This window comes from Mesoplodon densirostris, chromosome 17 (genome assembly GCF_025265405.1).
Source record: "Mesoplodon densirostris isolate mMesDen1 chromosome 17, mMesDen1 primary haplotype, whole genome shotgun sequence".
NCBI lineage: Eukaryota > Metazoa > Chordata > Mammalia > Artiodactyla > Ziphiidae > Mesoplodon > Mesoplodon densirostris.
The window spans coordinates 7,644,386-7,702,020 of NC_082677.1; the positions used below are offsets into that span (position 1 = coordinate 7,644,386).

The following is a 57,635-nucleotide window of genomic DNA, read 5'->3' on the forward strand; positions in this document are numbered from 1 at the left end:
ATGTAAATGGGTGAGCATGTATCAGTTTATCTACAGAATACAGCATCGTTGCTCAGAAAGTGAAACTGCAAGTTCTTAAGGCTGAGATAACAAAGTTATCACATAGGACAGTTCACATATAGTCAACAGTCCAGTGGTTCTTCAGTTTATACATTACACTCACCTGGGAAGCTTTCCCTGATGCCCATCAGGACCTGGGGGCGGTGGTATTTTTTTAAAAGCCCCTGAGAAATGCTAAAATGCCGCCAGTGTTGTGAATCATTGTTTCTAATCCAGCGCTCAAAGAAAAGCCAAGCTTGTTTCTTGTTTTTTAAATGAACCATTGAAACTGTCTAATAAAAGCATCAAGAAATAATACCTCACCTGCTTCTGATGCACTATTTTGTTTTACTCTCTGTTTTTAAATAGTGGTCTTGACCAGGTTTGAAAACACTGGATTAAGAATCTGTACTTGGTAAACAAAAGCTTTGGTGTTTCGTGTAAGCATGGGGTTAGAAAACTGGATACAGCCTGGTGAAAACACCGCAAATCCTACCGTGATTGAACTTTATAGATAATTTCAGAGAACAGATTTTGAGCCCTCCCATTAAGAGTTTTCAGTGAGGATGAAAGTGTATTTTGACAGTGCTGATCAACTTCTACACCTGGCTAAGTGCATGCTGTGGTCACTTTACTACCACAGGGAGAACACGGGCTTTGGAGTCAGATCGAAGTTCCGATTAACCTTTTAACTTGGTCAGAGGGTCTTTCGCCTCATTTTGCCATCTATAAAACAGTGACAGGGTTATTGTGAACCTAAGAGCACAGAGCACAGCCAAGCTCACTAGAAGGCATTCAGTTAAGTGCCGGTTTACTTCTTTCTCTTTGAAGTTCAAAGTCACTCTTCCTACAGCAAAAGTCCTCAAGGGGCAGGGGTCATTTCTGGTTGTTACAACAAGGCCTTCCAGTGGGTAGAGGTCAGGGATGCTGGTAAACATTCTTCAGTGTATAGGGTGGCCCATCACAATTACCCAGCCCATACAAACTACTATGTATAAAATAAATAAGCCACAAGGATACCTTGTACAGCACAGGGAATACAGTCAAAATGTTATAACTTTAAATGGAGTATAATCTATAAAATTTTTGAATCACTATGTTGTACACCTGAAACTAATATAATATTGTAAATCAACTATAATTTAAAAATTCAAGTAGGGACTTCCCTGGTGGTCCAGTGGTTGGGACTCTGCACTTCCACTGCAGGGGGCACAGGTTTGATCCCTGGATGGGGAACTAAGATCGGCATGCCACACAGATAAAAAAAAAAAAAAAAATTCAAGTAAAAAATCCATGATGAACAAAATATCCGATTTTTACATAGAAACAATCTGTTAAATTAAAAAAAAAAATTATCCAGCCCAAAATGTCAATAGAACTAAGGTTGAGAAACCCTGCCTTAGAGGAATCCACAACATCAGAGACAGACTCGGTCAGTTATGGTCTATAGATTTGGATAAGGAAATGGAGATTAGAAAAATTAGGTGATCAGCCTAAAAACCACAGTGCTGGGGCGGAGTGGCGGGGCGCACAGTTTGGACCCTTGGATAAGAAAGAAGATCTTTTCCTCCCCCCACATGTGCTCTTTCCACTATACCGTACTGCCACCGGTCCTTAAGCAGAGCAATTCTGGGAAAGTAAAACCACTAGTTACTAGAAAAGCTAAATTTATCCTAAAGTTTTCAGTTATGCTACACATGCTTATATTGTTTAAAAACTATACGCAAATAGACTCAAAAGTAACTAAGTTTGACTGGTTGTCTTTTTAGGAAGTACCCAGAGCTAGCAAAGTTAGACGACCACCACAGAACCATCGCACATCTGCCGCAGCCAAGTAGCAACAGCATAGGGAAACTTCCTCGTCATCCTGCCCACCAGGAGAGCTTAACCAAACCAAACCGACTCAATACTTGGAGAAAAGGAATCTTTCTCCAAATATTAAGACTCAGTCTTCCCGTAAAAGTAGACACAACTGTTTTGTGCTATGATTACATATAGTGAGACATTCCTCCACAGCAAATACCACAGGCAAGACAGAAGTCTGGGTATACATACATTGACAAGTAGTTAACAGGGGAAAATGCCCTGAAAGCTGCTGATGAATGTGTGTGGTCACTGATCACATTAACTGGATGTGAAATTTACTTTTTGGCCTTTCAGAAAGGAGCTCTCCATAGGCTATTTTGGAGGCGGGCATATTACACTTCTGATGAGGAATCAAGGACAAATAGAAATCAAGTCAACTTTGGGGATTTTACCTAAGAAATTAAGTTAATTGTTGCTCAGGCTTTACCAGTGTTCATGATGGTCTAAAGGTTTAATTTTCAAAGTTCAATTACTAAAATGACTAGACATTTTTGGAAGTATTGTCATAACGTGACAACCTAAGGGAAAATTAAATACAAAATTCAGTCTTTTGTGAAACAGCATTTATCCAAACTGGTCCATGTCCTGAGGATTCTAGGTGATTACTAGGTATGATATTAAAACGTATTATAAAAGTCAACATGACAATGTGTTCTCCCATATCCAAAATGCAATTCTGAGGGCTGCAAACTATAGTCAGTTGAGCCATTTTTTGAAATTCTGCTTCACCTTTACAGAAAAGTGATGCTATAGAAAATTTCTAACCCTGAATAGGAAACAAACTGATTTAGGCCAGATTGATACTTCCCCCATTATCATCAGGTGCTATTTCGGGGTAGAAGAAAAAGAAATGTTTTCCCATTCATACTTTTAAAAATCTTTGGGTTTTATGAGCTTCCAGATTGTACACAGAACACTGTCTTCTCCTCTCTATGGGTAAATGTATACCCATTGAATATATATTAGTGTGCATTAAGAGAACATAAACCATAAAAACCCAGAGACAGATTATATTTAAATGTAAGGCTTCCAGATGGCAAAAGGTCAACGATATTACAAAGTGGGAAAATGCTGACCACCTGGCAAATGGTTAAGATCCTTCTAAGAACGTTTTACACAAAAACCAATATTCAAACATTACAAACGAGAATGAATAAAATATTCAATTCGTGAAACACTAATAGGCAAATTTAAAGTGCTGAAGCACGCACCACACAAATGGAGACACGTTACTCAATGCAGAACGGTTGTCTGGACCGTGGGCTTTACTACACGCAGAGTAACTTGAGCGCCCGGGTTTGTTCCCAACTCTGATAAATTCCTGTGTGATCTTGTAAAGTACTTAACCTCGTGGGTGGTTTTGAGAATCAAACTATGTGAAGTACCTGGTACAGAGTAGCTCAACAATGGTTATTATAATAGACTGGCAACAGTTAAAAGATGAACACCCCAAACTGGTGCACACTGGTGGGTAGTAACTGTTACTCATTATCCGCCCTAAGTATGCAGGCCTTCTCCCCGACACTGCTTCAGTTTTGTCCTGAGACAAGATTCATTGCAGCATTATTTAGAATATGAGAAACACCTAAAGCCCACCAACATTGGGACGGGCTAAAGTATTTTTATGTATTAATATGTATGTCTTTATAATGGGACTCAGTACAGCAGTGAAGTTATAAAACCTGATATTTACTGATTTCCCTGATTGTACACAGAGCTTTAAAAAACAGCCTATACTACACTAACACACACCCCCGTGCTGACACACACACACCACCTTCAGGAGAGAAAGGCTGGAAGAGTTGTTTTTTTCTGGGTGGTAGATAAGTCACATTTAACTTTGTAGTTTTAAAAAATTGTAACGTAATCAACATATGCTACTTTTCTATCAGGAGAAAGTCATTCTCATTTAGAACAGTGATACCATATATAAGAAACAGCAAAGAAGGAAAGTTGGATTTTCAGTTTACACCATGCTGCTCCAATCCCATCTTTAAATTAGTGACAAAACTGTTTAGAAATGACACCATAAGATGAACTTTATTTTAAAGCTCATAAGAGGCTTCACAATATCAGTTACAAACAGAATCAACGTTTCTTCCATGTTACACCTTCACATGACAATGCACTGCATAAGGAGAGATAAATTTTAAAGGTTTTGTTCTGCATGCCGCTAACACATTTCACTAGCTTTTGCTTTCAGTCACTGGATTTTTAATAATATCAAAGCAAAAAGTGATATTCTATTGGACAGAATTAATTGTAGAAAGCCCTTATGAAATCAGACTTAGTCTTGTTTATAAACATCCACACCCACACGCATGCTGAAACGGAGAGCAAAATGCAAGAAAACTACCTTGGCAGGAACAAATGCTTAAAGAATTTCATCACAGCCCTCTTGGATACACTTTGTTTTCTCCAAAGACAAAAGTCAATTTCATCCTCAGTGATGCAAATGGTAATACTGCACAGAAGCTTAGTATGAATTCACAATTCCACAGGAATCTGAAGTTACCAAGGCAATTTTCCCTTTTAGGATCATAAAGACTACAGACTTAAGCTTTTTCTTTTTCCATATAATACACAAAATTTCTAAACATCCTTAAAAAAGAAAATATAAATAGTCTCAGTATGTCATGTAGAATCACATACTATGGCAAAAATATTTTATTAATTGAAGGACTAAGTCAGCTTAATGTCATCTAGTCCAAGTCCATATTAATGGAACTCTTCTCGTTAGGGTGACATTCTCCATTCTGATGTGGAGGCTCAGCACTGAAATTGCTTTTGCCTTCTAAGTCCTCTTCCTTTTTGTCAGCACTCGGGCCATTTGGAGTTCTTTCCAGTTTGGGTGATTCAATTTTTGGTTTGGGTTGTGTTACAACAGGTTCACAAGTGTTATTCAACTCCTAAGAAAGGAAAACAAAACTAATAATCACACTAACTCCAGTTCATTTTCAATTCCTTTCCTACATACCTGAGCCGGTATTTTTCTACCAACTCCAATTATACACATCTCAAAAAACTCCATGTGCTCAACACATTTGCCCAAAACTATAGCTTGAAGCCTGATCAAAAGAGACGTGAATATTCTTCTACGGTATATCAGGGACTCACTAACTACTCACATATTATTAACCCATTTAATCTCACAGCAATTATTAAAAGGTAGGAATTATCATCCCCACCTATGGAGGAGAGGTTAAGTAACTTAACCTCAGGAACAGAAAAAGTAGTGAGCAAAGAGCTGGAATTCAAGCTTACAGCCCATGACCTCAAAGGCTCATGTTAACCTTCACTGTGTTTGAATATTCTTCCGGGCAGAAAGCAGTTCCTTGGTTTTCTTCCCAACTTCCTTCAAGCCTCATGCACTCAGCAAGGCCTTCCCTGATAAAAACTGACCTGGGTCCCTCTCCACCGCCCCAAGTTTCCTAATCCCTTTTGACTCTTTTCCCCTCGGCACTTAACACAATCTGATATCCTTCCATGCTTGTTTATTGTCAAGTCCTCCTCGCACCAGCAGGTGACTTCCACAGGGGCAGTGACTTTCTTTGTACACTGACAGTTTAACTCCTAGAACAGTAACTGGCACACGGTAGGGGCTCAACAAATATATTTGTTGAACTAAATGAACAAATGAAGAAATAGAAATTTAACAGAAACTCACAAGGTATTCCACATTTTGTAATGTCAATAACAAACTCAGAAACCTGGTCTTGGGATGAGGTAAAAAGATTTAAGCAAAAATGGCTATGTTCAAGGTTCAAAGGATTGCAACCAGAATCCCTAAGAAAACACAGCAGTATACACTAGACAGTGACACTCACCTTTATTTTTGCTCTAATTTCCTGAGCCCGTATGACGGGATCCTGATCGAGACTCTTTTTAGCCTGAGCGTTCATGATATTATTCATCCACTCCATCACTTCATTAACAGACTTCTCAACCTTTTTCATTTCAGACTCATCGATATGGTTATACTTCTCATCCTAAATGGAAAACCTTGGTCATTCTGTAGAATTAAGTGTATTGAACAGTAACATCTAACTTGACCCAATTTTCCATCAAGTTCACATGTACCTCTGGTCTCACACACCAAAACCCAATTTCTCATTTAGGAACGAACATCTGTTCACAATGAAGGTTCCTCGACTTGAACACGAGCTTATAAATCTAGGGTAGCTTCCTCGCTCTCTACAGAGACTTACGTTGTCCCTAAAGTCAGCTGCTATCTTGGCGTAGTGTTGCAGCCTCTGTCCTAGGTCTTCCAACAGCTTTGGCCGTTCTTCAGCTTCTTGAAACCGGACTTTAATTGGAGTGCCAAGTTTCTAAAACCGAGTGTAATAAATCAGTATTTGTCATAATTATATTTTAAAAGTCTATCACCTAAAACACACGTACTGCTTTCTAGGGGGAGAGAAGGGCCTACCGTTAATTCCTCCAACTTGTCGACATACGCCTGCTTAGCCTGGTCCTCTCCTTCCTCATAGAGCCAGTTCTCAGTCTCTGTGAGCAGCCTCAAAAAATTTTGATGATCCTACATACGGAACACAAGAATCAGTATTAGTGGCAATCTTACTTTAAAATAGTCAAAATAGTCGTCCTCAGAAGTGTTAAACATCAAGTAGCTCATTTCATTTCTAGGAAGGCACTGATTAGCTGGATTCTCTTCACTGAAAAATATCAGGGAGCAATAAACACTCCACTCTTAGCGCCATACAATATTTTACAAGAGGGACTGACAGTTATTCTTAGGCTATCCTCTCTTTTACACGGGGATATTTGAAAATTTGTGGTAGAATGCTCTTATTGACTTATAATATTGTATTTCAGTAGTCCGATTTTGGACAATTTGTACACTGAAATGTGGTTATAGAATCACAGGGACTTCCCTGGTGGTCCAGCGGTTAAGACTCCACGCCTCCACTGCAGGGGGCGTGGGTTCCATCCCTGGTCAGGGAACTAAGATCCCACATGCCTCGCAGTGCAGCCAAAAAGTAAAACAAACAAACAAATAGATAAATTAGGTCTCAATTAGTAACTTTCTACTCACTTCCACAACTACCAAATACTGAAAGGAAAACTAAACAAGTGGACAATTCAATCACTGAACACACAAAAAAGCCATTCCTAACAAACTCACATGAAGTATGCAGTTATACTCTAGCTTTAGGAGGTCTAGCTGGTTTGGGTCATCTCTACTTCAGAATCCCAACCATAAGAAATCCAGCTTCAGAGCTGAGAAATATATTACAAAGTAGCCTCAGGATCTCAGGACTAAAATAGACTCCCGAGTTTAAATTCTCTTAAGTTCAGAATTAATTCCGAAACCACTCTAGATTTCTAACTAGCCAATTTTTCTCCAAGGCCCATCTTTGACAAATGAGCTTCAGGGATTTGCTTAGAGCCATACTGCTTCTGGGAGCTGACAAAAGCCTAAGGGGAATACTGGTGCCTGATAAACTCTGGAATGACTGGATGAACAAGCCTTATGGGATAAAGCAATGACAGAGCAACCAAGGCACCAGAGTCATAAAAAAAAAGTCTGCGGCCTTTGAAAGCAAGGATTTTCTCTTATTTATGTTTCTAGGCCACAGTAACTGTGACGTCACAGACTATGAATAAGAGTGCCAACTGGTTCTTTGAGGGTAAAAACTAAACTCATTGGGATAAACTAGAATAAAATGGCACATCACTAGTGAGCCTCTCCCTCCATGACTTTGTTTATACAACTTCTATTTCAAGCTGTTTTGTTTTCAAAGAGCTAAACTTACATAATCTAGTAGAGGTTTAAATGTCAAATTTCGTATTAAACACTTCATAATGAGATTATCTGGATAAAAACAGAGCCCTAAACATACCTGCTCACATATAAATTTTTCATATGGTCCACACAGCTTGTCCCTGAACTCGTACACATATTCCTCCACTGCATTTTTAGCATCATTTCTCTCCTTTTCCAGTTTATCCTGCATTATCATCTTACCCTGTCAGGAAACAGAAAAGGTTAATTCCAGCCTTCTGCTACCTGTAGCTATATTTTAACTATTTAGATTCTGGAGTTAACAAAATCAAGGATTATATATTAAAAAAAAAAATCAGTCTTAACAGTTGTAATTTATACCTTATAAAATTCTTCCAACAATTCCTACAAAGTTCTTCATTTTCTAAATATACAGAATGAGGTTTTTTTTAAACATTATATAATAAATTACATAGCTTTCACATTTCAGATTTAATACTAAGGAAAAAACCAATCTATTGCTTTTATACATTTTTGTTTTCTTTTATGTAGTTACTTGGTTGTCTCCTACTGGGATTAATACTGACCAATGTATAACAGCCACACAATTCTGCCACCACATTTTAAAATCAAGGATAAATAAATGTACTTAGAGTCTATTTATTTACCAAATATATTATAAACGGAATAGAGTTTAATATTAAATTTCTAAATACAATGTTCCCATCTCAGTAAAGGAAAAATGAATCTCAATTATTTCATATATGTAGACTACAAAGAAGCATAATGTATTTTAACAGAAATATTTAGTGTGGCCTGAGATACCAATTGTATTGCTCCCTGGGCTAGAAGATATTAGCACCCAATTTCTTCATAAGAACTTGGGCAATCAATTTTATACCAAGCAGAATGATCTATGGTATAGATTTCTTTAATAAGGTTACAAAAATATAAACAAAACTTGCTTAAAAAAATTTAACTGAAAAAACCATTAGTTTGGGCTTCATCCTATCCCTAAAAATTGTATAAACTTATGAGATACGAGAAAGAATTATAGCCATTTATCTATTAGAAATATGCATAAAAGGGCCAAACTAAACACATTCCAAAATAAAAATATGTAAATGAAGTACTTACTTCTGTTTCAATGTACATGTTAAGAAGGTCTTTCCCTAACTGCCAGACCAAGTTGGCTTCAATTGGCAGCTCAACGTTCACCACCTTTATTTTGGGTTTTTTAGCTTCTGGAGGCTGGTCAACTTTCTTTTCATTAGCCTTGGGAAGAGGGGTTAAAAAAAGAAAAAAAAAAAGGAGAAATTCTTAACTAATCCTTGAATAACAAAAATCTCCCTATCATACTTACTGAGGACTCAGGAAAAATTAAAATCCCTAAAATCATAAAATTGGAAGAATGTATAAGAGATCATCTAATTTTCCACCCACGCATTTTCAATCAGGGCTGCAATTGCAGTTAAACATGCCACACTTCCCTTCAAGAATTCACCAGGATATTTTTCCTTTCATATTAAATTTAAATTTAATCTCTCCTGCTAAAGCTTTTCTTCCTCAGTCCTTGCCTTCTAATCCCTTTAAGCAATGTTTGGGACTCCAAAAAGGCAAAAGTATTATTAAATTACCACATCTTTAAATTATAGTCTACAATCTAATGGTCACACCAGATGGATTTTGACCAACTGCTAAGCATGTTAGGATCAACTCTATTCCTGTAATATATATATTTGAGGCCCTATATCCCAGCATTAAATGTGCTTTAATTACAATTATCACTACACTGATGAGTGCCTTTTAAAATTTCCTGAATTTGGAAATTACGTACACACACGTATATGTCTCTCTCTATATATATCCTTATTTCTACTATCTGCCTTTGAGTCATACCACTTCTCATTAGCAACTCTGCAAGGTCAAAAGATTTTAAAAAGTCTTAAAATGGAAGCCAATGGAACGATGTAGCAAATGCTACGTTTATTGTAAGTTTTTCCCAAATACGTAAATACAGGGCTAAAGAAGTATCTCCTATGGCCTTTAATTTTCCAAGCCTTTCACAGTATTTTCATGTCTGCAGGTTCCTATAAGCACAAATGACAAAGAACGCAATTTAGGAAACTCAGCTGTAGGACAGATTAGAAGATAACCGAGGGTTATGTAACATGTACCCTGATTGGCTGAGATGGTAAAACAGGGACAAGCCCACGAGGTACAACAAGCACGGACACTGGGGAATTCCGGGCAGTTAGGAAGGATGTTACAATTCTAGGCTCTTTATATAAGAAACTGGGACTTGAAAGAGGTTCAGTGGCTTGGCTAAAATTATAAAGACAGAGACGGGACTAGACCACATGTTTCCCAGACTTCTGTTTCAGCGTTCCTTAGAAATCACACATCTGTGAAGTGCTGTGAGCTGCAACCCTAGCAATGATCTGGTCGGTCAGCCTGCAAGGTCCACGTCTTCTTCTTCCCTCTGGTGCACGAGAACCCCCCAGTATTTTGTGCATGCTCTGGGGGCATGAAACACAGAAAGAAAAATGACACCTACACCTGGCAAAACACAGGAGTGCAACAGATATTTGGGAACCAAATGGAGGACAGTCACACGTATGCAGGTTAAGTCACGGTAAGACTATCTAGCCGAACAAAATTAAACCAACTACTGACAAAACCAACGTATCACAAAACGGCATCCGACGTGGCACGGATGAGGAATCCTCCAAGGGGGTCTGTGGGAATGTTCCAAAGGGTTTGACGCTAGTGGTCCCACTGACAACTAAGAACATAAGATGCTAGCCAGTGTCATGCTCCAGACAGTTACTGAGGCCACTGGCCTGAGTCAGTTAATGCTCAACACTAAGTGGTGAATTCACGGAGGGATGCTGAAGTTAAGGAGCCAATCACTGCAGAGAAAGCAACGCTGCTACACCATCAACACATACCTCTTTACCAGGAGAAAAAGCAGGTTTCCAGAAATCAGAATCAGGACCTGCAGCTCATGTCAGGGCCCCCAAAGGATCAATCAGGGCATGGGAGATCAAAAACCAGAACCTTTTACCAAGTGCAACGTGCATTTGGACCCCAAGGGACAATTCTGTAACTCATGTGAGGGTAAAGAACTCTGTCCTCAGAATGAGAGAAAACCAGACTACTGATGAAAGTTAACGATTTACATCCAACCCGCACAAAGAATGGAGATCTGCAAAGTGCCGATCTGGGATAGCCATGGAAACTTATTACCAGGTCATCATAATTAATTCATATAAATTTGACAGGTAATTTGAGAGGAGAAAAAAAGTTTACTAGACTACTATAGCCCGCGTTATTTATCATCAGATGAATTCAAGTGAAAACTAATCACACAGCACCAGGATGTATCTGTTTCAGGTGCTTGCAATTGCGGATACCTCTAGCACTAGAGAAGACAACAAAAGGTATGCATTCGCCTCCTGTTGCTTGGAGTGGCGGTTACTGAAGAGAAGCTTTCAGGTCTAAAAAGCAGGATACTCAGTTCCCTCAGTTGAGCTGGAGTACCTCTAACTGGTTTTAGTTGGAAAAGACAGAAAACTATCAGAAAAAAAAAAAACCTACATGGAATACGATAACCTGGTGCTTGCTCTTGAAACTGCGGATTGAATGGTATCATTAGTGATCACATGCTGCAACACTGTCTAACGGAATGAACTGGAAGAGTCACTCACTTTGTCAGCATCTGGGGTTTTGTTTTCTTCTGAGGGAAGTTCAGGTGAAGGGGGAGCCTGTGAGGATTGACGGCCATCAGTTTGTACCTGGGGCTGTGTTCCAGCTTCACTGCTGTCTTGCTGGATATTTTTCTGAAATGAAAGCCCAGGCACAAAGGGTGTAGAAAGCAGGTGCACTTGTATAAACGTAACAGGTTACAGGGCACCGGAGGCCGTACACACTCAATTCCTGAAACCTTCACAGGCAGGGGGGAGAGATACTGATACAAGCATACAAAAACACAGAGTATTTGAAAACCTCTTAGATACTGTAAACCTGTAAGAAATTCTTTGAATGATAACAGTTAATGTAGTTAAACAACACAAGTAGTAAGCGTTTCGACTGATATGATGACAATCAAGAACTCTCCTTCAAGAAGCTTCCATCTAGCCTCGTACAGATATTAGCTCTCAAAAGCATAGGAAGCAGATATACTCTAGGCCTCTCTCCCAGAAACAAGCTCCCCAAAACCTAATTTCACAGCGGCCATCACACATCTCGACACATCTCCATTTCAGTGAACCGAACAATTACATAAAACAGCCAACGATCAGTTATCTGGGGGTTCACCACCTCAGTTTAGAGAGACCCAAGACCCTCTCTGTCCCCACTTTCTTTTCATGATCCAACTATTTACACCTCAAAAACTCCCAGCATAAAGAACAAATGCTACATGTTAATAGACACCTCAATCCCCAGTAAATCAGTGCTTGCTATGATCTTTTCCCATCTTTGGGAGAAGCCTGAAACATTCGAATTTAACTACTTGCTGCCCACCTGAAGTCTCTCATGTTTTTCTTTCAGAGCTTCGAGATCCTAAGGCAGACACTGAAGTATCCAGAAGCAAGGCACTCCTGGTGTATATATATCCAAAAGGTACTAAGAGATTGGATACAACAGGCATTAGAATAATGGTGTCTGTAGCCTAATGAGAAAGTATGTGGCCCCGGTCATTTAATTCATTACACTGAAGTTCTTCTTGATGAGAACAAAACGAAGGCTCAAATGCTAATGTTCTTTAAATGTTCTAGGAACGATCATAGTTATAATACCTTCTTCACATCTGAACTGAAACACTGTAACTGCCTACACCTCTTCATTTAAACTATTTCTGATTATTACCCAGAAGTGAACTGTAACAGCTCATCTATTTGAAAGCTTCCTAGAATTCTTCTGTAGACCCTGTAAAACCAGCACTCATGCTAGCGCAGTCTACATTAACGTCGTGGACAGTAACAACTTCTGTACTCCAGGCGGACACTTCACCTCCTCCCTCCCTAACACAGCAAACCGTGTACATGAAAGCAAGTAGGTTCTAAAACGCCCAAGCCAAATTTTGCCATACGACCAAAAAATAAAACCAAACCCCCCAAAAAACCACAGCATTAATATTTGCTATGTATTTCCCTAAACAGTTCTTGTATTTAGTCTTTTTTTTTCTTAATCATCAGTCGGCATTTGATTTCTCAAATGGCCTTTGTCTTTAAAAAAACAATTCAAAGAAACTTTACCCATTCTAAATTATCACATGCCAGTTCAAATAAAGCTACACAGAATTTAGTCACAGTTCACCAAACTCCACGCTGTGTATTACTGTCATCTAGCAACTGCTTGTCATCATTAACCAAAATTTTAATCACAATTAAGAAAAATATATTTTAACCCTTCCCTACCCGTCTCTTAGGGCTTAGAATTAAGTCAACTATATACTCAAACTCAAAGGCTTACCCACAAACTTACCTCGGCATCTGGGTTTTCTGATGGCCTCTGATTCTGACACTCCATGTCTGCTTCGACAGAAGACACTTCGTTCTCCTCGGCTGGGATTTTCTCCACCATAGACGCTGTAGATATGGTGAAAATGCCGTGCGTATTGACTCGCACTTTGACTTTCACTCTAGATTTTTCTCCATCCTTCTGTGCCGAAACATTCTGAACTATGAAGCGGCCTAGAACAAAAAGAAACTGACAATTTCAGAACTGAATCTAAATCTATCGAGCAAAGGCTAAGAAATATTGCTATTCCAAAATCTCCCCGTTTTCTCTACCAACTGAGTTACATTTAAGCCTTTTAATGTATACTATAAACACAACCTCTTCAAATAGACTCCTAAGTACACAGTCTACGTATCATACTTGGGATTAGTCTGAATATGCCATAAAACCTTCAAAGGCAAGGGCACTCTTGTGACTTTCTGTTGAACACTCCAACACAGACACTGTGTGAAGGCTGATGACAAGCTGTCCCCCCGCTGCCCCCTACCCTGTTTCTCCAGGTGAGCACAACCTCGACATGGAAATCTCAAGTGTAAGGCAGAGGATACCAAGCGCTTCCTGCAGTTTGATTCTGTAGGGCCTTTCCTGGGAATACTGTTTTTCTGACTCAACGATCTAAACATTTTCCTATGTTTCAAATAGGAGAGGTGAGCTAAAACCTGTATCAAAGCCTGAAATTATCATGCATTATAGAGCAGTCCTGAGTAGGAGTTCAGAGTGCTGACCCTGACCCAGACTCTCTGGGCTTGAATCCTGGCCGTGTGACCTGCTCTAAGTTACTTGATCTGTACCTCTGTGGTTTGAGTTGACAAAAGTGTTTTACACTGAGCACTTAAAACTATGGAACCAAGGGCTAAGTGTTAGTTATCACCTCCACCAATAGTACCGTTACTACAGAAACCGGTAAACAAACTTCAGTAGTTTGAACCTGTTCTGTGCAGAGGACTCTATGGGATTTCACAGCCTTGGAGTTAATGTGCTGTCTACACAGACATACAGAAAGGTAGATTCATTAAGTAGGTCGGTGAAATATGTTGGGATAGACCTTCACTAATTATCAAATCACTAGGTTCAGGAAATAACTGCCATAAGATCCAGTTAAAGAAACAGCATTACTAAAGGGTATCCAAGAAGGCTCACAGGAGAGACATGTAGATGGCTCTTGAAGTCTGTGCAAGCTTCTCAGTTTTGGTGATAAAATGAAAAATCTGATGCCATGCTAAAGAGCTTAGATTTTCTCCTCTGCACAATGGAGACTAGAATGCAGCCTGTCAAAATTTTAGTCTATATTCAATGATTTTCTTAAATTATCTATAAATAAATTCATAAAAGCTGTTTTAAAAAAATAAAAACTCCCGTGTCAGAACACTTTTAGTTTTTTTTTGTTTTTTGTTTTTTTTTGCAGTACGCGGGCCTCTCACTGCTGTGGCCTCTCCCATTGCGGAGCACAGGCTCCGGACGCGCAGGCTCAGCGGCCGTGGCTCACGGGCCTCACCGCTCCGCGGCATGTGGGATCTTCCCGGACCGGGGCACGAACCTGTGTCCCCTGCATCGGCAGGCGGACTCTCAACCACTGCGCCACCAGGGAAGCCCCACTTTTAGTTTTAAGTAGTAAGAAAGAAAACACAACTGGCCAGGTTAGACTCCTTCAAACAATTTCATTATGAAATGGTGTGGGGCAAAGGTGAGCCCTGAAGCGATCTAGCAATATACTGGCAAATTTTACCAGTATCCTGGGAAAGAGACAAGGCCATTGAAGAAGATGCCTGTAGCTCTCCCAGATTTTCAGAGTTAACTATGGGTCAAAATAGATGGATAATGTCAAACCTCCCCAGGAAAAATGTAGCAATAAAGATGTATTTTTTTAAAAAAAGATGACAGTACAAAGGTACATGTGAGAAGTAGCTTCAATGGTTTCCAAGCCAGGTTTTAAGCAGTATTCTGCAAGTAACATTTCACCCAGAGAAAAGGTTAATATTAAAAGTAGGTGATAATCCTTTAAGTATAGACTGTATCAGAAAAGGAAAAATACTCAAGTGCTCCTATATATATACACTTGAAAGCAACAGCAGCACCAGCAAGTCATTGCATCTCTATAGGCCAGTTTATTCACCAATAAAACAAAGAGATTTCCCCATCACCATTATCCCAAAATGAAAATGTCTTCACATGGCATCGTCCCACTCAACATTGCTAAGAACAGAAAAAATGTTTAAGTTTGCACACTGACTAAGTCAAGTCTTCAGAAGAGTAATTACAATGAATTGCTTACCTATTTTTGCTTCTGGATATGGAACTCCTTGAGGATCAGAATAGAAAGCTTCCAGCTCAAAAGGCCCACTTCTCAAGAAGGTGAGAACTTTGGAGAAAGGAGCAGCATGGTTTCTACTGAACACTTCATGGACGCTAAGAGGAAACAAAGGCATTCAGCTCAGGTGTTCAAGCTTACTGTGCTATGCAAACAGAATAAACACGTTCTAAGAGCTGTATCAATCCCATCTCACCATTTATAACTCAAAATGAGAGAAATATTTTGGTAAGTCTGGTTGTTGAAAGATCCCAGTTAATCAAACACTCTACCATGAAACTCATTTGCTAATTTTTCTTTACATTAAAATAAAGTATCTAAAAGTTATTTTCTCCTACATACCCTTCAGCATCTTCTGAATCGTGACTCCAGACCAGAGATATTGGAAAAGGAACTGCATCGGTGACGGAAAATTCTCTAACTTTAAATGCTGGGGAAAGGATTGCACACTTCAAAAAAAAAAAAAAAAAAATTATCATGAGCACATGAAAATTTTCACTCAGCTTTTAATATAAAAGTCAATTCAAGCCCACCTGTCACAACTAAGGAGCTGATGAGGCACAACTAAGGAGCCCACCTGCCGCAACTAACACCCGGTGCAACCAAATAAATAAATATTAAAAAAGAAAAAAATCAATTCAAATAGAACGGGTAAGTTTAAATTCAAATTCGAAATTGCTTACAGTGTGTCTTAAGCATAAGTGATTTACCATCTAAATACTACGGCAATCACTAGATACAAAGATAAACAGTACAATGAATCTTAGGCTAGCAACTGTTAATTAGTAACAAGTTTCACAGGGGCTGAGGAAAAAACACTGGTCTTTCCAGAAATGCCCTGCTGATAGCAATTTTAATTACAAGCTGTATCACTTTGGAATGTGTATATACATCCAAACAGCTCTGTCCACATTGCCTTTCAAATGTCTAAGACTGAAAAAGGGTAAAACCAAAATGTTCCTATTTTCAAGTAATTTTAGGAATGAAGGAAGTGATGGTCAATTCAAATTTAGGGTAGACAACACCCAACAGACCAACCAGCGGATTTAGACTTGTCACATAAAAATGACTAAATAGATGACTGAACTAAAAGTCAATAAATCTGACTCTGTCAATAGCACAGGATTCTTCAAAAGAGAAGCCAAAATAAGCTCTACTTCTAAAGAAACTATAAACTTCCGAAGTTCTGGGGAATTAGAGTTAGTGAAGGAGGCACACTCCATTGTCAAGGAAGAAGCAAAAACAAAAACCCCACAAAACATGACGAATCTTGATGACGCAATGGATTACAGGCAATAGTCAGCATCTACGTGTTCTTTTTTAAAAGTTTTACACAGTAGTCAGTCTAAATACTTTTCTGTAAAGAATCTACTGCTTTGTATTAAAAAACTGTGCTAACTAGATCAAATTTAAACAAATTAAACTTCAGTTAAAACTACTCAGATTTGACTATAATATCCTGAGTATAAACCAATACTAATTTTTTTTTTTATCAGTAACTTCTAGATTTTGTGCTTTTACTTTGCCAAACTTCAGGCCTCTGAGCTGCCTCCTTATTGGATAAGCTACAATCAGTTTGGAGGGGGAACAGCTATTTCATCAAACCACCTGTTAGCTAATACTCTTAACCCTGCAGACTTTCCCCACGTCAATTCCTTACTGCACCAGGCTGCCGTTCCCCTGACCTCCTCGGTGCTCCGTGACAACCGTCACCACCTCACAGCTACTTGGCGCTCCACAGCTGTGTTATCTATGATCCCCTCAGAATCATGCCTGTTCCTAATCCCCAGCTTGAGAAACACTAGCTCTGTAGTTCTTTTAATCTTAAACTTCCTAAACCTTCCAATACTTGAAGCAGATCCTGTGTCCCCAAGGCCTCACCGATTTATGGAAACGTAAGTAACCCCCTTGTGGTGTCTAACTGGGCACTGGGCTCTGCTTTCTCTGTGACCCCACCTCGATGAAGTAAAGCAGAAATGGTTCAAGGAATGAGCCCCCAGAGGGAGAAGGGCTGAGAAGGCAGTACCTGTAGTGCACACCCTCTGGCCACTGCTTCATCTGCGTTGAGCGTCGTGCTCGTATCTTTTCCAAAGAATTTGGCAATTTTTTCTTTCACGGCTGGGATTCGTGTAGTGCCTCCAACTACCTCCACAGCACTCACATCTTCTACTTTGAGCTGAGTTTGTTCCAGCAATGAATAAAGGGGAACTTCTATCTTTTGCAGGAGCTCAGCACAGAGTTCTTCAAACTGTGCCCTTGGCAATTAAGAGGAAAACTTCAGAAATCTTTAGAAAACTTATCTTAAGGCCAATATCCTGTCCTATTTTTTAAAAAATAAGTCTTATCAACCCAACATTTTCCCTCAGACACCCTGAACTCCACATGGGCCAAGTTCAACCATACTGTAATTTGTAACTTTTCTTTTTCAAAAAATATACAAAACAGATGCAGAAAGGGCATGAGGAGAAAATCGATTCGACAGGTATTACTAGAAGAAATCACTTTTATATTAAGATTTCCATTTTATTCCTTAATGTTTGAGGTGATCCCGTTTTCATTACTTTGAATATTTCCATTCTCTTCAAAATATTTCTGCAAAATATTCTGTGAAACCATTACTGAATTACTGGCCCAGAAATACTAAAAAGTGAAAAATACCCAAAAGACTTCACTACGAGGGCACTGAGCACAGATCTTCCTAAAAACCCTCTTTGCAGAAGCAACCCTAGTTCTAATGACGTTGACAGTCTTTCCAGCAGATACGGTACAATCCTGAAATGTGGGCCAAGACTCACAACACCACAGCTAGAACTGACAGGTGGACTACGGTTTCAGCAAGAAGTTCCTTCTTTAATCTGTCAGAATTCAAGACACACCTGTTCATCTTTCCCGAAACATCTTTGTCGTTCATAAAGCACTCGATATTCAGCGGTAGGTCCGTGCTGTTAGAGCTCATTAGCTTCTTCAATTTTTCACACTCCTGATACAGACGAAGGAGTGTTCGAATTTTGGATTTTGCGTCCAACTTGTACTTAGTTTTAAATTCTGCACAAAAATGTTCCACTAACTTTGCATCAAAGTTTTTTCCTCCTAAGAAAGGATCAAAAGCTGTTCCCAGTACCTAATTCAGTTAAAACAACAAATAATCTGGTTATTTCAATCATATTTGCAACTGGAATCTTAAATATCGCTATGCAAACAACCAAAGACTCCTAGGCTCAAAATTTCTATTTAAACTACAACATGAAATCCAAGTCAGTCAGGAGACATGTAACTACAAAATCCAAACGAAATGTTAAGTCTCTAAGATATCTTTAATTTTAATGATTACATAGAAGATAACCTTAAAAAGCTTTTCTTTCTTGAGCAAGAACAATTAAAGAGTACCTAAAACAATTACATCGTCTTTATGGAGGACCAACCTTAGCAACAACTCTTAGTTAATATCTTTACCCAAAACTCTTCATTACCTAGAAGAGCACAATCAAGAAGCTCAGTAGCCTAAAGTAATGACAATTGTCACACATTTAATATTTGGGTCACTTATTTCTGATTTATGACTTTACCTTCAATTTTCCCTTGTTAAAGGCACAGGCAGACACTTGAAAAGCTGAATGTCCCATATCAACAAAAACCACTACTCGAGGTTTCTCATCCAGGCCTGGGAGATCCTGCTTATAAATTCCATAATTCAAAGCAACTAAAAAAAAATTAGTATGTTTCAATTCTTTGGTTCACATTTTCTTAGGAATTTCATTGTTACCAATATAATCACACATGCAGGAAACCTGACTGTACTTCCATTAATTAAAGGTGAACATATTTCTTTTATATCTGACTTCACACTTTGTCCCTTTTTGATTTTAGAACAAGGTTCTATCACTTTTAAATATATGGAGAGATGTGACAGAGAAGACATACGTAATGCAAAAACAATGGCATGTAAACCACATGTAACTACACACAGACAACATCAGACTCATTACACAATACTTACATTTTAACCACAACCTGCTAGGAGACTGCTTATCCAAAAAAATTAAGAATTTAATATATAACTACAGCAACTGCATTTCCTGCCAATTAGATTCAAGGCACATAACTCATCTATCTTAAGTAGTGTGTGTTAGCTTTTTCTGAATTTTGAAACCACTGTATTTCTAAATATGTATACTTAAGAACACACCTTTATCAATACTTTAAGAGTTCTTAAAGCATCTATTAAAAACATACTAAACAAAGTCTTATTTGCTTTGCCTGAATACACTACATTGTAAACGACTTTGAGTGCATCTGTATCACAAGAAACTGATACAAGGTCTAAGGGGAGATAAGTGAGTGCCCTGCTCTCCACTATATCCATTCCTACCAAGGTGCCTGGCAAACCGTGCAGCTTAAAACAATATCTGATGTAAGATGAATGATCAACTCCTAACCACATACAATTGGGAAGCCTATGAGGGAAAAAAAAACTTAAGCTAAATCGACAGTCAAGGTAGTTCTAAAAGCCAAAATCATGAGGTTTTGGGAAAACTTGTTTCTTAACTATAAAAACAAGGTAAGGAAATAAAAAACTAAATCCAATACAACTAATTTAAAGGATTAAAAAATTTACATATGAGAATTTCCTAATGAAAACAGATTCATATATTTGACAAAGTGCCAACTTCTCATTAAAACAAGCATCTGAAAGGCTAGAATTTTTGCTTTCAAACCTAACACGTTTTTTAATAGGCTGTGTTTCTACACCTACATGGAAGTGTTTAATAACAGGACCTGGTGTGTCTTAACTTTAGTTTCGAAAGTATGTTAACTGCTACACAAAAACAGTTTTTTTCTTACCAGCTGTCATGTCATTCATGAGTCTCAAGCAGTTTAAGCCAACAATTTGTGCAGCATCTAAGACAGATCGCCTCTCAGCATCTGTGAAGAAAGAAGGGACCTGCAAACAAGGGAAAGAATTTTAACTTACCTAGAACACACGAAATAAAACACACAAATCCCTCACAACCATCTGTAACCAATTCACAACAGTCCAGCTAAATAAGTGCCTAGCCAAGTCACAAAACACAAAAAGAATGGCAAGTCCTTTAACTTTCAGAAACAGTAACTACTTTTGAAGAGATTGCCCTAAAATTATAAGTATCAAATTTATTATAACCAAACGTTAACCTGAAATAAAAACTAATCAGGAATATTCATAAGACATCAACAGTTACTTAAATCTAACAAAAAGCTTTAAATTTAAGAGGATGAAATACTATTTCCAAACGAGTCTTAAATTTCTACTGACATTTGGAAATTACTCTGCTATGTCAACATTAAATGTAATTAAACTATAAAGACTACAGGAACTTAAAGATAATACAGCTATTTCTAGCTTCTGCCCTTTAGTTTGCTGTTCGCTGGTTTTAAGCATTAATCGTTGGGATACCTTCTAACTCAGTAAACCTGTTAAGATCACAAAAATGAAACTTTTTTGTCAAAGCCTATTGATTTTTCTAAGAGGAAGAAGAACAAAATCAGCTCAAGGGATAAAGTTTCTTACGGTGTTGTCTGCTAGCTAGATGAATTCTTTTGATTGCTTTCTAGGACAGCACCTTAACTGGCACATTCTTCCAGAGGAGCGTCTAACAATACATTCATATCATCACTTAACTGGAAGGTACCTAAGAGAAAACTTGCTACAGTGGCTTTTGCATTTTCTCCCCAAGTTACCTATAAATGCTTCCGAGAGAGGGACAAGAGCAAAGGTGGGTCTCTGCTCACCTTTCAGATCAGAACGCTTTTGGTTTTCCGTATTAGGTTATTTAAAGAGGGGGTGGAGAGGAAGGAAGGACCACTGACGTGTAACTTAACTCTTTAACTTTACCAGAGATTAACAGCATTTCTCCAAGCAATACCCAGACATTCCTTTAGGAGAACACCTTCTGTCTTGCAAGAGAAATTTCAGCCTTTCTGCCTCTCTTCTTGCAATATACCAGGATGCACTGCCATAAAGGCTTCTGACAGGTCTGGACAGGCCACCCTGCCAAATAAAAGATGACTTTTCCCCATAGCACAAATTCTCCAGAGAATAATAACGTTGTAGAGGGTGAAAATTGGTACGTAAGGACAAAAAAATATTTAGCTACTTACAATGGCTTGTGGCTGTCTAAAGGGCCACAGTACAGAAACGGATATACACTAAATCTGTACTACTAAACTTTCATGTGGGAGAGGTGATTAGGTATAAAATGTACGTAAAGGATCCTTGGGGCAGGGGAAGTGACACCCTGTCCTATACAGGCAGTATAGCCTGGCTGCAATCTCCAGCTCACGGTAACAGCTGTTCTGAGACACGGGCTAGGTAGAAAAGAGATAGCGGGAGAGATTAGAGTAGCTCTCTTAATTAACTTTAACTACTTAGAAGAGAAAAAAGAGAACTAAGTCTTCAAAAGAAGAAGAAAGGCCTCTCTTTTTCCTTGTTTCTCTAACCTCAATAACTAACACCTAATCTTATTTTAATGTATACACTTTCCTCCAGATCAAATCTTTACCTATAAATCAACTAACATCATATTTCCTAATCCCTTACATAAACGAGGGAGTGTTAATAAACCTTAATGTAAAAAAAAATGACTTTTGTCCATTGCAAATACTCCTTAATAACCTAATTATCAACTGTCCATTGAAAGTAGCGGGCTTGCCAATGCTAAAAAAAAACCTAGGTTTTGTGACTACTGGTAGGTTACATTTTAAAACTACTTATCACCAAAAACCAACTCACTGGTTCTCATGTGTGGATAAAATTCTGAAAAGCTCTCGTGTAAGTATACAATTGTCTCTCAATACATCAACTAACTCCAATTCGACCAATCAGTCTGTATTTTCAAAAAGCCTGACAGGAGATATTGACATGTAACACCACTCAAAAACCTTTGCAACTTCTGGCTAAAATTACCACTCAAACCTACTACGCGATGCTGCTGAACGCTATGGTATAGAGTGCAGCAGGATTCTGATCTCTAGTAGTAGGACAGCTTTCACACATTCAATACTAAAAAGTAACACGAAAAAGGCAAATTAAAATAAAACACACTGCCTTGCTGAACTCTACTTACTGAAATAACACAATCTGTTACTGGCTTCTTGAGATTGTTTTCAGCAGTTTCCTTTAACTTCGTCAACAGCATGGCTGTTATCTGTTCCACACTAAACAGATGTTCTTCATCCATGTACATTACCTGTATTGAGGAAAGAAAATGCTTTGAATATTGTAGTCCTAGAAGTTACATGCTAATATTAACTTACAAACATTATTACACATTCTCTTCCAGAAAACCTTTACTGTTATAACTATTTAGAAAAGAAGGAAAGGAAAAGTAAAAGGAAGAGAAAAAGGGAAAGGAAAGCAAAGCAAAGAAAAAAAGGAAGAAAGATTCTTCCCCAGAGATGAAGAGAAAAAAAAGCTGGGGCAGATTTTTCCCCTATCCAAAGTACTAGTCAAAGTATTATAGAAGATAGTAAATTTCCACTCTAACTGAAGAGATGAATCACTGGGATAAATATTATTTTGTGTAGATCATAAGACAGGAATGCCTCTGTAGTTTAAAAAAAGATATCTGGTTGTATTACACTGTAGCTCTCCAAACAACTGCAAATGAGCTGTATTGGAAGAGACTTTTGTTTGATATGACAACAGTTTAGATCTCTTTAAACACCATGAATTCTAAATCTTATAATTGTCAAGACGTTATGAGAAACACAAATTAAGTTACAGCAGTGTATACCATTTGAATAATTTTCAAGGATGATTTAAACATAAACCTATAGTTTAAGAGAGACGAGATAAAAAATAAAAGACCACCTTGTCCAAATAAGGAAACTGAGTTACATATTTATTAAGAATTAAGTACTTTTCTCTGTAGATGAATTAAACAGTTTCCTAGTAAGGAATCTAAGATTGCTCGATTATATTACCTTTATTCCAACTCCACCATTTTTCATTGGAACCAGATCATAACTTAAGTTTTCTTTCTCCTTTTGAATGAAGGGGTCATTGAATGCTCGGCCATGAAACCTCTTGAAATTAGACACTGTATTGTTTGCATGAGTGATTTGCTGCAAAAAAAAAAAAAAAAAAAAAAACACTGAGATTTAAATTTTTTTCTAATTTCAACACCTATTAGTACTTACAGCAATTAAAAAGAAAGTCACTTGTACAACTCAAATCAGAGGGATATAAGTAACCTTCCCCAGAGCCCTGACTTTCTCCATCAATGAATGGACTTTATTCTTTCTCCTTTTCCTACAGAAATGCCAGGAGGGAGGCAGTGAGAGGGATACACACAGGCTTCAAAGTCTGCAAGATAAACTCAGATAGTGAAACTATCCCTGGAGCTCTGAACAAACCCCAAGAACTGTATATATCACTTTATTTCATTCCTTTTCTCCCACTACAGTTGTTTTATACCTAATGAAAAAATGAAAAAGGATATCTAGAAGCACTATAGTCTGGTCACATTTTTTTTAAAAAGGAGTTAATTGTTACAGTAGTCTATTTGTTGAGTCGCTAAGTGGCCAGGATAAGTACTTTGTGCCACAAAATATACTGATTGCTACTTTCCCTATCAATAGCATGGAATGTTAATTATCTATACCAAAAAGCAGAAAACGCAAGGGTAATTCAAAAAGTTTCTATATGAGGTAATGCTTTCAACTGCACGTACATATTTTTGATGATTAGGCTCTGGATATACAAGTCCCACTTCATAGCATATTTCACTCAAAGATGTCAGCAGTGGGAACCTTATTTAAAACACAAAAATAATTAAAAGATGAAAAACAAAGACTTCTAAAGTTATTAGTTTGAAAATACCAAAACAGTTTACTGTGTACTTCTTTCTCTGATCTACTTCTTTTAAAGAGAAAAATATAGTTTGGCAACGCTAGTTTTCACATAATATGGAATATTTCAAACAACGTTTAAGTACTAAAATTCCTTGCGATTCTAAAACCGAGATGACATATGTCTAGTAATCTACAGGCTAGATCTAAGCCTCAACAGATTTTCCTCACATGACCACAAAAATGCAGTGGGATCCCAGGTCCGGGACATCAGTCTTCTCAACGGCCACATCTGGGGAGGTTGTTACTTCACTAGTGTTTCTCCCCTTTGGGTAGGGTACTTTGAGTGGGCATGCCCATTTCTCCTCCCTGCTTTGTTTTTTTGCTCTTTTGTTCCTCTCTTCCAACTAGCCATAATATAGTACTCCAAGGTTTAGAGTTTTCTTTTTTTAGCAATACTATTTTCTGTATTAAGAGAATGTTTTCAACTTTTTTTTAAACTAAGTCAACATGTAACATTGTGTAAGCTGAAGGTGTACAGTGTATGTTACTTTGATACGTTTACATATTGTAACAGGCCTGCTTTCAGTCCCTTTCTTAAAAGCCTCTCACAAAAGGGATTTTCGTATTTCAGATTTATTTTTTTTCTCCTCAGTCCCCAAAGTTCAAGTTATAATGTGAGTCCTAAAGGGAGCCACATAGGTAAATTTTCAAGTCCCATTAATACGTAAAATTCCAATAACTTATTTAACCTAATTCATCTAAAATATTGTCATTTCAACATGTACTTGACGTAAAAAATTGATGAGATTGTTTATTTCATTTTAAGCCTTCAAAATCACATATATTTTATACTTCACATTTTAATTCAGATTAGGCACATTTCAAGTGCTCAAGAGCCACATGTAATAGCTACTCTACAGGACAGCACAGGCCTAGACAACAAGTTCTCCTTGTACTACCTTAATTATTAAGTAACCTGAAAACACTTTTAAACACAGAGCTTCTTAGAAGTTCCTTCTATAAAAGGAAGCTTTAACTCTTAAATGAGTATCATGAGAAACTTCACATGAAAGAACTTCACGTGTCTCGTCTTTAAGTTTTAAAAATTAGATACATTAGAAGGTAGGAAAGCTATTAAAAATTAAAGTTGGAAAATTAGAAAGTTAAAGATCTTATTCAATAAAACAAAAGGAAGAGAACAGAAAAAAATAAGTATCTAAGGGCTCATAAGGAATATCTGCATTACAATTCTAAAACTCAAAAATAGGCTTAGGTATTTCGTATTTTTGTATGTCTCTGAGATTTTGCTTTTAAAACTTCTCTCTTAAAAAATGATCAGAATCCTCTTAAAGAACATACCTGATTTTTGGCTGCAACTCCAATTGTTCTGTTTTTTGATCCAAATGATATGACTGATCTAGAAGAAATTTTAAAAAACATGTTTTACAAATGTTAAAAAGCATAAATGTGGAGGTTTTTAACTGACAAGAGGAAAATTCTAACATAAATTTCCTACCCCAAAAAAAGGGAAAAAAATATCCTACCCATTCTGGGGAAAGGGGGCACAGTACAGCACAATTTTGGACTCCAAAGCTTTGGTCAGCTGCTTAATTGCTCCTCTGAGAATCCAATCTAGGTGGCACCTGCACCCCACCCTGGACCCCACTCCCGTCTGCTCAAGGCTCAGAGGACGTTTTCCAGTACTGCAAGCACCAGCATAATTCTCCAGGCCCCAATTATTAGCAAGTGGACATTAACTCTGAAAATGCTTTGAATACTTAGAGTATTATTAACTTGGTCCTAGCCACGATTAACAAAATATGGTGTAACTACTTCACAGTTACCAACTCCATACAAATCTAAACGTCACTATCCTACCTACTGCTGCCCTGATATACCATCTGACTCTGTATGATCAAAGGTTTTTAGATAAACGGAAACAAGTGGGCCTACGTTATGCTTCCGGAGTTTAAAAGCACAAAAGAGGGTCCTATACAGAGGACTCTACTTGAGGAAGCCAAGTAAAAATGATGCCGAGCAAGTACCACAACAGAACCAAGTATAAATGCTGAGCAAAAGGACTGAATAATCAGTTACATTTTAAGTCAGCTCTGAAGAGATGAAGTGACTTGTAACTGTTAAACAGCCTTCTGAGCAATGGAAATAGAATGGTAGCACAGAGCAGAGAGAAGCACAATAAAGTCTTGTCAGAAGGATGAAAGTGAATTAGGTTTTAGATTACAGGGCAGGTAGGAATAATGGTGTGATATGAGCAAAACGGGAATACACTGAAGGCATTAAATATCAAGCTGAATCAAATTTAAACTTGCTATAACAGAGACATCTTAGACCTAGATTATCTGAGCAGGTGCTAAATAGCATCTTAACAGCCAGAGAACTGTTGGAGCAAAGGCTAGAGCTTTAAAATACCTTCCAAAAACAGAGTATCACTCCAAGCTCAGAGTAAACATATAGTTGCAGAACGAATTTACTCATTTTCCAAGAAGAGAATCAAACTAATTATACTAAACAGAAATTAATAGTAGCCAATGCAGTTAAGTCAAACAACTATTATATAAAAAATATTAAGGGAAACTCCAGTACTGCCCTTGGTTTACATTTTTAAGACACACCTGTCATCTTTAGTTTCACAGTGGTCACTATAGCCACATACATAATCTCTCTCTACTCTCCCTTCAACAACTCTTCTTCCTTTTACTGGACCAAAGAGAACAAAGATGTAAACTGCACCTAAGCATGAAAACCTGAGATGCTATCTTCTTTCTTACTATACTCCGATCAGAGCCCTTTTCACAGCTAAACTAAAAGACTGTAGCTATTTATAAAGAGGTTGATGCACGAGATGCTCAGTGAATAGCAGTCTTCCCAATGCTACTGATACTGTCAATGTTTGGTTATTTTCTCACTTCTGTTCACTTTCATAAATGTTCATCTGCACTCAAATAGTGATATAAGCCCAGTCATTTCACCTTTGGGCTCGATGTTTCATTGTATGATTTTTATCTTGGGATTAAGGCACTTAAAAATAAATACCTACACCATTTTCCCTGAGAAGTAAGCAGTTGTTTTTATCAATGTACATGCAGGCATGTTTGCGTACAATATATTGAGAAATTAAGACTCCCCTCCAAAAAAGTTGCTTATTAAAATGTTACCCTTTGCCCACCCCATGCTGCTGTAGAGTATACCATTTAATTCAGTGACAACATCCATCCTCTAGAGGAGTTCTAGCACAAGTGTGCAATTTTTCTTTTCTCTCCTTATTTAAGCCGTTCAAAATTAAAGAAATTAGAACACGATATAGGATTCCTCTTTAACGGCTTTCATAAAACGAGAAAAAAGGCCGTTTACATCTTTCACAAATGATCCAAGAGTGAGCAAGAAAAGGTAGATTCATCATCAAAGGAGTGATTCTGTGGTCGCTAACTACAATCCGCCCGCTCCCTGCACAAGAAGCAGCATACGAGCTCTGGAAGCTTCCAGCTCATTTCGAGATTCACAATGCGGAAGAAAAAGCTCAGCAGCCCCAGCTCTGCGGTGAGCAAAGACATGCTCGGAGGGAGGGGGACGAGCTGGGGGCGGCTCGGCCAGCTCAGAGAAGCCGGGTGGGGACACGGGGGCGGCCGTGCAAGTAGCTGGCTGAAGCTTCTTGCCAAGAAAAGGGAGCGAAGTCTCGGTCTTGGCCGCAGACCGGCCCCCAGGAGGGAGCCCGCCAGAAGGGACGACCCCGGGGGACTCGACTCCCGGGCTTCTCTTGGCCCCTCGAATCCCAAAGCCCCCTCCCCTACCCGGCGGCTGAGCCGCCGGCATCCCGACCCCACGGAGGGCGCACCGCTCCCCACATCGCCCTTCCTTCGCCCCGGCGCTCCGCGGCCAGCCGCAAGCCTGGGGTCCCCGGGATCCGCAGTCCCCACCGGCTTGCTGCCCTCGCCCCAGAACCTCCCCCCAGCGCCCCCGCAGGCTCCCACTTACGGGGTGCACCGGTCGCTGAACTCATTGGCGATGGTCTCGATGCCCCCGGCCCGGGCCACCGCGATGTAGCAGCTCTGCGAGCCCACGTCCAGCCCCACCACCGACATGGCCGGCTCTCGGTCCGCCTCCGCTTCGGGTCGGTCTGTGTCCTCCGGCCGCTGCTTCCTGCCCCGGCCGCGCGCGGCTCCCGGGGTGTCCGGTCCTGTCACGCGGACGGACACACGGACGGTCTGCCGGTCTGGCGCCGCCGGATTCCTGGAGACAGTGGCGGCTCGCAGAGGAGTAACCACGGGAGAAAGCTGCGCTCGGTCTCCGCAGGTCGTTCCGCAGTTCGGGCTGCCTGCCTGGATCTTCACCCGCTCGCTCACCAGCGCGCCGCTGAACTACCGATCCGCAAGAGAAGGTCCCAGCGTCTCAGCCTTATGTATCGTACTGATCGGAACTTTCCAGAATCTGCGGCATTTACTCACCGGCGCCTCCACCGGCCTCTCCACGTGCCACTTCCGCTTCCTTCTTCTCGAGCCTTCTCGAAAGATTCCACCCAATGGGTGGCTGGACCCTCTGGGGACGGCCGCCGTTGCCATGGCAACAGGACAGCCCTTCCGACGCTATTGGCTCAAGCTGGCCAAGCTGACCCGCCTACTCCCCGCCCGCCCTAGCCTGAGGCTCTTTGCTGTCTTAATAAAATGGGCAACGAAGAATGACTCGAAAAATTGTAATCTTCGTTATTTACTAGTGGGCGATGGTATCTGACCCTTAGACTCGAAGAAGCTGGGCGGGTGGAGAAACACCCCACTCCTGCAGAAACGCGAGACTCCCCCGGACGCCAGAGAGGTCGGCCCGCTGTCAGGAGAGCGTGTCGGGAACCGTAGTTCGACTGGGAGACCGTGTCGCCTTGCATGCTGGGATGTGTAGTCCCGGTCGCAGTGCGGGCTGGGAGCCGGCTTTGTCTTGGGGGACTCGCGGGAGAGGGGGCGCTTCCCTTCATCGCTTTCCGCTCGTTTTCCAGCCACAGCGTTATTTTGTTTACCTGCTTGTTCGGTATTCGCTTCTATTATTGTCTAGATTACCCCACAGCTGGTGAATTATGAATTAGAAAAAGGAATTTACGTTTCAACTTCTAGTAACAAGCATAAGGGTTTGTGTTAAATATTCTTGTATTCATCAGCGGCAGGATATTCTTTTGTGGAGAAAAACGTCAGGGTTCTGTGGGTTTTGGGTTTTTGAAGCGAATTTTAGGTGTGGCGTAATTTGGAAAGCTCTCTGTGGTATCTCTTTCTGTTTTTGTTTTGATACAGCTGACTTGAACGGACCTTGTTCTGCTGTGCCACTCCCGAGTCATAAATTACAAGTTTTGCTTCTTGCTTGATCACAATCAGCTTTTGTTTCTTTCCCTGAAAAGCGGGCTCCCTATTAACGTCTTTTCAGTCATGAGACGAGCATAAAAAGAAAAAAAAAAAAAAGGTGGGGGGGTAACTCTGCTGGTATTGTCAGGTCTTTTCTACCCTTCAGTGTCCTTTTAAGTTTGCTCCTTGCTGACGCGGACGTAGGAATACATATGAAATCCGTAGGAATTTCGACCTGAAGTTAGAAAAATTAAGAGTATGGCAGTCTTTAGAAGATTAAATCAGAGACAAGGCTAAAAGGCCAGGTTTATGTTGCATACAAAATCAATTGTATGTTTGACCGGCAGTTAGACAAAATGTACTTAATCCTTACGTGCTTCAGTTAACTCACCTTTAAGGTGGAGAGAATTTAATAAAATAACCTCTAAAGGTGACTGTATTCATAAATTTGAAAATATAGTTAGCTATAATTATTTTTGGTTTGCTTTACGAAAACTTCTTGACTCCCCCGCCCTCATTTTTTTTTTTTTTTTTTTTTGGTATATGAAAACCTTATATTAAAATCCATGGAATCATAGCATTTTTGAACAGAAAAAGAACTTTGAGATTTTTTGGTCTGCTTCCCACATTTTTATAGGAAGCCTGTGCAGAAAGGAGAAAGGAACAGTTCTAGGTCTTTGGAGCCAGACAGATTTGGATCAGATTCAAATCCTGGGGTAATACTGATATGCTTTATAGTACAGCTTGTGAGAGCCCCTGGAGTTAGACTTCATGGGCTTGAATCTTGGCTATGTATACTTCTTATGAATTGGCCAGCTCTGTGACCTTGAGATAATTACCAAGCCTTCCTGTGCGCCACCTCACAGGATATGTGTAATGACTGAAAGGCTATGTAAAGCACTAAACATGCGTCATTATTATCTGATATCCGTTTAATATTCTTTGAATTCTTCCTGGGGCTTCAGTTTCAACATGGGTAAAACGGACATATACCTATCTTGTTGGGAGTTTGGAAGGATTAGACATAAATAAAACATCTAGTTTGGTAATAGATAGTCAGTAAGTTGTAGTAATAGTAGTAGTAATACTGTTCAAGAAAAGCCAGTACCAGAACTTTTAGCTCAACTTGTACTGTTGTGGATGCCGATTTTGTGTAGCCGCCTTTTATATTGAATCAGTCCACTTTAACTATTTATTTACTCGAACAGGTGAATGAGTAGGGACCATATGAACTACCACATTTATTATCTAATAAGTCATTTATGAAGTTCTTAGAATCCTTGTCACTTTTATTACTTTATTACATTTTATTTATTTTGATTTATTATGTTTTTAATATATACACAATTTCTCATACTATTTCTACCATAGTGTCAGAAATTTTAGAATAAAACCAGATAAAAGTAGTCCCAACAAATTGCTATCTTGTTGTGGATCCAGAAGTAAACAGGGAATTAAGGTGACTTTATCCTAAGTCTGCTAGCAGCTACCATTGCAGTTATTGGGTTTTTTCCCCATATATGTCTTAGAGAACAAAGAGGGTTCTCAAACCTGGAAGCAGAGACAGCGCCCAAAGAACAACAACAAAAAGACAAAACATGCAAATGTAAAAGAAAAAAGCTCAAATAAAAATGCCTCTTAAAGAGAGAATGTGCAGTAGATGTGAAGAGCTGTGACAGGCGCTTCCTTGAAAGGAGGAAGAGATGGGCAAAGAGTGGATATATAGATAGACTAACATACATGAAAGTGCTTATTACCTTCAACTTCTGGTGTGAGTCAGTATTCTTGTGGTCTCCTCTGTATTCAGCATGGTGCCGGGTGCTGGAGGTTACAGAAGGAGTTCAAACTTGTTCTAAGTCAGGGTGCCTTTTGTACAGCTTGTCTGTGTTGCCAGTACATCTGAATGCCCAGATATCTAAAATCTTGTCCATTGCAGCTTCTTTCAGTGTTTTCTTTCTAAAGGTTTTTTTTCCTTCTCATATATGAACTTGAAATTTATTCTTTAAAAATTAATTGGTACTGGGACCTCCCTGGTGGTCCAGTGGGTAAGACTCTGAGCTCCCAGTGCAGGGGCTCTGCGTTCGATCCCTGGTCAGGGAACTAGATCCTGCATGCATGCTGCAACTAAGAACTCCGCATGCCTCAACTAAGACCCAGTGCAGCCAAAATCAATCAATCAATCAATATTTTTAAAAAAATTTAATTGGTACCCATAAAATCTATTTTGTCTTGTTTTTAAGTTATATTAGAACGATCACCTAAAAATAGTAATACATGGAAAAATCCTGAAGGAAACAAAAACTATATGTTTTTTTCTTCTAACCTACAAAGGGTCATAATATTTTACACCAAATCTGGTTAACAAAAACTCAAATTATAGGATTAATGTTCATATCTGCCCCTCCAAGCTCACTGAGAACTACTTTCCCCCTGGAGCACCATGGCCTTTTATCCTACCTCAAGGCTTCTGTGCTTGTCTGGCCTGTCTAGAAAGCTCTTCCTCAGGCTCTTGGCTAGGGCAGCTCCTTCTCATCCTTCAAGGCTCAGTGTAAATCTCATCTCCCACAGAGGAAGTTTGTGAATGCCAACCAATAAGCACATCACCCTTCCCGAAGGAATACCCAGTGTTTGTTTAGTTATTAAGGTGAACCTGGCGCCAAGGGTGGTCACTGATTGGCTTGAGCCAATCAGCACATTCATTTCCCTTGACCACAGTCATTGGTTCAGGGGTGGGCCCGTGACCTACTCGGCCCAACCAGGGGACTCTGAGTACCATCACGTAGAAAGCAGGGATGGGAGCCTTACCTCTCTACCCCTCTCCATCTCCATGCCCTCCACCTCCTCCTGTTTCCTCCAGGCAAGGTCTTGTGAGGTTATGACTATTACAACGCCCTTACTACAGACCTGAAAAGGAAGCTGGCATACAGAGTTGGATAGAAGTGGGAGCCAGTGGCATAAGCCAACCCTGAATCCCACCCTACCTCTGGATTTAAGTTGTGTGAACCATACGTTTCCTTACTGCTTAGGCCAGCTTGAGCTGGGAGTTTGTTAGGTGCTGACAAAAACAGCCTAATTTCCTCTGCAAGGTAGGTCTTCCTTGGCTCTATTATCCAAAGCATCTCCTGGTTACCCAGTTACCCTGTATTGTTAATGCGTTTATTTCGTTTCCAATATATACCACAAACTGCAATTATTTATTTATTTATGTATGCATTAACTTATTTTTTCTCTTTCAGTTGTATGGCTCAGGAAGGCAGTGACCTTGTTTCTCTTATAAACTTATTAGGAAAAACGGACATGTATCAGCTTTCCTCTAATACAGGGTTTTTCAACCATTGACATATTAGGGCAGGTAATTCTTTTTTCTTTTTTTTTTTTTTTTGCGGTACGCGGGCCTCTCACTGTTGTGGCCTCTCCCGTTGCGGAGCACAGGCTCCGGACGCGCAGGCTCAGCGGCCATGGCTCACGGGCCCAGCTGCTCCGCAGCATGTGGGATCTTCCCGGATCGGGGCATGAACCCGTGTCCCCTGCATCGGCAGGCGGACTCCCAACGACTGCGCCACCAGGGAAGCCCTGGGGCAGGTAATTCTTGGTTGTGTGGGGACTGTCCTGTGCATTGTAGGATGTTTAGCAGCACCCCTCGCCCCCAAAGTTGTCCCCGATTGAGAACCATAGCTGGAAGATTTTATTTAAGCTTCACTGGCACAAAAAAAGGTATAGTCTTAGGACATGTTTTTGAGAGAAAAAGTATGTTTGATTTCTGAACCACAGAGACTAAGATGGGAAGGACGATGGCCTCATTATGAACAAGTCAGGCAATGCCAGCCTGCATTTGGTCCAATAGGTGTGGAGGGGTAGGATGCCTCCCGTTTAGCTACAGGATATGCTTGTTGTGAAAATGTGCCCTACCCATTCCAAGGAGTTCATTCTGACTGTGGTTGAGAAGTATTTTTGTGATCATAAACTATTTCCCTCAGACAAGTATGCATAACTCACCACTTTTCTTTGGCTTAGTTTCCTTGCTTGTGAAATAATCATTTGAATGCCTGCACAGTTACTGAAAGTTATTAAATAATTCTTACATTTATGGTTACCTTCACCATTCTGTTTTAGTAGAAAAAAGGAAGAAATTTAGTGTTTGGATAACCAGGATCATTGCTGCCTTACATACCATTCTGATTTTTCACCCTGAAAACTACATTCACATGCTATAAATAGATCCCTCTTTTCCTCTTCTCTTTGTTTCTTCAGCACTTGGGAGAAAAAGCAAAGGGGGAAAGAGGATCCTGTGTCTTCTCTATTCTGAACTATAATGGGGTAAATTCAAAGTTCTTACACTCAAAGATGAGTCATTTCAGTACAGACTATTTGGATTTGCCCTGTTGAAAGGAAACATCTTCCTTTCAGAGAGGAAATAACCACCAAAGTGTTGGTTTTTTTTTTTTTTTTTTTTTTTTGAACCAGATAGACTCTGAAAGCAGGATGTGTCTGAGCTCCAGAGATGTTAGCATTTATGATGGATGCCATTGGTGGGTGGCACATCAAGTTCTTGGAACTGAGGGTGTATTCAGTTCCTCCAACAAATTAATAATCTGCTCAGGAGGGTGGGAGTGGTAGAATGAATAACATTTTCAGGCTGTGTTTTTATTGGACAAGTGGGACTGTTCTTAGGTCATGTGCGCCAAGTGAAATGAAATCCCTTCTTCGACACTTGGGGAGAGCTGGCTACCTGATTGCAAAGTGACATCTTGGCAAGGATGGATAGAATCACAAAGAATCAGTTGTCTCGTGGTGGACAACTAGAATAATGTGGAAAAGAGAGAGACGTGAGAACTGAGAGTCATGCAAATTAAAGTTACTTTAATTTCCCAACACAAAGGAGAAACAGCAAAAAGGGTATTTCTTGCCAATGCTAAAAGACAAGGCACTCCGAAATAATTGCACATGACTTCCAACTGCTTTCTTTTTTTTTAAATTAATTAATTAATTAATTAATTTTTGTCTGTGTTTGGTCTTCATTTCTGTGCGAGGACTTTCTCTAGTTGCGGCGAGCGGGGGCCACTCTTCATCGCGGTGCGCAGGCCTCTCACTGTCGCGGCCTCTCTTGTTGCGGAGCACAGGTTCCAGGCGCGCAGGCTCAGTAGTTGTGGCTCACGGGCCTAGTTGCTCCGCAGCATGTGGGATCTTCCCAGACCAGGGCTCGAACCCGTGTCGCCTGCATTGGCAGGCAGATTCTCAACCACTGCGCCATCAGGGAAGCTCCCAACTGCTTTCTACATCAGCAAGCATAAGGCGTAAGGTATGTTTGAAGGAATGAGTAATGCATTGAAGAAGATGTATCCCTCTAACCTCCTAGAGAGGGGGAAACACAGTTACTGTGGGGAAGCTGATATTGCTGACTAACGACCCTGCAACCCAATATTTAAATTCTGAAATGTTAAGTCTTTTTCCTGAGGAAGTTTGTAAACTGTTATTTTTCTTTCTTTCTTTTTTTTTTCCTTTTTTCTTTTTTTGGTCATGCTGCATGGCTTGAGGGATTTCAGTTCCCTGACCAGGGATTGAACCCTTGCCCTCAGCAGTGAAAGCACTGAGTCCTAACCACTGGACCTCCAGGGAGCTCCCTGTAAATTGTTATTTTTCATTTTAAAGAAAGTGCACTCCACAAATACGTTATTGCACTTTATTTTATGCTTGCAAAGCCTCTCTTCTGAGGAGTTCACAATTTATCAACTCTTTTCACTTTTTGACTATATAAATTCTTCCCCTTCACCAACTAAAGAATGTCACTCGCCATCCAGCTCTACAAGGATTAAGTCACTAGCCACTGCTGTCACTGACCTTCAACACACCTTGAAAGGAGTTGAGGACAGAGATCAGGACGAGGCCCTCTGTGCTCTGGGAGAACTGGCAGACAGGCCTTTAGAAAGATATTTCCAGGAGAAAATTTTATGAACCCAATTTCTTACATCTTCCCATACTTAGAAAACACTAAAAGCATTAAGATTTTTGTGCCTTGTAACCAGCAGTAACTTGTAGCAAGATGTGTGCTTGATTGCACCTGTCCCTTTCCAAAATCACAGGAGCAGGACCCCATGGTCCTCCCCACCTCCCCCCATATCCTCTGCCTGCCTTTTGTCTGTGGAAAATCTTTAGCCAAAGAATAAGTTTAATCAGAGAAGTGAGAAAGTGCAGGAACAAAGGAAAACAGTCCAACAAGACTAAATAATAATTGTTTAGTCATTAAGCCTAGTCTAGGACCTTTAGTTCCTCTTCAAGGGCTATAGATCTGAGCCATATCCTGTGATCTGTCTTATAGATCTGTGTCCCTGATGACCAGGCTGTAGCCATGACATAAGCTGCCACAATTCTGAGGACTGGCCTCAAAGAAATGGGAACAAACTGACCCTGGAACTAAAGACTAACTGCATTTAAAGCAATCGAGATGACGCTGGTCAGACCACTGCATGACTGATTTCAAGATGCCTGTCAGAGCTGACTGTGACTCTGCTGTTTCTGCAGGTAGCCCCCTCCCTCCACGTATAAAGCTCTTGCCCCCTGATTGTCTGTGAGGGGAATTGGCCTTTGCCCTCCCTCCTTCCTCACCCCAGTCCGGGTTGCTGACCTCCAAAACAAAGCAAACTCCGGACGCGCAGGCTCAGCGGCCATGGTTCACGGGCCCAGCCGCTCCGCGGCATGTGGGATCTTCCCGGACCGGGGCACGAACCCGCGTCGCCTGCATCGGCAGGCGGACTCTCAACCACTGCGCCACCAGGGAAGCCCCAACCTTGCCTCTTTATTGGCTTTTGAGCAGCAGTCAGCCAGAACCCCATGCTGACCTCCTCCCTTACCTCTTGGGAGCCATTCCTCAGAGCTCTCTGAAAGACTGTCTCCCCGGCTATTGTCCTCAGCAAGTCCCCAAATAAAACTGAAACTCACAGCTGTCAGGTTGTGCAGTTTTATTTCAGTTGACACCTTTGTCTCTGAAGGGAGGGAACACGGTCAGCCCAAGACAAAAACTCAGGAAAGTCTGTCTTTAGCTCCTGACACCTGCCTCTCTATACCTGTCTCCAGCCTCCCCATTTACTATTAGTTGTGTCTCCTAACTGTCCCGGAATGTAGATCCCAGATCACCCACTGCCAGGGTTCTTAAGCATGCGTGTTCTGTTCCTGTCCACTTTCTTCTTGGCCTTCCAGGGCTGAGGGGCCTAACGAGCAAAAGGCAACCCCAGTCCTGTCTTACATCATCAACTATAAAAAAGTGCCCTTCTCTCCTGGAACAAACCACAACAAACCATTTTCCCCTCTGTCGCTGCACTGGCCTTGCTTGGTCTTCCAATGGTGAGGAAACGTCCTAAGGAAGAGCAGAACCAATCTAGGCTTATTACCACTGGGGCAGCGATGAAAAAGGACTTTTTTGTTTCCTGAGAGTACGGAAGCCCCACTTTCACTACTGTGACCTATGACATGTCCTTCAGGATGGCATTTGTCCTTGAACAGAATCAGAACTCTTCCCTGAGCAGAGTAAAGTGTGTCTGTTTGCAAGGGAATGACGGGGTGCTTGGCAGGAAGCGGGGAGGGGGGACCCCAGTACTGAACCCTTCCAGGAACGGTTCCAAGTACCTCGTTGACTTTTTTCAATAGCAGTGGGGCTCCAGGAAATTAATCATGCATGATACAATAAAACCAATACAGCCAGACCTTTGTGCTTTTACCTATGTCCTTACAGATTACAAAATGAAAATGCCTGTTAGCCTTCAGCTTGACGTGTTTTTTCCTAATTAGTCAACTCTGCACTCTTGGCTTCACCTACAATGGATGAGCACCTTCCACGTGCAAGGCCTTCGCTTTGACTGGAGATGTGGTGAGGAATGGCCCGAGGCCCTGCCCTCAGGAAGCTGAAGGGGAAGCAGCTCTTAGGACAAGGCTCAGGGCCTGGCTGTCTGGGCTGTGGATTCGGTGTTACGGTGAGAGTTTCAAGACGGCACACTGAGCTCTGTGTCTGGAGTCAGATGGATCTGTGTGTAAGTCCTGGCCCACAACCTCTGTGTGTAAGTCCTGGCCCACAACCTCTGGGTGTACGTCCTGGCATGTACAACCTCTCGTGGGCATGCTTCTTAACCTCTGTGAAATCGTACCTGTAATGTGGATAGGAAACCTACCACACAGTGGCTTTGTGGAGACCAATTAAATAATGCAACACAAGCAAGGTGCCTACCACAAAAAGGGAGCACGGTGAGCAGCAGCTGCAGTTGTTGTTGCCTGATGACTTGACCTCCTGCTCACCAGAGACACCTCCACACTTCCTTCCCCCGATAATCCTCTCCCAGCATGACAACACGCAACTGCCCACCCTTCCTCGTCTTTCGCAGGGTGCCGCTCCTGTGGCATCGCTGCCCAGACAATCGACAGTCACAGATTTCAAAAAGTTCGGTAGATCTGTGTTAACATCTTCGCTGATAATTCAAAATCTGAGAATCAAATTTTAGCAGGGAGATTTAAATGCCTCCCTTCTGCTGTGAGAGAGTCTTGAGAATATTCTGAATGCCATAGATTTTAACTTTGTCAGGGTCCTGGAAAGATTAACTTTATTTTTTTTAAACCTTTATTACATGGTTCTTAAAGCCCTTTCCCCAGTGTTATTTTATAACACATCACATTTCTGCTTAACAGATCACTATAGTGATACTAGTACATTTTCTAAAGGAATGTTACAATACCGTGCACTGCATGGACTAGTCAGCCACCCTTGTTCAGCACGGGAAGTTTCCCCGAGTCTAGCCATTCATCCATTCATCCAACAACTATTTGTGGAATTCCTTCCATAAAAAGCCATTATGTAAGAGTGTTACAGTTGATTCAAAGATTCATTATTAACAAAAAAGGTTTGCCTACCTGCTGGAGTGAGGGATGCAGGGAGATATAAGTGAAAGGCTACAGGGAGGTGTAGGTGAAACCAAGGACTTAGGGACCTGAGAGAGCTATGCCCAAACCTCAGTCTCTAACTGTGTGACTCTAGCTTAAGCTCTCTGAGCCTCAGCATCTTCATTTTCAGAATGTGGATCCACCATCATTCATTCAACAAACATGTCCACTGTGTGCTAGGTACCTCTCCTTATTAAATTCATTTACGTATGCTCTCCTGTTAAATACCACAGTGCTCTAAGACATCTAGCCAGTAGATCCTCAACAAGTGCTATTTTATGTTCTCCTGTCCTTCTAACTTATGTATTCATTTAATAAACTTTGGGGACTTCCCTGGTGGTCCAGGGGCTAAGACTCCGGGCTCCCAATGCAGGGGGCCCGGGTTCAATCCCTGGTCAGGGTACTAGATCCCACATGCCGCAATTAAGAGTTCTCATGCTGCAACTAAAAAAATCCTGCGTGCCGCAACTAAGACCAAGCACAGCCAAATAAATAAATATTTTAAAAAGTAAATGAATAAATAAGTAAATTTTGAACCAAGCCCAGTGCTAGGAAGCAAAAAGAGATAAAGACCACACCTCAAGCTTCCCAATCGAGTTGGGGACACAACCCCTAAACAGATAATTATCCAGGAATCATTGTAATGACAGCGCTGTGCATGGAACATTATTGGAACATTATTGTTGGAACAATAATTGGAAAAGAAGTGAGAGCCTAGCCCAGCCTGGGGCAAGGGTGTGGGAGGGGGAATAAGTTGTTGACCCCTGAGCTGAGATGAGCAGCTGGAGGAAGGGTCCCCCATCTCAGGTCCAAATGTGCAAATGCACAGGAGGTGCTGAGAGCTGTGAGGACAAGCAGGTTTCTGAAATAAGGAACGGACAACAATGATGTAAAAACGTAAGCACATCAGAGTGAACACATACTGTGTGTTTCCAGACTGCCTCTGAGCATGAAACTGTAAGCGTTCCAAGTCATAGCACTGGCTCTCCAGGAAATTGATCTACACAAGTAAAACCCATATGCCCAAATCTTTGTGTTTTTATTTTTAACTTTTTAATTAATTAATTAATTTTTTGGCCACACCGCATGGCATGTGGGATCTTAGTTCCCCGGCCGGGGATGGAACCTGCACCCCCTGCAGTGGAAGCATGGACTTCCAGGGAATTCCGTTTGTGTTTTTAATATGTCCTCACAAATTACATAATGGAAATACCTATCTGCTTGACTTTTTTTTTTTTTTTCAATTCTGCGCTTTCCTCATTTGGAGTAATCTGGATGAACCCAGTTCACCTGACTGGGGCTTTAAAAAAGCATGATGGAGTCACGTGGTTGGTGAAACCTTCTAATAATATCAAGATGGTGCTTCGTGTCCTGACTGGAGGAGGGTGACCCGCTGTCCTCCTGGCTCGAGCCACTCACTATACCCCTGACGCAAACCCAATGGCCACCCCAAACAGGACCAGTGAGGGGATTCAGTGGGCTTACAGCAGACACAGCGTGACCACAGCCAGGAGAGCAGGTGAGCCATGGGGAAAAATCTCTGTTCAAACACTTGTGGGTTAAGAGCAAACCCGAGTGTATCTGAGACCAGAGGAGTCGAAGTGTAAATTAATTGTAGAAATGAGGATGCTTATGCAGAGAGTAGGAATCCTAGAAATGTGATTTATTCTCTTTGCCACCCAGGGGAGCCAGAGATTCATGAAAATCTTATACAAAGCTGCCTAAGTTAAGAGTCAGGGACTAGAAATGTAGTATTTCAGTTTGGGCTTTTGCAACTTCAGGTAACAAGAAGACAACCAACCAGCAGAAAAGAACAAAAAAGGAGAATGTATTGATTCACATAACTTGAAAACTTTGAGGTGCATCTGGTGTGGGCTCAGCCATATCCAGGGGCCCAGGTGGGCTCATCATGACTTGCCGCATCTTTCTTTATCCACCTGTCACGTGAGCTTTGCCCCACGACACTTTCCTTCCATCTGGGGCCTTGCTCGCGTGGGGACAAAGCCAGGCCCAGCCCCAGCTTGACGCAGTACTCACCCTGGGAGGAGGAGAGGGCGTGGGCGTCAGGCACGTTTTCCAGAGAACCTCCAAGGTCTCGCTGAGCTGGGTGCTTTGTATTTCACCCTCGTTTTACAAATAAGACTCAGCTGGATTAAGTGATTCCCCGAACTGTGAAGTGGTTTAAGTGGTGGAGCCGGAGCACCCAAGCCTGTGCTTGCTCAGTAGGGGAGGGAAGTGATGGGGACGGTCCTGGAGGCTTTGGCTGGCAGGGTGGAGGGTGAGAGGGTTGGACATGGGTGCAGGTGGGTGTGAGGAAACAGAACGTGCTTTTAGGTCATTCTTCCCTTTCTTCAAGCACAGCCTAAGTCATCACATCCCCAACAGGTGAGTCCCAAAGACTGGGACAGAATTTTCACTCCATTAGGGGTGCAGGGCAGTCTGCGGGGATGGAGTGGGGGGGTGCTTCAGGAGTGCTGGCGGGGACAGTACTCCTGTGTGAGCCCGCACGGGGCGGAGCCCAGCCCTCCCCTGGGGAAGGGGCACGGACGGCTGCTCTCAGGCGGTGAGGCTGGCCCAGGAGGTCCTCTTACCATCTGGAGCCCCTCAGCCTCGAGGCTCCCATTTCCCTGTTAGTTGGGACTGAGCTGCTAAATCTGGTCTGTGTGGAGGGAGACGCTGCCTTGAGTCCAGAGGGGTGGGAACAGCCCACAGAGATGACGCTCGAGGCCAGTGGGGGCAGAGTTGGGGGGCCAAATGGAAGGACTGGGATTAACTGTGCGTAGTGACTAAACTATGATCTAGACGTCTCTAGAAAACAAGGGTTTCTCAGCAAGAAAAGCTGACGTTCCAGCTTCTCCTTGAATGGCCAAGAATGTTCAGGAGAATGCTAGGTAATGAGAAATGAGGTAACGTCCAGAGCACAGATGACCTGGAGACAGATGAAAGCCGAAGCCCGAGGAAGCCAGGCCTCGCTCTTGAAAATTTAATCCATCTGTGACTTGACTCTAGTTATTTTAAGAGCACAGCCCAAGCCTTACAGTAACTGGTTTTATGCTCTTTGGATTTCTTTGCTTTCTTTTGATTTTACCTAAGAATTTAATATTATATTTTGTTTTAGTTGGGAGGAAGGAAGGGAGGGAGGAAGGAAGGAAGGGAGGGAGGAAGGAAGGAAGAAACAAACAAACAAAGAAAAAGAGAAAACGACAATCACACACACACACACACACACACACACACACACACACACACACACTCACACAAGACTTTTGTGAGCTGTGTTAGGGTTGATGATATTTGGATGGTGCCCAGGTCCCGTCTCGCCATGGTCACCTCCTTAGTTTCTGTAGAGACAAGATCAGGCAAAGGGGACCCCATTGCTGTGAGGCTTTTGCTTCAAACCCCAGTGTAGAAATCTATTGGTAGTGAAGGAGATCCTTTTGCTTCGGCTACCAGCAGACCTGAGGGGGAGCCTGGGCTTTTCCCCCCACCGGATCCATACATATTTACTGCTCTGATAACCATTCAACAAACATTCATTGAGTGTCTACTACATGCCAGGTACTGTTCTAGGCACTGAGTCTTTAGCAGTAAAGAACACACAGAAATCCTTACCCTCATGTAGCTTACATTCTAAGATAGAGAGACTGACAGAAAAATGACAGCTGTGGTAAGCACCATGAAGAAAACTAAAGCAGAGTAAGGAGGGAACGGGTAGTGTGTGTGTGTGTGTGTGTGTGTGTGTGTGTGTGTGTGTGTGTGTGTGTGCGTGCGCACATTCACGCACATGTGTATGCACTCCTACTGTAAATAGGATGGTAACAACTGAGCAGAGACCTGAAGGAAAGAGGGAGTGACATACAAATATCTGGGGAAGGGATTCTGAGGAGAGGGAACAACACATGCAAAGGCCCTGGGGTAGAAGCCTGGTTGGCAGGTTCAGCGAGTAGCAAGGAGGCCAGTGTGCCCTGAATGGAGTGGCAGAGGCAGGAGTGACAGGCAAGGGGGTCAAAGAGGTATTTGGGATCATCCACGACCATCTGAGGCCTCATAGGCCAAAATAAGACCTTTTATTTGCCCCTGAATGTCGTGTGAAGCCATTGGAGAGTTTGAGTAGAGAAGTGACATGAGACTCACGGCTCTCAAAGGATCACTCGAGGTGCTGCGTGGAGTCCAGAGCAACGTTGTTCAATAGAAATATAACATGAGCCACAAATGCAAGTCATATACGTAATTAAAATTGTTTTTCTAGTAGCCATGTTAACAAGTAAAAAGAAACAGGTGGAAATATTTTAATATATTTAATCTAATATATCTAAATTACTAAGAGCACAGCCTGTGATCAATCTAAAATTACTGAGCTCGTTAATGCATTTTTTATATACTAAATCTTCAAAGCCTGTTGTATATTTCACTCTTACAGGATCTCTTACTGTAGAAGAGTCACATTTCAAGTGCCTAATAGCCCTTCCTGGCTTGTGGTTATCAGCCTGGGTAGCACAGGTCTACACTGTAGGGGGCAAGGGTGGAAACAGGGTCACCAGGTCAGATGTTCTTGCGATGGTGCAGATGAGAGAGAATGGTGAGGAAAGAGGAGGCTGGGGGCGAAAGCACCCCAGGGAGGAGCGATCCAGAGAAATACTAGCTGCTCCGTAAGGCAGAGGGTAGAACTCACTGAATCTCCCACCCCTGCTCACTGCAGGGAGGAGGCCTCACAATGGAGGCGGAGACGCCAAAAGGAGACTTTCGGCTCTGGCTGAGCATTGGAATACCATTCTCATGACACTCCAGCACGAGGAAAGCCCCACCATCTCTAGATCCCCAGGTTATTACGGAGACTTGACCGTCTTATCAGCCACTCTTCCACACAGTGTGCCCTGGGGTGAGGAGTGGGCGGAAACTCTTATTTTCCCTTTGAGGCCTGAATTTCCTGATTTGTGTTCTTGGCTTGTTAATCTCAAATGCATTCGCTGGTCAGGTTGGGTCAACCATATTTCTTTCTTTTTTTTCTGTTCAGAATGTGTATTTATTTATTTATTTTTCGTTACTTTTTCTTTTTTTAAAAAAATAATTTTTATTGGTGTAGAGTTGATTTACAAGGTTTTGTTAGCTTCAGGTGTACAGCAAAGTGAATCAGTTATACATATACATATATCCGCTCTTTTTTAGATCCTTTTCCCATATAGGCCATTACAGAGTATGGAGTAGGGTTCCCCGTGTTATACAGTAGGTCCTTATTAGTTCTCTATGTTATATATAGTAGTGCCAATCCCAGTCTCTCAGTTATTCCCGCTCTCTCCTTACCTCCCGGTAACAAGTTTGTTTTCTACATCGGTAACTCTCTCTGTTTTGTAGATAAGTTAATTTGTACCCTTTTTAAGATTCCACATATAAACAATATCATATAATATTTGTCTTTCTCTAACTTATTTTACTCAATATGACCATCTCTATGTCCATCCATGTTGCTGCAAATGGCATTATTTTGTTCTTTTTTATGGCTAATATTCCATTCTATATATGTACCACATCTTTATCCATTCAGTTGATGGGCATTTAGGTTGCTTCCACATCTTGGTTATTGTAAATAGTGCTGCAGTGAACATTGGGGTACATGTATCTTTTCAAATTATGTTTTTTTTCCAGATATATGTCCAGGAGTGGGATTGCTGGGTCATATGGTAGCTAACCCTATTTCTGTTGCTCTCCAGAGAGAAGGTTAGGGGACAATCCTGGGTGCCCCTTCTAGCACCCAATTATGACTCTCATGGGTCTTAGTCACTTTTGTCTTCATGAGTCCTTTTTCCCATAAAAAATAAAAACTATATTTTACTAACCCATTGGTAAAAAGATGAATCTACTAATATTATATATGAAAACATTTTCTTTGACCTAAAGTTATTTTTTTCTTCTGATTTTAAAAGAACATAAATCATTGTCCTGGGCCCCTAAAAGAACTGTGGGCCCCAGACCCCGTGCCTCTGTGCCCAGTGGGGGAGTCGACCCTGGGCCCTTCACAGAATTATCCTCCCCATCCTCCTCCCCATTCCCTCCCACAGGAATCGATAAGGGCATCTGAGTCCCCCAAGACCTTTATGACGCGGCCTCTAAGCTGGCTCAAGGCAAGGCATTCATTGCTATAGCCAGGGTCACACTCAACGACAGGCTGAGAACTCATCAATATTGATTTCCACGCCCAACTGGGTTTCCCTCAGTTTTGCATAGTGAGCATCAGGTGTGAACCCAGCCTAGATAACTCAGGGCTAGTATCCAAAATAACTCAAATTTTGCATCAACATATAACACTTTAACCCCTTCATTTTTTTTCCCCACAGAGAAAGTAAAGTTGAAGGGACAAATAAAAGATGTATTTTGTTTTCTTTTTCCCCCATTCTTCAAAATCTGGCCAGAGCAGTCACAGGTGCTTGGTGCATTCTGGATCCTTTATTCAATTGCTCAGCCTTGGCCACCTTCAACTGATGTAACCTCTTCAGTACCTCCCATGGGTGTCACTGGGGGGTGGTCACATGTAGTTTGGTTCTCCTTCTAGGTACCTTGTGGGATAAAACTTTCCCTTTAAATTTGGACATGGCCACATGACCTATTTTGGTCAACAGAATGGGAGCAGGAGTGTTGTGTGTTACCTCTTGGTGAAAGGCTTTAAGACAGTGTGTGTACGTGACCACGTTCTCTTTCCCTGCCCTGGGTCCACCGTGTGGCAGAGATGGGGTGAAGACTTGTGTCTCTGAGTGAGTACACCAGAGAGCAGAATGCCCTGATATGGACATGTGTTGTGCACAGAAATAGGCCTATATTTGTTTCTTGTGGGTTTTTTTTTTTTTTTGACAGTGAAGCAAATCTGAGGCTAGAACACTTCCATAGCTGTATTTCTCCATTTCCAGGTCTCTTTTGTGTCTCTCTTTTCTAAAGTTCTCTGAGGTCAGTATAAAACATAAGAATGTAACATCCTGGTTACACGCTGTAATATGGTTCAACCATGTTCAGTGTTCTGCTTGTGGTAACCTTTCCTAGAAAGGTTGACACATCCCCTCCCTCGTGTAGCTTCACAACTTACTTTGCCCAAAGAGATGTGAACAAAAGTGATGTGTAGTTTGTTGTGTCTTTCTCCCCTTTTGGTATAACTGCCAAGGTCCCAGGCGTAGGCTGCTCTATCATCTTGGGTCCTACAATCAGAATGATGTGGAGTAGACCTTCAGCTGACCCTTGATAGACACTTAGTATGAGAGAGAAATCAGTCTTTAGTATGTAAGCCTCTGAGAGTTTGGGGGTCATTTGTTACTTCAGTATAGCACAGCCTAACCTGACAGATACATAACCTCAAACCCATGACATTTCAAAAACACCAGTAAATCACAGAACTGAATATTACCATGATTGGAGAAGAGGAATTTTCAGACCTTCTCATCATTTTCAGCCTCCCTCCCCCTAGTGGATGGAATACTTTAACCCATATCTATCCTTATTCTCAAGCACAGTAGGGCTTCTGCAGAAGGAGAACTTGATGATCTGAATGATTAGAATTCAACCCCGGCCTGGGTTTTGCTAGTGAGCTGTGTTGTTGGTCTTAAAAGTCTAGACTGACAAGACCTACTCCTTTTTTTAATGTTCTGCCTCCTCAGGGCCCTGCTTGTCATTTCTCACCATTTGATTGCCTGGGCAAGTGGATTTGCTGTGCTCTACCGACCCAGGCACCTTAGACTTGGAAGGGAAGTATTGGAAGCAAAAGGCTTCTCTTAGCCTCCTGGCCTCAACCATATTCAGCCATATGCACCCAGCCTAACTCCAGCTCAGCAGTAGAGGTGGTGGTTCTAGCAGTTCTTCGGCTACTGTTCCTTGTGTGTAAGACACTTGGGAATAAATCCCAAGGGGGAAGGCTGAGTGAGTGGTCTATTACCCTAAATGCCACCTCAAACCCTAAGCGGCTCCTTTAATAACATATACAATCTACTGTTAATTTCCTTATCTGTAGGGTTTCCCAAACAAAAGCAGCATTCCTGATAGCTCACCCATAGTATTGTTTCCAAATACCCCTTAACAGAAATGTAATGTTGCCTTGAGGGAGAAGCAAACAGAGAACAAAATAAAGAATAAGTGCTCAGTTAAGACTCTTTATGGACCTATTGCAAGTTAGCTTTTTCTTAAAAAAAAAAAAAAGGGTATGTTTTGGAGGTTTCTTTGCAGGATGCTGGGAAATGATGCTACAGAACTTCATGCAGAATCGACACTCACCAGGCACCTCCCCTCCAGGCAGGTGCACTCAGGCTCTCCTCAGAGAACTCACGCAATTATTAACACGTTAATACATTGTTGCCTGATTAGCTTGGCCATCAGCAGTATAATTTAAACAACTAGAATGAGCATCATGAAGGACCACAACCTAAGAGTATTTTTTAAAGATTCTATTTTTTAACAAGTGTTCACTCTCAGATAATTCTCATAAGAAAAAGCACTGAGGGACTTCTCTGGTGGTCCAGTGGGGAAGACTCCGTGCTTCCAATGCAGGCAGCCTGGGTTCAGTCCCTGGCGGGGAACTTGATCCTGCATGCCACAGCTAAGAAGTCCAAGTGCCACAACTAAAAGATCCTGCATGCTGCAATGAGAATCCCAAATGCCGCAGCTAAGACCCCGTGCAGCCAAAATAAATAAATATTAAAGAAAAAAAAAAAAAGAAGAAAAGTTTGAGCCTTGAATGCCCACACTGAATAGAATTTTCGGAAATGGGAATTGTGACTATTTCAAGTATATTCCTAGTGTTTGTTTGTTTTCTTTCTCCGACTCAAAACTTGTGTGAATAACTGGGCTTTTGGCTTGTTTGGGGAGAATTTCACATTTGCAAATTAATGACCCAGTCCTAGCTGAGATGGTAATATTAGTCCAGATACTTCATTTCAAAACAAACTCAGATCTAGAATTTTTAATAGCCCAGACCTGGGATTGGATTGTGTTCATCTGTGCCCTAAGGCATACATCCAAGACGGACAGGAGAAAACCCAACTGAGCACAAGAGTTGGGACAGTTTGAATGCAGGAGAGCAATTTGCTTGAGTTTTTTTTTATTTTTTAAACTTTATTGGAGTATAATTGCTTCACATTGGTGTGTTTTAAACTGCATTTTTTCCGTAAGTCATTTAATGCACCAACTTCTACAATCAGCCATTACTGAGAAATTATGGGAACCTTGAAGTATTTATAAAAAATGATTTCTAATGTTATATAACTTAATTCAACAGGTATTTATAAGCACCTACTTTGTGTCAGGCGCTGTGTGGATACACAGGCAAATTAGACAGGGTATTGAAACAGAACTATAATAGGATGTGGGAGATGATATGAATATGATAGAATTATGCCCAAAGGGTGTGGTCCCAGGGATGGGGGTGGAGAGGGGCAGGAAAAGAATATTAGAACTTGTCTGCATATTTTTTATCTCACACTTTAAATTTTTCTATTTTTGTATTTTTTAGATAGACATCATTGGTCCAGTGACACACATATAATTTATAAACAGACATAGGTAGCTATGGTGTATAATTGGTCATTTAGAGAACACTGCTAAAGGAGACCAGAAACAGGAATTGACTGAGGTGTGATCTGAGGTGTGGAGGACTCAGAATAACATCCCCTAATAGGCAATATTTGATCTGAATGCCCCAAGAAGCCTGTGATTTTGCCAGGCAGAAAAGTGCAGGGAACCTGTGAGTCAGAAGAAAAATATCGCAGTGTTTTTCACATGCCTGAAAGAACATGACACTTTTACCAGATGTGGGGAGGCTGGAGGGAGCCCTGCATCCGTGTTGGGATCGGCAAGGGGAGGGAGAGGCGGACCAGGTGGTGGAAAGGTCGAGACCAGGGTGTGAAGGACTTTGTTTGCCAGGTTCTTGGCCCTGTGTTTTACCCCGTGTGAAGGACCGGAGGGGAGGAAAGAGAAGGACGGCCGAGCAGACCTTCCCGCTGCCCCACTGGACCAATCTGTGGGATCCTCTTCCTAGCTGTGATGCTGAATGGGTCTGTCTCTGCAGGGGGAAGAAGGAATGAGAATCAAAAAACTCTCCTGCTTCACCGAACCTCTAAAATGTAGCCCCGAGCAGGAGAGGGCCTCAGATTTTTAACTCTTGGCCCATAATGGTCCCCCAGCTGTCTATAGCTAAATCCATACTGTAGGTGAACACAGTGTTGATCTCAGACATGGGGTTAGATAAGCATTATCTTTGTACTCACTGTCTTTTCCACTCCTAATAACATGTTATTCCTATTACTAGATACCTGTCTAAAATCACAAATAACCAAATTGTGAAACCAGATGCCCTCTTGAACAGTCTGCAGTACTTAATATTGTTGGTGACATTTTGGTACTAGTTCTGGGTCTTAGTTGCAAGTAACAGAAATCGCTCAGGCTGATTTAAGGAGAAAAGGAACAGAAAGGTACTGGGTAGCTCAAATAATCTGGGGGGATTGGGGAGTGGACATGGCAGAGGGGCAAGAAACCAGGCCTGAAGGCCAGGAAACCAAGAATGAGTCCCTAAATCCTGCTGGAGATTGATCCATGGAAACTGCCACTGGCCCTGGGCATTGCTGCTTATACTGTTGGTGGCCCCAACACTGTTGGTGGCCCCAACACTGGATGACCTGTTGCTGCTGCCACCTGTCACTGCAGTGTCCCCTGCAGCATCCCTAGCCACTTGTTCAGAGCCTGGGACATGAGTGTCCAATCGGCAGGGTCAAGGTTATGCCCCCACTTCCTCCCTAGCTGCAAGGGAGGCTGGGAAAGTGATTAGGCTTTGCTCAGTAAGGTGAGGAATTCCCTCAATGTAGCAAAGGGCTGAGATGCTGGAGAGTCAAAAGGAATTCCCTGGCGGTCCAGTGGTTAGGACTCCACGCTCTCACTGCTGAGGGCACGGGTTCAATCCCTGGTCAGGGAACTAAGATCCCATAAGCTGCGAGGTGCAGCCAAAACAAAAAAAGGAAAGCTCCACATTCACTTTCTACCTCCTTCTGAAATGCCTGGTCTGGCTCCCCCCAACCTGTTTGAGTGCTTTGTCAGTCAGGTCTCTTCCTTCCCTTGACCCTTAAATGAGGACAGCCTCTGTGATATGATGAAAATGTATTTGGTCTTTTCTTTGGCTCCTGGCACAGAGCTCCTAAAACCCTTGGAACTTCCTAAGTGATAAGGGTGATAGGAGTTTCTTTCATTCTAATGAGTGACTCTGGTGGGCCCCTAGATACTTCAGGGTGGGGCTGGTTGCCAGAAAGACCAAGCCTTGATTAGAAGCTTGGAGCTTTCAGCTCCCCTCACCCCCATCACGCCCAACCTCCAGGGAAGAGAGAGATTGAGGCTAGAGGCTGGAGCTTGAGTTAATCACCAATGACCAATTCTTTAATCAATCATGCCTATGTAATGAAACCTCCATAAAAACCCATAAATGATGGCATTCGGAGTGCTTTCGTGTTGGCCAGTACTTCCATATGCCTGGAGGGTGGTGCACCCCAATTCACTGGGGGCAGAAGCTCCTGTGCTTGGGACCCTTTTGGATGTTGCCCAAAGTACCTCTCCATCTGGTTGTTCATATACATCTTTTGTAATAAACGGATAAACCTAAGGTGACTTCCTCAGTTCTGTGAGTGTTCTGGGAAATCACTGAATCTGAAGAGAAGGTTGTGGGAACCCCACATTTTTAGCCCCTTGGTCAGAAGTATGGGTGATGCGGGCTTGCAAATAGCATCTGAAATGGGGCGGTCTGTGGGATTTTAACTTGTGGGATCTGACAGTAAGTCCAGGTAGATAGTGTCAGAATTGAATCACTGGACCCCCAGCTGGTGTCAGAGAGTTGGAGATGGGGTGTTGAAAAAGTGTTTGGTGTCAAGAGGAAAACACCTGACAGCCCTCAGGATGGGGCCCCTAACTTGGTGTTCTGCCACTTCCCACTCTCTTTGCTCTTAATGACTCTGTGAACTTTTTTTCCAATTCTTTTGTGGGTCATTTGGAATCTGTACTTCAGTCACTGACCCTTTTCTTGGTTCCATTCTTCGTGTCTATCTGCCTACTGAATGTTTCTATTTAGCTGGCCCACCTTCACCTCGAATGCCATTTGTCTAATACAGAAAACAGAAACACTTAACATGCCCCTTTTCCCTCACTTCTCTGACCAGTGGTACTTGGCCACTCAGATTCCAAATTCAGAATCACGCTTGATTCCTTGTGGCTAATCCCCAGTCTTTTCGATTTATCCTTCACGACGACTCCTACATTTCCTTTCTTTTCCTACTTCTGCAGCCACGGATCTAGTTCAGCTCCTGTCGACTTACGCCTGGACCATCACAACAGTCTTCAAACCACCTAACAGTCGTCTGTCTACACTCTGGTGCATCCAGATTCGCCCTCCAGAGACTTCTTTAGTGAGAGTCAGTCTCTCAGCAACACAAAGGGTCACTACTGATCATCAAAGAAAGCACAGCTTGGTAAGCTGGCCATTCAAGGCCTCAACCATCTTGCCTCAACTTCCTTCCTCTGTGCTAGCTTCATATGTTCTGTGATTTAACCTCAAACATTTAAGCAGACTGAGGGATGCTACCTCGAAGGGATCATAGAAAGAAGAATATGTTGATTGCAAACATTGAGAGGTCCTTTAAATTCTGTCTGCCATGTTCTCTTCTCTTCCAACACCACTGCCCCACTTTAATTTCTCCCTATTCTCAACCAACCCCTGGGTGCTTCAGTGAGTCACGGCAGCTTCCCTGAGCAGAGGCATAAGTGGATCTCAAGATTTGGGGTCTCCTTTCTTCTCCTTCCCTTCTGTCCCTCCCAAAGTAGATGTCAGTGTACAAAGCAGGGAAACACCAAACCAGGACTTACCTCCTCTCAAAAGCCAAAGAACATGACAGTTTAATTTAAGCCAGAGATTCCAACATCCATTTGACTTAAAGCTAGTAAAATGCTATTTCTGAAAATTGTGTTTCAACTGTGGGAGACATTATCATGCCACAGATATTTTATTGTTATTGAAGTCAAGGAATGATAAAGGAAGTATATTTTTAGAAGAAAAGAGACATAAATCACATTTTGGTTCTAGCATTTTCAATTAAATGATGTCCGTATCGCTAAGCCTAACATTTCTCTTGTGGATTAATGAGATGTCCCCAGGGTCCCGTGGCCTCCTTCCCTGGGCCTGGTCAGGTGCCCCCTCCCCTCCCAGGGACTTGTGTCCTCGCCAGGGCCAGTGCTCACTCTTGGGCTTGCTACTGTGCCCTGCAGACAGCTTTCCTGTCTTCTCACCCTGAAATCACCTGTGTGCTAGAAGACACTTCCTGATGTGATGAACTGTGGTCACACTGTCTATGCGCCTTCCTGCAAGTATTTCTCTTACTTCACTGACTTTATGTCTTTACATCATTTTCCCCCTTTTTCCATTTCTACCAGTTTGGGTCCTTCCCCCATTTCATGACCTCTATTCAAATCCCACCTTCTCCCTGAAACCATCCTTGATGATCCAAGCCAGAGTTTTCTTTCTCCCAAGAACACTCATAACTGCTCAATTCGTCTAGATTTCTCCTCTAGCGGCCTTGTGTGCGATTATTTGTGTGGTTATCTGGTACATAGTGAGGAGCCGCACACAGGGAAGGTGACATGCTTGTCGTCTCATCTTTTCTTTCCAGATATTTTGTGAGTTTCTGAAGGGGAGAGGCTAAGTTCTAAAAACCTTTAGACTCCACCTATAAGTGATGTCATATGATATTTGTCTTTCTCTGTCTGACTCACTTCATGTAGTATGATAATCTCTAGGTCCATCTATGTTGCTGCAAAGGGTATTATTTCATCCATTTTTATGGCTGAATAATATATATATAATATATATAATATATTGATTATATATATATAATCAATATATAATTATATATTGATTATATATAATTATATATAATCAATATATAATTGATTATATATATATTATATTATATATATTGATATATATATATCACCAAAAAAAAGGGATACATAGAGTTTCCTGGTGGCCTAGTGGTTAGGGTGCTGGGCTTTCACTGCTGTGGTCCAGGTTTGATTCCCTGGTTGGGGAACTGAGATCCTGCAAGTTGTAAAGTGCAGCCAAAAAAAAAAAAAAAAAAGATACAAATGAACTTACTTAAAAACAGAAATAGACCCACAGACATAGAAAACAAACTAGACATAAAATAGATAACCAACAAGGACCTACTGTATAGCACAGGGAACTATACTCAGTATTTCAATATTCTGTAATAGCCTATAAGGGAAAAGAACCTGAAAAAGAATATATATATTCAAATATATATATATATATATATATATATATATATACACACACGCACACATATGAATCATTGTACTGGACATCTGAAACTAACACGACATTATAAATCAACTATTCTCCAATAAAATAAAAAAATAAATAAAAAGAAAACCTTGAACCTTGTTGGTGCCCCCTCACACCACCTGGCATAGCATCCTCAGCGCAGACGTTGGGCTGTTACAGGACGGAGGTGCAGAGCGAGGACAGGTGGTGTGTAGCACCGGGCTCTGCAGTACCCAGCTCCCCTCTCACCTGGCTATGAGGACTGCACCTTCCCCAGCCTGCAATGAAACCTGCGCAGGGGTGACTGTCGCAGAAGCATTTGTCTGCTGGTGCTCATGCTCCCACTGCAATGATGGCCATGAAAGGGAACTTGAGCTGAGATGGCAGCTAGCCCGGAGGTCACCCACGAGGCAGAACAGCTGGCCTGGAGGCGCATCCAGGCCAGCAGCAGGCCTGGCAGGATCAAGAAAGCCTTGGAAGCTTTAAGCCACTGAAATTTTCAAGTTGTTTGTTACCATAGCATAACGTTGCCCATCTAACTGATATTTGTTATTTTAAATCCTTAGTGATTAGGAGTATAAATAGGTAATTGAGAGGCAAAGTGGGATTCTGGGAAATTTGGCACCTTAAATGCAACAAATCTAAACCAAAACGGGGAGCAATTCAGGGTAAGAAGGAGCATTTTGGAGTCAGACTGACCGGAGATTGAGTCCTGGCTCCTACAGTTTACAAGTTACATGTCCTGAACTGGCAGTTTGCAAGCTTTTTGGTCTTAGGACCCCTTTATACTCTTAAAAAATTATTGAGGACCCCAAAGAACTTTCATTTATGTGGGTCATGTCTCAATATTTGCTGTACAATATTAGATATAAGACCAAAGATTTTTAACAGTGATTTATCAATTCATTAAAAATAACTATACTTAACCTATCACATGTTAATATATTTTTATGAGAAATAACTATATATTCCCCCCAATTAGAAGACTGTCATTAATTTACATTCTTGTAAATTCTTTTTTTTTTATTTTTAAAATATTTATTTATTTATTTTTGGCTGCGTTGGGTCTTCGTTGCTGCGGGCAGGCTTTCTCTAGTTGTGGCGAGCAGGGCTACTCTTTGTTGTGGCACGCGGGCTTCTCATTGCCGTGGCTTCTCTTGTTGCGGAGCATGGGCTCTAGGCACAGGCTTCAGTAGTTGTGGCACGTGGGCTCAGTAGTTGTGGCTCATGGGCTTAGCTGCTCTGCGGCATGTGGGATCTTCCCAGACCAGGGCTCGAACCTGTGTCCCCTGCATTGGCAGGTGGATTCTTAACCACTGCACCACTAAGGAAGCCCCCATTCTTGTAAATTCTTTAATATCTTGTTTAATAGAAGATGGATTCTTATATTTGTTTCTTCATTTTATCTGTTGGGACATATTGTTTTAGATGAAGTAAATGAAGAAAATCCAGCTTCACAGATACCCAATTGGAAAATGGAAGGGTTTTCACTAATCCTTCCATAAAATTGTGGGCATTCTTTGATATTACACCAAAATTCGAGGCAGTCAGGAGTTTATTAAAGGTTAGTTGTAACATGAATCTGAAGCCCTATCAGTGAACTTCTGTACAAGGTTACATTAAAACCCATTGGTCTGGGCCTCCCTGGTGGCGCAAGTGGTTGAGAGTCCGCCTGCCGATGCAGGGGATACGGGTTCGTGCCCCGGTCTGGGAGGATCCCATATGCCGCGGAGCGGCTGGGCCCGTGAGCCATGGCCGCTGAGCCTGCGCGTCCGGAGCCTGCGCGTCCGGAGCCTGTGCTCCGCAACGGGGGAGGCCACAACAGTGAGAGGCCCGCATACCGCAAAAAAAAAAAAAAAAAAAAACCCATTGGTCTGTCTTTTACTTTGAATGGAACTTTTTAAAAGCCCATTCATGGGTTTGTAACATCTTACATAAGTTGTTTGGAAAATATTGTTTCCCAGAAGCTGCAGGACTTCCAAACGTTGACACATGTTGTTATACAGTATCAAAAAATCACATTTATTAACACCGTCATTGACACTGAAAAGTCTTCATGGATGGGGAGGCTATGAAGCTCATGGGAGCAGAAACAAGTTGTCCAAAATTCAAGTCTCACATCAAAGCTTGAATCTTATAGTTGTCACAAGTAACATCATTTGTTTTCCTCGAAGTGGCAGGCTCACTTTGTTTATTTTTGAGAACATGTTTGCCCAGTCCCTAAGGCTGAATAACCATAGTTTACCTGTCAGTCTATCAACTAAAAACCATGTTCTGTGAAAAAAGCAACTAGTTTTGCTTGCAACTTGAGCAATCACACAGGTGCTTTTCCTTGAGACAACATCCTAGTTTGACATACAGCAGGAGTACTTTAATGTTACGCTTCAGTTTGCCTCACAAAATGTTAAAAAGATGTGTGCTCAAGGGTGCAGTTTAATAAAATTATTAATTTATTCCGCTTTAGCAAGGATCCTCTTAAGTGAACTCGGCTTTTTTGGTTGTTGTCGTTGCCACTGCCTTGATTAGCGCTAAGGCAATAATACTTTTTCCCATGAATGCTTTTGCACCACGGGTGGGAATTCAACACAGAAAAAGACCCCCAAGTAATGTTGTAATATTTAGTACTGTTATAAAAAGTTTTGACTTGTGAACCTGGGTACCTGAAGGAGTCTTAGGGACCCCTGAGAGGATCATGGACCACACGTGAGAATTGCTGTCCTCATGTAAGCCACCTGACCTCTCTAAAATAGGAATAAAGCTGTTTTGAGAACTAAATATTATTTAAGAAGAAATAATGCATGGAGAGCACTTAGTATCGTGCCTGGTATATAATAAGTGTTTGTTAAATGTTTGCTACTACTATTAGTCTATTGATACTGTGAGGGTATAGCTACCATTTACAATAGTAGTAGTGATGATACTCTATCATTTCCATAAACTCATTCCTTTGGAAGATCTCTGTTTTAGTTAATGGCTCCATCTGTCTCCTTTTGTGGTCCCTTTCTTCACTCCAGCCAATATCTACTCACTCACAAGTACTGTTGACGTGACCTCTGTCACACCTTCACAATGGTCCCTTTTCTCCCATTCCTGCTGTTACCACCCTGCTTGCAGAGCGTGATTTGGTAGAAAGAAACTTCCATTAAAGGCAGTTCTGGCTGTTGGTATTTGACCTGCCTGAGACTCAGTTTACTAATCTGTAAAGTGGGAAAACAGTAGTCCTTTTATATATTTTTTAGTGAGGGTTAAATGAAATAATATATTTGAAAGTAACCGGCAGAGTGTCTACCTATGGCAAATGTTCAGTGCACGTTAGCACATTTTAACAATACAGTATAAATTCTTCCAATCCGTGAGCATGGAATCTCTTTCCATTTATTTGTCTTTTTCTTTCATTTAAGTCTTGCAGTTTTCAGTGTACAGGTTTTTCACCTCCTTGGTTAATTTATTCCTAGGTATTTTATTCTTTTTGATGCAATTGTAAACGGGATTGTTTTCTTAATTTCTCTTTCTGATGTTTATTATTAGTATACAGAAATGCAACAGATTTTTGTGTATTGATTTTTTATTTTTTACTGAATTCCTTTATTAGTTCTAACAGTTTTCTGATGAAATCTTTAGGGTTTTCTGTATATAATATCATGTTATCTGCAAATAGCACAGATCCCACTATTGTTGGTGGGAATGTAAATTGGTAAAGCCACTATGGAAAGTAGGAAGGAGTTTCTTCAAAAAATTAAAAATAGAACTACCAGATCCAGCAATTTAACTTCTAGGTATTTATCTGATGAAAACAAAAACACTAATTTGAAAAGATATGCACCCCATATTCACTGCAGAATTATTTACAATAGCCAAAAGATGGAAATGACCTAAGTGTCCATTGTTGGATGAATAGATAAAGAAATTGTGGTCTATATTTGGTGGGGTATTTTTGAGCCATAAAAAAGCACAGAATCTTGCCATTTGTGACAACATGGATAAACCTCGAGAGCGTTATGCTAAGTGAACTCAGACAGAGGAAGACAGATGCTGTATGATCTCCCTTATACGTGGGAGTTAATATATACACACACCAAGCTCACTGGCGGTTACCAGAGGTAGGGGGGTAGAGGATGAGAGAAATGGATGAATTTTTTTTAAGTTTAAATAAATTGAATTTTAAAAATGGATCATAGAGGGGAAATAAAATATACTTAAATTGCAAAAAAAAAAAGTTAGATGCGGACACTTCCTAGTGCTCGTGTTGATAAGCCTATTAGGAGCGATTCCTGATCTTTACTGAGAACGGAGGATATGTGATTCTAGAAAGGCGAACAAAAGAGCCAAGTGGCTAATCTATTTCTGATCAGAAGTTTCTAGGAGATAGCTTTTTTTGGTAGAGAAGACTTTACACATTTTTCTATCTTAAACCCCACCCCCCACCAAGAAACCAGAATGGCAACAGCGTCAGATTTCTGGGCTTGTCCGGGGGGCCTGCCGAGATGGGAACCTCTGTTGCATTTCCTGGATCTTGGTTCAGGGCTGATAGCCTGTAGGAACCCCACGGTTAAGCCTCTTACGGTAAAAAATTGTGGTTTCGCTTATAATCTTGGAATAGCTTTGGAAGCAAAGGGAGACAAGCTCCTCCAGGGCGTGGGAGAGACCCCCATATTCATTGTCATCAGAGTGATCCTCCTGAGCACCTGCTGCAGAAGAGGCTGTGGCCAGTGGGTCTAC

General features: G+C 41.3%; 1 protein-coding gene across 2 annotated transcripts; it reads right to left on the bottom strand.

Moving 5' to 3' along the window:
- Positions 1 to 3,918: 3,918 nt before the first annotated feature.
- On the bottom strand, positions 3,919 to 28,684 carry HSPH1 (heat shock protein family H (Hsp110) member 1). Of its 2 annotated transcripts, XM_060080332.1 has the most exons (19): positions 28,308 to 28,420; positions 25,674 to 25,731; positions 24,194 to 24,272; positions 23,445 to 23,585; positions 22,586 to 22,708; positions 20,325 to 20,424; positions 19,049 to 19,182; positions 18,359 to 18,603; positions 17,509 to 17,737; positions 15,825 to 15,931; positions 15,447 to 15,580; positions 13,139 to 13,347; positions 11,359 to 11,490; positions 8,786 to 8,923; positions 7,767 to 7,892; positions 6,335 to 6,442; positions 6,114 to 6,233; positions 5,733 to 5,894; positions 3,919 to 4,814 (listed from the first exon to the last, which is right to left on the bottom strand). In XM_060080332.1, the coding sequence occupies exons 1-19, from the start codon at positions 28,330 to 28,332 to the stop codon at positions 4,608 to 4,610; spliced, it is 2,577 nt and encodes an 858-aa protein (XP_059936315.1). In that variant the 5' UTR covers positions 28,333 to 28,420; the 3' UTR covers positions 3,919 to 4,607. The 2 variants fall into 2 exon arrangements, with proteins under 2 accessions (XP_059936315.1, XP_059936316.1); XM_060080333.1 differs by lacking the exon at positions 24,194 to 24,272 and having other exon boundaries at positions 28,308 to 28,684.
- Between the last annotated feature and the right edge of the window lie 28,951 nt (positions 28,685 to 57,635).

What these genes read in the sequence shown, in the direction of transcription:
- HSPH1 (XM_060080333.1), bottom strand. Translation starts at nt 28,414, where the DNA reads ATGTCGGTGGTGGGGCTGGACGTGGGCTCGCAGAGCTGCTACATCGCG. An exon ending in ACAAGTTGGAGGAATTAACG is followed by an intron (nt 6,234 to 6,334) that starts GTAGGCCCTTCT and finishes ACTCGGTTTTAG; the next exon opens with AAACTTGGCACTCCAATTAA. An exon ending in AAATTAGAGCAAAAATAAAG is followed by an intron (nt 4,815 to 5,732) that starts GTGAGTGTCACT and finishes TTCCTTTCTTAG; the next exon opens with GAGTTGAATAACACTTGTGA.